Source organism: Pan troglodytes, chromosome 5 (assembly GCF_028858775.2).
Source record: "Pan troglodytes isolate AG18354 chromosome 5, NHGRI_mPanTro3-v2.0_pri, whole genome shotgun sequence".
NCBI classification, from domain to species: Eukaryota; Metazoa; Chordata; class Mammalia; order Primates; family Hominidae; genus Pan; species Pan troglodytes.
In genome coordinates, this window is record NC_072403.2 from 138458938 (window position 1) to 138531026 (window position 72089).

At 35.2% G+C, this 72089-nt stretch overlaps 1 non-coding gene and 1 pseudogene across 1 annotated transcript; one reads left to right on the plus strand and one right to left on the minus strand.

The window, feature by feature from the left end:
* Positions 1-13572: 13572 nt before the first annotated feature.
* Positions 13573-13679, minus strand: LOC112209582 (U6 spliceosomal RNA). Its single transcript, XR_002944418.1, has one exon. It is a non-coding gene; the product is annotated as a U6 spliceosomal RNA (small nuclear RNA).
* A 52750-nt stretch (positions 13680-66429) lies between these two features.
* On the plus strand, positions 66430-67335 carry LOC745302 (PRELI domain-containing protein 1, mitochondrial-like; annotated as a pseudogene).
* The last annotated feature ends 4754 nt before the right edge of the window (positions 67336-72089 follow it).

Below are 72089 nucleotides of genomic sequence, written 5' to 3' on the forward strand. Positions count from 1 at the left end.
TTACTTTTTAACTAAGTCAGATGTACTAAAGAAACAGGGCACCTAGTGTGTTTTATGGTCCATCTTTTCAGGGATAGTATTTGCATAAAAAGTACAGAAATAACAGAAGGTCATACTTGAGTAGTTAAGACCATGTTTCAGCTGCTATTCATAATAGCTTACAACTTCTTATTCCCATTTTATTCTATGATGCCCAAACTGATCTCACTTTTTATTTATCTAGTCTCCTGATTACTTTCAAAAATATGTGACATCCTTTAATAACTGCCAGCTGACCTTGTAAACTAAAAAATAAAGTTAAAAGATCTACACGATGTATTGCATGGTATATCCTTTCTTCCAATTCATGTAATAAGTAGGAGGTAAAGTCTTAATTGTACTTTTTAAAATTTCTTTTAAATTAGACCTTTAAAATGATATAATGATCATTATTTTAAAATTCACTGCACAATTTTGGGTCTGCTGAATTTGCTGAGTTTAGTGACTCAACATTCTTCCACATCCTGCCTCTGTTACTTGGGAGTAGGGAGGCTGTCCTGTCACATCCAGGGTCAACTGGAACCAACTCTTGGTTGCTCACTATTCTTGATAAAAATGATTAATACAGAACTTTGCTTCAGAGATCTATCAGCTTACGGAGGTAACTATTTATTCATTAAGTAATTATATAAATACACATTTGCACAACTCCATTTCTGCTAGACATTAGGCTAAGCTCTTTGGGAATGAAAAAATTAATTAGAGGGAAAAAAGTTCCTTTCTTCAAGGACCTTAAAATATGATGGGAGTGATTAGACAATACCCTTAAATAATTAGAGTTATAAAGCTAAATATAATTAGTTTTATATTTGCTTGATGCTTGATGAACTGAAGCTAGGCTTCAGCCTCAACATTAGGACACAGCATGCTATTCAGTTCTGCTATAGTTTTAGTGTCATTTTTACCATCACTGATCTTGCATATTATTAGTATAGATTGATCCAGTGGTTTACAACTATATCTAATTAGCATAACACTACAGTAATACAAATAAAGCATATCATTCAAATCAATTGTTAAGTGTTAAAAAATCATTTTAATATACAGGTAAGGATTCCATATATAACTTTGAGTATAAATTTCTGTATGTGCTTTATATGTTTAAATGCTGTCATTCAACAAAAATATAAATGCTATTTTATTAGCGCAATGAAAAACTGGTGCAGATAGTTACTGATGATTAAAACTATTAAGCAAATATATAAGCAATTATTAAAAATGGACAAAAAATGAAATGTGTGAAAATAACTTCACAGGACATATCGTAAGACAAGAAATGTTAGATAGTTTTGTAAACATATTTGAGCCAAAAACGTTTTACAAAATTACATTTTAATATAAGGCAGAATAAGAGAGATTGTGGTATTAAAATCTTATAAAAGTTGTTTGTGTATTCATATTTATAACATCAAAATAACCTTAAGCAATGATTTTAATTTTTAATTGTTTAGTTTCTTTTTTGGATATGAGTAACTCAAAAAGTTTTATCTAAGATTGTGTCATATCATGTAAGGATGAATTAAAAGCTGAATGTCAACATTGCCATCTCAAAGTTTAATTTTAAAAAAACCCTTAAAATTATGTACAGTAATATCCATAATAAATTATCATTATTTCAGACATAAGGAGTCTGAAGAAAAGAAAAATAGAAAAATGTATTAAAGATACCTTTTGTTCCTACTAATTGAAACTAAAAACAGATACAAGAGGAATTATTTGAGATACATTGTATTAGTTTTGAATCTATAGAGGCTAAATTTTTAAACAGAAACCTATTTAAATGTTTGCTATAGAATGGCAACCAGGAACCATATTAAGCAGGCACTATAAAGATGGAGTGAGATTCTTTACCTTGGGGATATACAGTATATTAAAAATATAGATAAGATAAAGAAGCATAGAAACATGCTAAATACCATCATAAGGAGAGACAGAGGATTATAAGCTTCATGGAATATATGCTCATTTATATGAACCTACAATGTGTTCTTGTATGTTATGCAATTAGTATTATTCACAATAAAAAATATCAAAAAATTATTTTAAAAGGAAGTATTAATTACCCTTGCTTCCACTACTATTGGCACTGATTCTTAAAGACTGAAAAACAACTAGGAAAGAGAGTTTCAAGCAGAGGACACTGTATGAAGATAGGAAGATCATTATAACATTAGGAAACTGTAAATGTATTGTGAAGGCCAGATATGCAAAGGATACCTGTTGTATAAATTGGTAGACCAGCTTATAAAGGTAGACAAGAGCCAGATTTTGAAGGAAATTTTAAGTGATGCCATGAAATTTGGACCTAAACTTTATAGTTTATTGGCCATAATTAAATTATTTTAGTTGAAGGAGCAGTAAGAGATACAGGTTTAGAATTATTTTTCTTTCTAAAATGAGGTCTAGGGTCTAGATTTCATAAATTTTAGTTCAATGCTTTGCTCAAATATGTAGTTCATGGGAGAGATATAGATTGAGAGTATAAATTTGAGAGCTTAAATACTACATATATTTGAAGCAATGAGACTGAAAGAGATGACCAAAGGAGAGAAAAACAATGAGGTCTGCAAAATAAGTCCTGGTTACTCCAACATCGTAAGGTAAGGAAAAAAAAAAAAAAGACTCAACAGAGAAGGAGATTAAGAGTCTTGGAAATTATGGCTATTTTCCTTCAATATGGGCATAATGAAATTTTAAATATGATTGTAGATTTTTTATTGAGGTAAAGCCATTTAACATGAGATCTACCCTTTAAAAAATTTATTGTTGTAGATTTAATACTTCCCAACCTTTATTTACCTTGAATATGCTTCTACCATTATTCGACAAGTGAATGTCTTCAATCTGACTTTTTAAAAAAACATCTTTTGGGATGTTAAAAATGAACATCATTTTCTGTATTATTTAGATATATCTTTACAGATTTGTTTTCTTCAACTTTTATTTTAAGTTCTGGGGTATATGTTCAGGATGTGCCCTTTTGTTACATAGGTAAAGGTGTGACATGGCGGTTTGCTGCACGGATCAATCCATCACCTAAGTATTATGTCCAGAATCCATTAGCTATTCTTCCTGATCCTCTCCCTCCCCTCATACCCCCTGACAGGTTCCAGTGTGTGTTGTTCCCCTCCATGTGTCCATGTGTTCTCGTTGTTCATCTCCCACTTATAAGCACTTATAAGTGAGAATATGTGGTATTTGGTTTTCTTTTCCTGTGTTAGTTTGCTGAGGATAATGGCTTCCAGCTCCATCCGTGTCCCTGCAAAAGACATGATCTTGTTTTTTTTATAGCTGCATAGTATTCCGTGGTGTATATGTACCACATTTTCTTCATTGATGGGCATTTGGATTGATTCCATGTCTTTGCTATTGTGAATTGTGCTGCAATGAACATATGCATGCATGTATCTTTAAAATAGAATTCCTTATATTCCTTTGGGTAAATACCTAATAATGGGATTTCTGGGTCAAATGGTATTTCTGCTTCTAGATCTTTCAGGAATCACCACACGGTCTTCCACAATGGTTGAACTGATTTACACTCCCAACAGTGTAAAAGCATTTTTTTCCACAACCTCACCAGCGTCTGTTGTTTCTTGACTTTTTAATAATCTCCATTCTGACTGGCATGAGATCTACCCTTTTAACACATTTTCCAGTGCACAATACAGTGTTGTTAACTATAAGCACAATGTTGTATAGCAGCTCTCTAGAACTTATTCATCGTGTATAACTGAAATTTTGCCATTCGGTAGATGTAATGACTTTATTCAACTATTGCTCAGGGTCCTTTGGCAAAATTTGGGTTCACGTGCATCTCCTCAATAATAATACAGTTCATATTAATATCTACATACACGGTATAATTTAAAGACAGAGGGCTACTACTTTCTTCTAACTCTAACTGTGGCTGGAATAGTGATGTTATCCTTGTTGTCATCAAGTATATAGTGGGTAGCCTCAAGACCAACCACATGTTTGTCATAATCCTTGATGATCTCAGATTGTTCTGGATTTATCTAATTATCTTGTTTACTTTTTCTAATTTTAAGCTTATGCTTCAGGCTTTCTGATTTTAACCACTTTGAACCACAAATCCATGTTTTCTTTGGTTCCAAGTGTTTTATATATGTGATATATATATATATAAAACACACACACACACACACATATTCTTTAGGCAACTAAAGAATATTTCTAAGATCATGAAGAAAACCAGAATTTTTATTATTTGGGGTGATTTTGTTACTTGCGGTGAGAAATAGAATTAAATGCATTGTCATAGTTATAAATAAAACAATTTATGGAGAGCAGAAAGTTGTAGTAATTTGCGAGAGCTATTTTTTTTTCTTATAAAAAATTAAGCTGGGTGTGATGGCATACGCCTGTAGTCCCAGCTACTCAGGAAGCTGAGGCAAGAGGATTGCTTCAGGCCAGGAGTTTAAGGCTACAGTGGGTTGTGATAATTATGCCTGTGTATAGCCCTTGCACACCAGCCTGGGCAACATGGCAAGACCCCAGCTCTTGAAAAAATAATTAAGTAAAAAGATTACTCAAAACTAACAAATCTCATCCACTGATTCCTAAAGTGGTGCTTTGTTTCCCTCCCTCCTTCTCTCCTTCCCACTCTCTTTCTCTCTCACCTTCCTTCCTTTCCTTCCTCTTTCCTTTTGTTTTTCAGCTCACTTTCTTTCTCTCTCTCCTTCCTTCCTTTCTTCCTTTCTTTTTCTTTCTTTTCTTTCTTTCTTTCTTCTTTCTTTTTCTTTTTTTCTTTCTTTCTCTTTCTTTTCTTTCTTTTTCTTTTCTTTTCTTTCTTTCTTTCTTTCTCTTTCTTTCTTTCTCTCTTTTCCTCTCTCCTTCCCTCTCTCTTTCTCTCATATATATGAGTGATGAAGTATACATAGCACTGAAGTGTATATATATACACATATCTATATACTTTACATCATGAAGTATATATATATATATATGAGTGATGAAGTATATATATACTTGGTTATATACTTAGAAGATATAATGAATTCTATCAAGTTGTGGTATTAGCTAACATTTTGTTGCCTAGTACATTATTTATTAGGTATTACACATGTCTAATAAATAGTGTTTCCGATTTCTTGAGTCTAGATTGTCTTCTTGATTGAACCCCTCCTCCTCCTCCTCCTCCCCCTCCTCCTCCTCCTCCCCCTCCTCCTCCTCCTCCCCCTCCTCCTCCTCCTCCTCCTCCCCCTCCTCCTCCTCCTCCTTCTTATTCTTCATTTTTTTGTGCATTGGCTCTTTCAGTCCAAGTCTACAGTTCTATTATTTTATTCCCTTATGATTCATAGTTTTTAGTCACAGATGTTCTAAAAACTTATTTTTCTTTTTTGTCAGCTTGCATTGGGCTCTCCACACTCCCCAACTTTTGTAATAAAGCCTAAGTGCCTTAACTCACTGGTAATTGCAGACTTTTGGAAACAGTGATAGATAAAATCACAAAACAGACATGCTATGCTTGAGTTTAAGTAAAAAAGTTAACTGGGAAAGTACTTTTTATTTACCTTAAAGCAGTATCCAAAATAGAAGAACTGTATTTTTCTTCATAATTCTTCTGTTTTAAACTCATTAGTTTGAAGCATAGTGTTTTGTACTTTAAATCAATTCATTATGTGTTAATACTTTCCCAATATGTGGTTAAGGACAACTGACTATTCGATTTCTCTTTCCTCATTGCTGGCTCTTTCTCACTAGCTTTTGCTGATACCTCTTCTCTCTGACCTCTACATTTTACAGTGTTCTAGTCTCAGTCCTTTTGCTCTCTTCTCTGCTGTCTTCATTTGCTATTTTGTCTCATCTAGTCTCATGGTTTTAAACATCCTATATATGCTAACAAATCCCAATAATTTATCTTCAGCATAGTCTCTGTCCTAAACTGGATTTTATATTCAACTGCCCATTTATAATCTTCCCTGAATTTCAACAGGCATTTAAACCCAATAATGAGCTTCTGATTTTTTCCTCATAAAACCAGTCCCACTCTTTCCTTTCTTAGTATACATTGACTCAATCCTTCCAAGTTACAGTCCAAAAAATACCTTGGGATTCACTCTTGATTCCTCTTTTTCACACTTTGCAGTCTATCCACCTGCAAATCTCTTCAGCTCTATATTAAATATTGTGTATGTTATACTCTAGTGTTTTCTCATCTCTTCCACTATTTACACTTTCATCTCCTACCTGGATTACCACTATAATCTCTAAGCAGGTCTCCTGGCTTATACTCTTGCCTTTCTACTACTTATAATCAACAAAAGTGCTACAGTGAAGCTTTCAAAAATGATATCATATAGTGCCATTTCTCTACTCAAAATTGTCACATGGCTCTCTATTTCACTGAAGTCCTACAATGGCCTATAAAATCCTTAGCTGCATCTTCATGTCTTAGTATTTACATCATAACCTAAAAGTGATGAAGTTTTAAAATAAGATGTGTAGCTGGGGGCATATTGCACAAATACCCTCCAGCATTATATGTAGGTAGGCAAGATGAATATATGTATAATTATATAATTAATATAATTTTAAAATATAAAAATCTTATTGGCTAAGTTTTATGTGAACTAATACATATTGGCTAAGTTTTATGTGAACTAATACATATCATTTTTATTACTTAGCTTTTGTTTATTTGAAATTTTATGCTGTTTTGTGTCAGCTCTTTAAAATAGGATTTTTTTCACCTTCAGGCTCTATCAGTAGTTGCATAATTTAACCCGGATAAGCAGCCCCTTTTTCTTCTTCCTTTGTCTAAATTATTCATATAATTAGAATAGTGATTAATATATCTCCTGAATTTCTCAGATTGGATAGAAATTTGAAATCCATCAAAATATTTTCAACTTCATTTTTACTGGCATAATTTTCTCTTGGTAATATAACTTAGATAAAACAATACAGATCATCAGCAACCTCCTAAAAGCCATCAGCATCTTTCTATAAAAATCTGTAATTCCGGAGTCGTTTTCTGTTTAGTGTTGTCTAAGTAAGTGACTAAGTGAATCACTTCCCTTCTCAGAAATAGTAGTGGTTTCTAATTCTCTATTATCTCAAATACAAAGCCTTTAAATTAATGCACTAAAGACCACCATCAGTTGATTTTTCTCTTTGAACTACCCTATTTACCTTTTAACTTTCAACTCAGATTTTCTAGTATGTGTAGAGAAAGCCATCCATCCTACTTTCTGTTCCTTGCACACAAAACAATTCTCCTCAGCATTTAAATTCATCTAAGTGTTCAGCACTGCACCTAGAGTGAAATCCAAGCTTATGTTTTAGTTATAGAGCTCCTCAGGATCCATGAGTGCCTACTCTCCTTCTTAAGTTTTGACTAGCCTACCAATTACAGGCTTTCTCTTCCTCAAAATATGCCACAATCATTTCCCCCTTTAGTTTTGCCTTAGCATTCTCTTTGTCTGGAATATCATTCCCTAATATTAACAGCACTAGTAGATAATAGTTATTTAGCAGACACTATTTGCCAGACATGCTTCTAAATTTTATATATATATACTTCTAAATATATGCTTCTAAATTTTATATATAACTTCTAGCAGCCTGGATAGATAATATTGTTTTGATTTCACAAATAAAAAATAATAAACTGAGGCATAGATACCTAAGCATCTTTCCAAAGATATACATTTGGTACAGATTTGGGAGTGGAATTCAAGTAGATGCTTCAAACCTGGGAATTTAACTAATACACCATACTGTGTGATATTCACATGCCTGGCAACACCATTGATATCACATTCTCCTAAATATAGTTTCTGCCACTAGGAACCTTACAAAAAAATCTTTATTTCTATGAAGTCCATTTTTACCTGTATTGAATTTATGGATCTAAATGTTGCCAAAGACTTTACTATATCTTACATTTTGGTTAATAATAATGTTAACTTTTTCATTTTTAGCTATTGCCAACTTTATTTTGTATTGAATTATTTCTAGTGGTTAAAGCGTGCTTTGGATTCATTTGGTTTTTATAGATTTAGTGAGTACAAGTGTTGTTTTGTTACGTGGATATGTTGCATAGTGGTCAACTCTGAGCTTTTAGCATAGTCATCAGCTGAGTAATGAAAATTGTACCCATTAAGGAATGTCTTATCCCTCACCCTGCTCCCAACCTCCCACCCTTCTGAGTTTCCATCGTCTATCATTCCACTTTCTATGTCCATATGTACAAATTAGCTCCCACATATGAGACCACGCAGTATTTTCTGAGATATCTCACTTAAAATAATGTCCTTCAGTTTTATTTATGTTGCTGCAAAATACATGATGGCTGAATAGCACTCGTGTCTGTACGTCTGTGTGTTTGTATGTGTGTGTGTGTATTCAATAACTTTATCCAATCATTCATTAATGGACACTTACATAGATTCTGTATTCTTGCTGTTATAAGTAGTGCTGTGATAAACAAACAAGTACAGATATCTTTTTGATATAATGATTTCTTTTTCTTTGGACATATACCCAGTAGTGGGATTGCTGGACTGAATGACAGATTTATTTTTAGTTCTTTGAGAAATTTCCATACGGTTTTCCATAGAGATTGCACTAATTTACATTCCCACCAACCATGTACAAGTGTTCTCTTTTCTCCACATCCTCACCAGCATCCATTATTTTTTTCTACCATTTAATAAGTGACTGATGTAAGATGGTCTCTCAAATGGGATCTAATTAAACTAAAGAGCTTCTGCAAAGCAAAAGAAACCACCATCAGAGTGAACAGGCAACCTACAGAATGGGAGAAAATTTTTGCAATCTACTCATCTGACAAAGGGCTAATATCCAGAATCTACAATGAGCTCAAACAAATTTACAAGAAAGAAACAAACAACCCCATCAAAAAGTGGGCAAAGGATATGAACAGACACTTCTCAAAAGAAGACATTTATGCAGCCAAAAGACACATGAAAAAATGCTCATCATCACTGGCCATCAGAGAAATGCAAATCAAAACCACAATGAGATACCATCTCACACCAGTTAGAATGGGGATCATTAAAAAGTCAGGAAACAACAGGTGCTGGAGAGGATGTGGAGAAATAGGGACACTTTTACACTGTTGGTGGGACTGTAAACTAGTTCAACCATTGTGGAAGTCAGTGTGGCAATTCCTCAGGGATCTAGAACTAGAAATACCATTTGACCCAGCCATCCCATTACTGGGTATATACCAAAGGATTATAAAACATGCTGCTATAAAGACACATGCACACATATGTTTATTGCAGCACTATTCACAATAGCAAAGACTTGGAACCAACCCAAATGTCCAACAATGATAGACTGGATTAAGAAAATGTGGCACATATACACCATGGAATACTATGCAGCCATAAGAAATGATGATTTCATGTCCTTTGTAGGGACATGGATGAAGCTGGAAACCATCATTCTCAGCAAACTATCGCAAGGACAAAAAACCAAACACCGCATGTTCTCACTCATAGGTGGGAATTGAACAATGAGAACACATGGACACAGGAAGGGGAACATCACACACTGGGGCCTGTTGTGGGGTGAGGGTAGCGGGGAGGGATAGCATTAGGAGATATACCTAAGGTTAAATGACGAGTTAATGGGTGCAGGGCACCAACATGGCACATGTATACATATGTAGCTAACCTGCACGTTGTGCACATGTACCCTAAAACTTAAAGCATAAAAAAAAGATGGTCTCTCATTGCGGTTTTAATTTGCATTTCTCTGATGATTAGTGATGTTGAACATTTTTTTTCATCTGCTTCTTGATCATTTCTATGTCTTGTTTTGCAAAATGTCTGTGTGTTTTCTTTGCCCACTTATTAAGCAGTTAATTTGATTTGTTATTGTTGAGTGATTTGAGTTCCATGTAGATTATGGATATTAGTTTTTTGTACGATGTATAGTTTGCAAGTATTTAATCCCATTCTGCAGGTTATTGGTTCACTCTGTTGATTATTTCTTTTACTATGTAGTGCTTTTTAATTTAATTAAATCTCATTTTGTCTATTTTTGCTTCTGTTGAATTTGCTTTTGAGTATTAATCAAGAATTCTTTCCCTAGACCAATGTCCAGAAGAGTTTTTCCTAGGTTTTCTTTTAGTATTTTTATAGTTTCAGGGCTTACATTTAAGTCTTTCATTCATCTTGAGTTAATTTTTGTATATGCTGAGACATAGGGGTCCAGTTTCATTCTCCTGTATATGACAATTCAAATTTCCCAGCACTATTAATTGAATAGTGTGTCTTTCCCCAAGTGTATGTTTTTGATAACTTTGTCAAAGATCAGTTGGCTGTAGGTATGTATGCTTTATTTCTTGATTCTCTATTCTGTTCCCTTGATCTGTGTGTCTACTTTTATACCAGTACCATTCTGTTTTGGTTACTATACTACTTATTATATGACAATAGCCTTGTAGTATAATTTGAAGTCAGGTAATGTGATGCCTTCAGCTTTGTTCTTTTTGCTTAGGATTGCATTGGGAATTTGAGCTCTTTTTGGGATTCATATAAATGTTAGGATTTTTTTTTCTAATTCTGTGAAAGACAACATTGGTATTTTGAGAGTTATTGCATTGAACCTATAGATCATTTGGGGCAATATGATAATTTTTAACAATATTGACTCTTCTAATCCATGAGCATGGAATGTTTTTTCATTTCTTTGTGTTATCTGCAAGTTATTTTATTTGTGGGTTTTAGTTTTCCTTGTAGAGATATTTCACCTCCTTGGTTAAATATATTCCTAAGTGTTTTATACTGATTTTTTTGTAACTAGTGTAAATGAAATTGACTTCTTGATTTGCTTCTCAGCTTGATCATTATTGGTGTACAGAAATGCTACCAATTTTTGTATATTGATTTTTGTATTCTGAGACTTTATTGAAGTCATTTGTCAAATCTAGGGGTCTTTTAGAGGAGTCTGTAAGCTTTTGTAGGTATCAGCAGAGATAATTTGACTTTTTCTTTTCCAATTTGGATGATTTGTATTTCTTTCTCTTGCCTGATTTCTCTGGCTAAGACTTCCAGTACTGTGTTGAATAGGAGTGGTGTAAGTGGGCATCCTGTTTTGTTCCAGATCTTAGAGGGGGATGCTTTCAATTTTTTCCTGTTCAGTATGATGTTGGTTTATCTTACATGGTTTTTATTATTTATCATATATGGTTTTTATTATTTTGGGTTTATCATATATGGTTTTTATTATTTTGAGGTATTTTCTTTCTATGCCCAGTGTGTTGAGTGTTTTAATCATGAAGAAATGCTGAATGGTATCAGATGTTTTTCTGCATCTATTGAGATGATCATATGAATTTTGTTTTTAATTCAGTGTATGTGGCAAATCAAATTTGTCGTTTTGTAGCTATTGAATAATCCTTGCATTCCTGGAATAAATCCCACTTGATCATGGTATGTATTTTTTTGATGTCCTGTTGGATTTGGTTTGACAGTATTTTGTTGAGGATTTTTGCATCTATATTCATCAAGAATACTGGTTTGTCATTTTGCTGTTTTTGTTGTTGTTCCTGTGTTCTTGTTTAACTTTGGTATCAGAGTGATACTGGCTTCATTGGATGAACTGGGGAGAATTCCCTCCTCCTCAATATTTTTGGGAGACTTTCAGTAGGATAAGTATCAGTTCTTCTTTGTTATGTTTGGTAGAATTCATCTGTAAATCCATCTGATCCTGGGCTTGTGTTGGGAGGTTTGTTTTTTACTGCTTCAATTGTACTACTCATTATTGATCTGTTCAGGATATATATTTCTTCCAGGTTCAATCTTGAAAGGTTGCATATTTCCAGGAATTTATACATTTCTTCTAGATTTTTTAGTTTGTAAGTATACAGGCATACAGTTCTTCATAGTAGTCCTTGATATTTTATACTTCTGTGGTATCAGTTGTAATGTCTCCTTTTTCATTTCTGATTATGTTTATTTTAATTTTTTCTTCTCATAGTTATTCTAGTTAGCAGTCTAACAATTTTGTCCATATTTTCAAAAAACAATTTTACATTTTGTTGATTCTTTGTATTGTTTTGGGGTCTCAATTTCATTCATTTATTTTTTTTGATTCTTGCTTTTATCTTCTGCTAGCTTTGGGTTTGGTTTGTTTGTTTTCTAATTTCTTGAGGTAAGATAGGGGAGTTGTTAATTTGTGATCTTTCTAATTATTAATGTAGGTAATTAACACTGTAAACTTTCATCTTAGCGCTGCTTTTGCTGTATCCCTGATGTTTTGGTATGATGTGTCCCTGTTTTAATTTATTTTGAAAGATTTTTAAATTCCTTTCTTAATTTCATAATTGGCCCAAAGATCATTCATTTAATTGTTCAATTTTAATGTATTTATGTAGTTTTGACAGTTCCTCTTTGAATTGATGTCTAGTTTTATTCCACTATGATCCGAGAATATAGTTGATATAATATCAATTTTCAAAAGTTTATTGAGACTTGTTTTATGGACTAAATTATGGTCTATTTTGCACGATGTTTCATGCACTAATAAGAAAAATGTATACTCTGCATTTGTTGAGTAGAATGTTCTGTAAATGTCTTTTGGATTAATTTGGTCTAAAGTCCAATTTAAGTCCACAGTTTCTTGGTAGATTTCCTGTCTTGATGTGTCTAGTGCTATCAGTGGGCTGTTGAAGTCCCCTACTATTATTGTATTGCTGTATGTCTCTTTCTTTAGGTCTGGTAATGTTTGTTTTATGAATCTGGGTTATCTGGTGTTGAGTACATATATAGTTAAGATTGTTATATATTCTTGTTGAATCAAACTCTATCATTCATTATCTAATGGCCTTGTTTGTCATTTTTTTTTTACTGCTGTCAGTGTAAAATCTGTCTTATTTGATATAAGTATAGCTATTCCTGCCTGCTTTTGGTTTCTGTGTGTGTGTAATATCCCTTTCCATCTCTTTACCACCACCCTATGTGTCTTTACAAGTAAGGTAAGTTTCTTGTAAGCAGCATGTAATTGAATTATGGTTTGTTTTTAATACATTCCACCAATTTGTATCTTTTAAGTGGTGCATTTAATCAATTTATATTCAAGTTGATAAATATATATGTGAATTTATTTCCTGCCGTAATGTTCATTGTTATCTAGTTGCTTTGTAGATTCTTTGTTTCTTTTGATGTTTTTTTCTGTTTTTGTGTGTGTGTGTGTGTGTCTTTATGGATTTGTGGGGTTTTGTAATGTTTCCTACTTGCTTTCTTCATTTCCTTGCTTTGTGTAATTTTTTAATAAGACCTCTGAGTTTTATATTTTCGTGTGTTTTTATGATGATGAGTGTCAACCTTTTATTTTCCATGTTAAGAACTCCTTTGAGCATTTCTTGTAAGTTTGGTCTAGTGATGATGAATTATTTCAGCGTTTGCTTGTCTGGGAAATACTTCATTTCTCTTTCATTTATAAAGCTTATTCTGGCAGGATACAAAATTCTGGGTTGACAGTTTTTTTTTTCTTTCAGCACTTTGGAAATAGAATCCCAATCTTTTCTGGAAAAATATAGAATGCTTCATGAATTTGTGTGTCATCTTTGTGTAGGGGCCATGGTAATCTTTTCTGTATCATCACAATTTTAGTATATTTGCTGCTGAAGTGAGTAGTACTTTGAATTTAATAAAGACAAATCCTGGGCAAAGACCCTTGGCCAGGTAACCCTAAAGAAGCTTCAAGGATGATAAGCTCAACATACCAGGTCAATTCTATGAGACTGAAAATGTTGTTTCATCTAACTTCTACAAATTTTTCAAAATAAGAATGGAACATTGTGAGGTTTTTAAGAATTACTTAGTTCATATTATTTTATATTAAATAATGCATTGAACATTAAATATTTTATCCTTTCTAAGTTAGTATCATTTCCTTCATAAAGCTTCAAAAATACATTTAAGTTAAAGAGATTTTTGTTCTTCAAATTACATAGGGGTATTATGTCTCTTCCAATTTTACACAAGTAGATTTTGATAAAGTGACATTGTATTATTGTAGCAATAATAAAAGTAAAAAACAATAACATGAAGTTTTAGAAAAGCACCAGTGCAAATATATGTGAACTATTATTGAAAAAGCAATAGGAAAAGGTCAATAACTGAGGAATCAATTTCATGTGGAATAATGTGAAATGCAAAAGGAATCAAGACTTGGATGCGATTTCACTGATTTTTATCATAAGGGCTTCTGTTATTAGATGTTTTAAGAGAAAGAGTCAAGCTTATCCAATAATCCGTTATGTAAACTTAAATTTAAAAGAACACACTTTCGGAGATATAATTAAATATTACCACTTAACTAACATAACCACTTTATTGAATTTCCAAACTTGAGGTGCAAGCATGAAGCATTATTCTTTCCCCTGTAATCTTTACCTTTGACCATGGCATGGAGACTCTTCATTTTCCATCTTTCAATTACACCTTGAGAGGATCCCATAGCTTTATCGTCATTTAAAGGCATGAAACAATCTAATACAATTCTGGTTTATCCAGCTTAAAGTTTCAAACTCATATCCCTTTTTTCCTAAATTCAAACCTGACTTTGGCCCAAAAGCCACTTGTAGGTAGCAGTGAGGGCTGTTCTTTCTTTCATCCTTCCCTTCCCCTTCTGGGTCCATCTTTATCCAGGCATAGAGAAAAGTAGTTCAGAGAGAAAGCACACTCCCTTCTCTATTGATTTTTCTTTCCCTCCTTCTTAAGCCCTCTTTGTGGCATGTGTTTAAACAGTGGCATTTTACATGTGTCATGGGTTGGTTCTTTAGAGGCACCTTTGATAAATTCTTTATCATTTGCAAATAAGGAAGATTATTTTCTGGCTTTACCTCTTTTGAAGAATTTCTTAGATGGACTCTTCTCTGGCTCCTCATCCTTACACACTTGCCAGGATCTCTTGATAGAATACCAAGCAGACATCTAAAGCACAGTTACTTCCTTATTGTCCACTGGGCCATGATGAGGCACGAATCTACTGCCACCCAAAGAAATGAGAGTGCACTGGCCTCACTGCAGCTCTTTCCATACACAACCCTCTCTCTCCACTCTGCCATATACCTCAAGTTTTCTACCCTCCCTAAACCCCTCTCCTGCTTCAAATGTACAAGTGCAGATTAGCAACTCTGTTGTATAAACAGATATCTAATCAGTAAATTAGATAACTGTTTTCATTGCAACCAAATTATGCATGTATATAGTTCCAATATATGTCCTGAGATATCGCTAATCTTTTCTTTACATGTGGTGGTGGAGACTACAGTTAGGGTAGAATAGAGTTCTGCTGCTGTTTAGTATGTCTTGTACAAATGCATCTGGTGGTTTTTTTTTTGTAATCTGACTCAAATGTTCTTTTTGGTTGTTAAAACATTTTGGAATTAATTTATCATTTCTGATATACTATTCCCTAGCATCCAAACTTTCTGTTACTAGAAGGGTGTGAACAAACTGTCCTCATATTGATCCCTTGCCTAAAACAGAGAAGTTCATTTAACATTAAATTTTATCAACTGAACAATGAGATAAGAATTTCATTCAATTCTTCAATTAAGTTTTACTTTAAAAAAATAGGACCAGGATGGATATTGAAGTTGTTACTGTTATTGATAAAATCTTTTAATTTTTTTGTCTTTTCTCCCCCTTGCCTCCATTGTACAGCTGATCCCTCTCTTTCAAGATTGGCTATTTTTCCTATTTAACACCTCTTACTCTGCCTAAACGACTTATTTCCATACTTGGAAATAAGTTTTCAAAACATACTTGGAACATTCCTTTTTTTCTCCCCTCAGATGACAGTCAGTGATGGATGACAGATGTTACTTATAAGACTTCAGAAAATAAAGATAGATTGAAACGAGGTTTAGCAAATTAACATAAAAGAATGCATATCTATTGCTTCAAAATTATTAAAGATCTTTTGAAAAAGTTGCATTGCACTCAAAATTTTGTAAGAAACCTAAAAAAATTATTTGTGAGCATTTTATTCTTTTCCTTAAGTTATCTCTATTTGCTCACTCTTTATTATTATAAATAAAAGTTATTTTTGTTAGTGATTATTTTAAGCATATCACCTATTAATTAAATATTAGAACTCATATCATTTATTTCACATTTGGTATAAACTTTCAGTTAAGCATTTGGTTAAGAACATATACATGATTCACCAATCGCTCATATATTTTGTATGAATTATTAAAAGTCTTATATTTTGTACAAAGGTGAAAAGCCAGAAAACTTTCAGAATTTAAAACTGCAATTTCCACTTGGATTCAAATTTTGAGGAACAAATAATGTGCAAAATTTGTTGAGCTTAAAATATTAGTAATTTTTATTACAACTTTGAATGATAAGTACAACTGCTTACCTGAAAGTTATAAGAAGATCTGGCAGATCTGAACAGGGATGTTTTTGCCCCCCAAAAATGTGTATTTTGGGAAGCAAAATGGAGTTGAACTTCAGTGTCTGTAAGTAAACATGTTATGTATTCTTAACATAAAATATTTAGGGATTTCTTATTAACAAATTCAACATGATTATTTCTGAGTAGAGAAACAACTTACATTTTAGTGGAGTGTTTACAAAATGAATTTTGAAACTGCTGTGATCTACTGATACAAAGTAAAGACAATAAGGAAAATCAAGCAAGTATTACATACTTTCCATACACTATCTCATTTAACTCATTACTCATCTTTCTGAATTGACACAGAAAATTTAGACAACTCATCCAAAATCATAGAGTTAGTAAACTGAAAGACCAGGGTCTGTTTTCCAATTCAATCCTTTTCCCTATAGGCCACATGGCTATCTGGAAAGTAGGATATTGCTTACAGAGTTAGGCAGAAGGGAATTCTGAAAGAAGTTACTTTCTGGGCTCCATGTGGACAGTGCCTTAGAACCTCACAGCACGGGTTTTTGGGTGACAAAGGGCAGGGAAAGATCAGTGAAAATGTATATTTCAAGGTTAAATGTGTTTGAATCTTTTGTCAAGTTATTGCCTTATAATTCTTCAATGGAGCTTTAAAAATTATTGTTTAAGTGAGACTTTTTATTTTATTATTATTATACTTTAAGTTTTAGGGTACATGTGCACAATGTGCAGGTTTGTTACATATGTATACATGTGCCATGTTGGTGTGCTGCACCCATTAACTCATCATTTAGCATTAGGTATATCTCCTAATGCTATCCCTCCCCCCTACCCTCACCCCACAACAGTCCCTGGAGTGTGATGTTCCCCTTCCTGTGTCCATGTGTTCTCATTGTTCAATTCCTACCTATGAGTGAGAGCATGCTGTGTTTGGTTTTTTGTCCTTGCGATAGTTTGCTAAGAATGATGGTTTCCAGTTTCATGCATGTCCCTACAAAGGACATGAACTCTTCTTTTTTATGGCTGCATAGTATTCCATGGTGTATATGTGCCACATTTTCTTAATCCTGTCTATCATTGTTGGATATTTGGGTTGGTTCCAGGTCTTTGCTATTGTGAATAGTGCCACAATAAACAAACGTGTGCCTGTTTCTTTATAGCAGCATGATTTATAATCCTTTGGGTATATACCCAGTAATGGGATGGCTGGGTCAAATGGCATTTCTAGTTCTAGATCCCTTAGGAATTGCCACACTGACTTCCACAGTGGTTGAACTAGTTTACAATCCCACCAACAGTGAAAATGTGTTCCTATTTCTTCACATCCTCTCCAGCACCTGTTGTTTCCTGACTTTTTAATGATCGCCATTCTAACTGCCATGAGATGGTATCTCATTGTGGTTTTGATTTGCATTTCTCTGATGGCCAGTGATGATGAGCATGTTTTCATGTGTCTTTTGGCTGCATAAATGTCTTCTTTTGAGAAGTGTCTGTTCATATCCTTCGCCCACTTTTTGATGGGGTTGTTTGTTTTTTTCTTGTAAATTTGTTAGAGTTCATTGTAGATTCTGGATATTAGCCCTTTGTCAGATGAGTAGGTTGTGAAAATTTTCTCCCATTCTGTAGGTTGCCTGTTCACTCTGATGGTGGTTTCTTTTGCTGTGCAGAAGCTCTTTAGTTTAGTTAGATCCCATTTGTCAATTTTGGCTTTTGTTGCCATTGCTTTTGGTGTTTTAGACATGAAGTCCTTGCCCATGCCTATGTCCTGAATGGTATTGCCTAGGTTTTCTTCTAGGGTTTTTATGCTTTTAGGTCTAACATGTAAGTCTTTCATCCATCTTGAATTAATTTTTGCATAAGGTGTAAGGAAGGGATCCAGTTTCAGCTTTCTACATATGGCTAGCCAGTTTTCCCAGCACCATTTATTAAATAGGGAATCTTTTCCCCATTGCTTGTTTTTCTCAGGTTTGTCAAAGATCAGATGGTTGTAGATATGCAGCATTATTTCTGAGGGCTCTGTTCTGTACCATTGATCTACACCTCTGTTTTGGTACCAGTACCATGCTGTTTTGGTTACTGTAGCCATGAAGTATAGTTTGAAGTCAGGTAGTGTGATGCCTCCAGCTTTGTTCTTTTGGCTTAGGATTGACTTGGCAATGTGGGCTCTTTTTTGGTTCCATATGAACTTTAAAGTAGTTTTTTTCCAATTCTGTGAAGAAAGTCATTGGTAGCTTGATGGGGATGGCACTGAATCTATAAATTACTTTGGCAGTATGGCCATTTTCACGATATTGATTCTTCCTACCCATGAGCATGGAATGTTCTTCCATTTGTTTGTATCCTCTTTTATTTCATTGAGCAGTGGTTTGTAGTTCTCCTGGAAGAGGTCCTTCACATCCCTTGTAAGTTGGATTCCTAGGTATTTTACTCTCTTTGAAGCAATTGTGAATGGGAGTACACTCATGATTTGGCTCTCTGTTTGTCTGTTATTGGTGTATAAGAATGCTTCTGATTTTTGTACATTGATTTTGTATCCTGAGACTTTGCTGAAGTTGCTTATCAGCTTAAGGAGATTTTGGGCTGAGACAATGGGGTTTTCTAGATATACAATCATGTCATCTGCAAACAGGGACAATTTGATTTCCTCTTTTCCTAATTGAATACCCTTTATTTCCTTCTGCTGCCTAATTGCCCTGGCCAGAACTTCCAACACTATGTTGAATAGGAGTGGTGAGAGAGGGCATCCCTGTCTTGTGCCAGTTTTCAAAGGGAAGGCTTCCAGTTTTTGCCCATTCAGTATGATATTGGCCATGGGTTTGTCATAGATAGCTCTCATTATTTTTAGATACATCCCATCAATAACTAATTTATTGAGAGTTTCTAGCATGAAGGGTTGTTGAATTTTGTCAAAGGCCTTTTCTGCATCTATTGAGATAATCATGTGGTTTTTGTCTTTGGTTCTGTTTATATGCTGGATTACATTTATTGATTTGCGAATGTTGAACCAGCCTTGCATCCCAGGGATGAAGCCCACTTGATCATGGTGGATAAGCTTTTTGATGTGCTGCTGGATTCGGTTTGCCAGTATTTTGTTGAGGATTTTTGCATCAATGTTCATCAAGGATATTGGTCTAAAATTCTCTTTTTGGTTGTGTCTCTGCCAGGCTTTGGTATCAGGATGATGCTGGCCTCATAAAATGAGTTAGGGAGGATTCCCTCTTTTTCTATTGATTGGAATAATTTCAGAAGGAATGGTACCAGCTCCTCCTTGTACCTCTAGTAGAATTCGGCTGTGAATCCATCTGGTCCTGGACTTTTTTTGATTGGTAAGCTATTGATTATTGCCACAATTTCAGAGCCTGTTATTGGTCTATTCAGAGATTCAACTTCTTCCTGGTTTAGTCTTGGGAGGGTGTATGTTTCGAGGAACTTATCCACTTCTTCCAGATTTTCCAGTTTATTTGCGTAGAGGTGTTTGTAGTATTCTCTGATGGTAGTTTGTATTTCTGTGGGATCGGTGGTGATATCCCCTTTATCATTTTTTATTGCGTCTATTTGATTCTTCTCTCTTTCCTTCTTTATTAGTCTTGCTAGCAGTCTATCGATTTTGTTGATCTTTTCAAAAAACCAGCTCCTGGATTCATTAATTTTTGGAAGGGTTTTTTGTGTCTCTATTTCCTTCAGTTCTGCTGTGAGTTTAGTTATTTCTTGCCTTCTGCTAGCTTTTGAATGTGTTTGCTCTTGCTTTTCTAGTTCTTTTAATTGTGATGTTAGGGTGTCAATTTTGGATCGTTCCTGCTTTCTCTTGTGGGCATTTAGTGCTGTAAATTTCCCTCTACACACTGCTTTGAATGTGTCCCAGAGATTCTGGTATGTTGTGTCTTTGTTCTCATTGGTTTCAAAGAACATCTTTATTTCTGCCTTCATTTCGTTATGTACCCAGTAGTCATTCAGGAACAGGTTGTTCAGTTTCTATGTAATTGAGTGGTTTTGAGTGAGTTTCTTAATCCTGAGTTCTAGTTTGATTGCACTGTGGTCTGAAAGACAATTTGTTATACTTTCTGTTCTTTTACATTTGCTGAGGAGCACTTTACTTCCAAGTATGTGGTCAATTTTGGAATAGGTGTGGTGTGGTGCTGAAAAAAATGTATATTCTGTTGATTTGGGGTGGAGAGTTCTGTAGATGTCTATTAGGTCCGCTTGGTGCAGAGCTGAGTTCAATTCCTGGGTATCTTTGTTAACTTTCTGTCTCATTGATCTGTCTAATGTTGACAGTGGGATGTTAAAGTCTCCTATTATTAATGTGTGGGAGTCCTTTTTAGGTCACTCAGGACTTGCTTTATGAATCTGGGTGCTCCTGTATTGGGTGCATATATATTTAGGATAGTTAGCTCTTCTTGTTGAATTGATCCCTTAACCATTATGTAATGGCCTTCTTTGTCTCTTTTGATCTTTGTTGGTTTAAAGTCTGTTTTATCAGAGACTAGGATTGCAACCCCTGCCTTTTTTTGTTTTCCATTTGCTTGGTAGATCTTCCTCCATCCCTTTATTTTGAGCCTATGTATGTCTCTGCACGTGAGATGGGTTTCCTGAATACAGCACACTGATGGGTCTTGACTCTTTATCCAATTTGCCAGTTTGTATCTTTTAATTGTAGCTTTTAGCCCATTTACATTTAAAGTTAATATTCTTATGTGTGTATTTGGTCCTGTCATTAGGATGTTAGCTGGTTATTTTGCTCATTAGTTGATGCAGTTTCTTCCTAGCCTTGATGGTCTTTACATTTTGGCATGTTTTTTGCAGTGGCTGATACCAGTTGTTCCTTTCCATGTTTAGTGCTTCCTTCAGGAGCTCTTTTAGGGCAGGCCTGGTGGTGACAAAATCTCTCAGCATTTGCTTGTCTGTAAAGTATTTTATTTCTCCTTCACTTATGAAGCTTAGTTTGGCTGGATATGAAATTCTGGGTTGCAAGTTCTTTTCTTTAAGCATGTGGAATATTGGCCCCCACTCTCTTCTGGCTTGTAGAGTTTCTGCTGAGAGATCTGCTGTTAGTCTGATGGGCTTCCCTTTCTGGGTAACCTGACCTTTCTCTCTGGCTGCCCTTAACATTTTTTCCTTCCTTTCAACTTTGGTGAATCTGACAATTATGTGTCTTGGAGTTGCTCTTCTTGAGGAGTATCTTTGTGGCGTTCTCTGTATTTCCTGAATCTGAATGTTGGCCTGCCTTGCTAGATTGGGGAAGTTCTCCTGGATAATGTCCTGCAGAGTGTTTTCCAACTTGGTTCCATTCTCCCCATCACTTTCAGGTACACCAATCAGACATAGATTTGGTCTTTTCACATAGTCCCATATTTCTTGGAGGCTTTGTTCATTTCTTTTTATTCTTTTTTCTCTAAACTTCCCTTCTTGCTTCATTTCATTCATTTCATCTTCCATCACTGATACCCTTTCTTCCAGTTGATCGCATCGGCTCCTGAGGCTTCTGCATTCTTCACGTAGTTCTCGAGCCTTGGCTTTCAGCTGCATCAGCTCCTTTAAGGACTTCTCTGCGTTGGTTATTCTAGTTATCCATTCGTCTAATTTTTTTTCAAAGTTTTTAACTTCTTTGCCATTGGTTTGAATTTCCTCCTGTAGCTTGGAGTAGTTTGATCGTCTGAAGCCTTCTTCTCTCTGCTCGTCAAAGTCATTCTCCGTCCAGCTTTGTTCCGTTACTGGTGAGGAGCTGCGTTCCTTTGGAGGAGGAGAGGCACTCTACTTTTTAGAGTTTCCAGTTTTTCTGCTCTGTTTTTTCCCCATCTTTGTGGTTTTGTCTACTTTTGGTCTTTGATGATGGTGATGTACAGAAGGGTTTTTGGTGTGGATATCCTTTCTGTTTGTTAGTTTTCCTTCTAACAGACAGGACCCTCAGCTGCAGGTCTGTTGGAGTTTGCTAGAGGTCCCCTCCAGACGCTGTTTGCCTGGGTATCAGCAGCGGTGGCTGCAGAACAGCAGTGGCTGTAGAACAGCGGATCTTGGTGAACCACAAATTCTGCTGCCTGATCGTTCCTCTGGAAGTTTTGTCTCAGAGGAGTACCCAGCCATGTGAGGTGTCAGTCTGCCCCTACTGGGGGGTGCCTCCCAGTTAGGCTGCTCAGGGGTCAAGGACCCACTTGAGGAGGCAGTCTGCCCGTTTTCAGATCTCCAGCTGCGTGCTGGGAGAACCACTACTAAGTGAGACATTTTAAGAGAATCTAGGGAAAAAAATCAGGAAGATAATCTAGAAGTAGCAGCAAAGATTCAGCATCGTATTGGCCTCATTTGTACTATAGAGTCAATTGAATGACATTTTTTTCTGTAGTTTCTATAAATCTTCACCTAATATTCAGGAAGAGTTTCTTGTTTCATATACTACAATTTATGTATTTTTAAACAAAACTAAAAATTATATGTATTTATATACATACTTCATCAATCTTTAAATATTGAAGTCCTAAAAGAATATTTATTTTCAAATACTGTGTGCTGTTGAGTGTCTTTCTCCTCCTCCTTACTATTCACATGACCTAGCAGGATAGTGCATCTCCTTTAGTAATTCACTACTTCCCAAGTAGAATAAATTTAAAAGTGCGTAATATGACTTATATCACTTTCTAAATAGAAATTGTTTGCAGGTAGATAATCTTGATGTTAGGAGATTTGGAGGTTGTTCTTTTGTTAGTATACTTGTATAGTGAAGTATTAAGAAGAGTAGCTCAAAGTCAGTATTTAAAAAGTAGGAGGGGTAGTAAAATGAATATTGTTGTAATAGTAAATGAAATTATAATTCAAGGAAGATAATTTGCACTTTAGTAATATATGCTAGTAATAATATATGTAGCAGAATCAATACAAGAGACTAAAAGCAGACCCTTCAGAAACTTTTATCTTCTTAGTCTTCAAATATTTCCATTGTGTCACAAACAAGTCTCCCATAGTTATGGAAAATACACTCCTGTAGCTTATTTTCCAAATTTGAATTAATGTAACTAAATTGGTCCCCCCTCTGAAAATCTGCTCTCATTTCAAATTAATACCTTTTAATCTTATCACCTATCACTTCGAGATCCCAAGGACTTTTCTCCCAAATGCATCCTTTCCTTTTCTTCCTTTCTGACTCTTTCATTATGTATATGTCAACATGCTTCCAAAAAAACCCACTTGATTCAGTCAATTCAGTGAAAACAAAAAAAAGATCAGTCAAGTCAGTTGCTAGTCTCCCCATAGACAAAACATGCAGCTGATTGACTAGATGTTTCACTTATCAACTGTTTGCTTTGGCATTATTTAGACATAACCTTTGTCTCCTTGTTTTCTCCCTTTTTTGAGTGTGCTATAATTGCTTTTATATTATCTTTTTTGGCATTCTTCTAAGTTCTTCCTTCCACTTTGGACTGTTTATACAGTTCTATTTATAAATGCATTCCTCTATTGATCTATATGATATGTGTTCTAAATGGTTTTACACAAAGTATATAGGCTATTTATCTTGATATTCAAAATCTGTGCTCAAATAACTTGAGTCAAAGTTTGAATTGGAATAAGACTCAAGGCCACATGTACTACATTGTTTATTTTTTATATCTGAGTCAGCTTTGTAGTATTTTTAGAAAATATATGTGTAACAGCAGAGAAAATAAAGTCAATCATCAAATATTAATGTACTGAGAACTTGCTGCTCTTTTTAAATTTTATTTTAGGCTCGGGTATACATGTTTAGGTTTGCTATATAGGTAAATTGCATGTCATGAGGGTTTGGTGTACAGATTATTTTGTCACCCACATAATAACTTTTATCTTTACTTCTCTTAGATTCTATGATCTAGCCATTATATCCATCTGGCAAACAGTGCCAATTAAACATATTTTCCTGCTTACTTTCTAAGTGTGCATGAAAAACAAAACTTGACTAATGAAAGGTCCACATGCCTGGTGCGGTGGCTCATGCCTGTAATCCCAGCACTTTGGGAGGCCAGGGCGGGCAGATCACAAGGTCAGGAGATCAAGACCATCCTGGCTAACACGGTGAAACCCCCTATCTACTAAAAATATAAAAAATTAGCTGGGCATGGTGGCACACGCCTGTAATCCCAGCTACTTGGGAGGCTGAGGCAGGAAAATCACTTGAACCCGGGAGGCAGAGGTTGCGGTGAGCCGAGATCGCGCCACTGCACTCCAGCCTGGGTGACACAGCAAGACTCCATCTCAAAAAAAAAAAAAAAAAAAAAAACTGGCTTCAATTTAAATCTTGAAGGGACACTAAACACTTCCAGAATACCCCTACATTTTCCTGTTAAATTCACTGTCCTATCCTTTTCTCCTCAAATCTTCAACAAAATCTTCTCTTTTAACATTTATATGATGACCTCTCAAAAACATTTACAGAGAAAACCAGTGTAGTCTGATGAAATCAAGATCTCATGTTTCCACCATGAGTTCTAAAAACCTGCCTGCATCTCCAAATACTTCTCAGCCCTCTATCCTGTTATGAAAGAGAGTGTCTGCTCCTTAGGCCAGCTCCCCCTGACCTGGAACCTCATCCCCTTTCTTCTCAAAGGCTTTGTTCCTACAATTATATACCTACCTTCTTTCACCTGCATTATCAGTTTTTTTCATCTCCACAGAATTAGCCCATACATGTCTCAATATCACTTATCTTTAAAAACCAAAACCAAAACTCATCTCTTGACCCCACATTTTCCTCCAGCTACTGATCTTGTTTACTTCTCTCCTTAACAACGAAACTCCTCAAAAAGTGAAAGTATTCTTGCTCTCCCCAGTTTCTTACCTTCCATTCTCTCTTCAACTCATCCCAAGAAGCATTTTTAAAATCGTTGTTGTTTCCTGGTTGGTTTTTCCAAAGGTTTATTGAAGTAGAAACAAGTTAGTCCAATACTTGCTGGAACAAAAAAACAGTTATAACGATTTTCAAAATATTTTTACAAAACCGGTGTAGCACAAAACTTCTTCATAAACCAGACTATGTTTTAAACTTTTGTTAAATCTTTTAGGAGTGTTAGTTCTTAAGAACTGTAGCTTATTTCTATTCCAAATTTATCTTATGCTACTGAAAAGCTGTAGAAGGGCATTTGAAGGCTGTTTCTTTAAGATGTAGTCTTCCTTTTTATTCTTGATGGTGATATATTGCTGCAGCGAGTATGTGCAATTTTCATCAAGCTAATCATGAGGCTGAGAAGGTTCATTGATAACCTGTCCATCTCCCAGTTTTAAATGTCAGAAGGGTCCTGTATGAGTGGCTGTCAACCAGAGGGAGTGAACACAGAATGGTTTCCCTCCAGTTCTGAGAGGAAAAGTTTGGAAGAGACAGAGAAATCCTGCTCTCCTCACCTTCCAGCAGCATTCTGTAGGTGGCAATCTCAAAGTCAAGGGCTCTGTGAGCATCCCACAGGTCCTGACATTGATTAAGGTGGCAGGCCTTAATTATTTCTTCCTTCCCATTCTGAATCTCATCCTAGTGTCTTGATAGTTCACAGCAAAGTTCTCATCTATTTCACACATCTGGCACTGCAGAGACTTCTCAGTTCCTTTGAGTGCTTGGCCAGTGAGGGACTGGACCTGTCTTTGGTACTCTTTTGACTCCTGCTTTGCCTAATGCAGGGCATCACTGTCCAGGTTCAGTTAATAGCCTCAGAGAGATCAACAAACCTGGCCTGGTTCCCGAAGGTTCTTAGTAACTACACTTTCATACTGCTAACACACATCACGCAGTGCAGCCATGAGGTCAGTCTTGGAAATATCATCAATTTGTATGGCTCTTCCTGAATCTGGACCTGCAGCTCCCAGGCTTCATTCCTGCGCAGTTCCTTCAAAAAGGCAATCTCTTCTTGCGAGGAAGAGATTGCCAGAAGTCATGGAGTGTCAAAGAAGCATTGTCAACATGCAGTCTGCAAGTTTGCAGGATTTCTAAGGGTGCTCTCAGCTTCCTCTCTCTGAAGCATCTCTTTCTGCAAATTGTCCTGATGTCCTTGGCTAGGATGTCATGCTGAGCCTTGATACTGGCCTTGTTGGTTACCTGGTCCACTTGCTGATGCAGCTGTTGCATCTCCTCCTTGTAGAAGTTCCCCAGGTTGACTTTCCCTGTTTCTGGAGCTGCTTCACTTTATCGGCAGTATCTTGTTCTTTTGGACCAAGAAGTGCACCTTGTCGATGTGTATGAAACCATCATTCAGCTCCTGCAGCTCCATTTTCCCATTGGTGCGGGCATTTTTTTTCCAAGTTGCTGTTGATGGTACATGGTGGAGTAGCTCCTGGCATACACAAAACACAGGAAACAAGATAAAGAGGCTGCAACTGCTGCCAAGGCACAGCGCACTACCCAGGCTTGCAAGTGTGGTGGACATCGTCATGTAGCTGTGGCTGGAGCTCTGCCATCTTGCAGTGCCAGGGTCACTGAGCACTCTGAGGAAGGAGGATGAAGACTCCAATCTGGTAGACTTGGCTGTGGGGGGTGGCAGTGGACTGGGCCACTGTGGCAGGGCCTTCTTGCTAGGCAAGGAGAGGCCAGTAAGGGCGCAACGGTGTGGGCTGCTGCATCACTGCTGCAACCTCATAGCTAGTGGCAGAGCTCCAATAAGGCTTTTATACTCTCTACTCCCCTAAAATAGTTCTTATTAGGGTGACAGGCAACTTATATATTGCCAAAGCCATCAGTCACTTTTCTGTCATTTTCTGTCACTTCCCAGAAGCACTAGAAAAGGCTGACCACTGCCTACTGCCTCCATTATAAAACACATACCTCTCTAGGATTCTAATATTCCTGGTTTCCCTCCCTCACAGCCTCTCCTCAGAAACATTTCCTGCCTCCTCCTCCTCTGTCTACTGGGCTCTGGGTGTTGAAATGCCCATGGGCTCCTGCATCTACCTTTTCTACCTGTGCCATCTCATTCTTTCCTATGCCTTCAAATACTATCCATATATTGATTCAAATGTCTTACCTAGCACCTAGGTCTCTTCTTTGAGCGCTAGCATCATCTATGCAATGATTTCTCTCCAATCTCTGTCAGGATGGACAATGAACATCTCAAACTGGACATGACCATAATAGAACTATTAATTTTTTCTTCATATCCATTCTCCCTCATGCCCTCCCCATCACAGTAAATTAGGAATTTATTTAGTCTGCAAAGCTAGGTGCCATTATTGATTATTCTCTTTCTTGTGTACTTTTTAAAAACCTGCTTCTAAATTCAGCCGTCACTACCTTGAAAATATATCCTGAAATCTGACCACTTACCACCCCCATTGCGGGGATGCTGATTTCATCTATGACTATCTTTTATTTAAAGTACTTTTAAACCCCATAATTGCCTGTCTCTTTACTCCATTCCTACCTTCTTATAATTCATCATATATCAGCTGGAAAGATTTTTCTGAAACACAGAATACATCATATTTAAATTCCAACTTAAAACCCTCCATTGCTTTCTATTGCTTTTTTTTTCATTTCACTCTTTATAATTTTGTGTGAACTTATGTTCTACTATAACTAGAGTTATGCCATTATTTCAATAAAGTGTAATTACTATATAAGAAGCTTGATGTATGAGACTTTATTTGATTCATATGTGTACCCTCCCCTACTCCACCACAGTTTCAAGAATATTATCTTGCATATTATCTACTCAAAAAATATTTGTGATATTAAACTAAATAACAGTCTCATAAGAGTGGTTAGAAGAGAAAACATTTAAAATTTTTGAAATATTAGATATTGCTATTTACTTTTCTCTGTGGTAAACTATTAGATTTGGACACAATGTTGAATTCTACTCTTTAGTTCCATTAGGCAGGTAATTAATAGCTAATCTTTTTAATCTGTTAAAATGAAAACAAAATTTTAATCGTTTGATTAAGTTACAATTAGAATCCACAATTTCATGAAAAAACAATGAATATTATATGCATTGATCTTAATGTCTCTGCTTTACTTTTCCATGAAATGTTCTGTTGCTGATTATCATTTTTATTTAACCTCAAAATTATTTATTAACTTTGCATATCATAAATGTGATGAAGCATAAACATATACCCTGTAATGAATAATTTTATGTGTCAACTTGACTGGGCCACAGGGTGCCCAGATATTTGATCAAACATTATTCTCAGTGTTTTTATGAAGGTGTATTTGGATAAGATTAACATTTGAATGGTAGACTGAGTAAAGCAGATTGCATTCCTCACTGTGGGTGGGCCCCATCCAATCTGTTCAAATCCTCAGTAGAACAAAATTGTTGACCCTCTTTTAAATAAGAGAGACCTTTTTTTTTTCTGTCCAACTTCCTTGAAGCTGGAACATTGGCTTTTTTCCTGCCTTTGAACTCAAACTGAAACCCTGGCCGTTCCTCCATCTCCAGCCTGCCAGTCTTCAGACAGGAAGCACACCACCAGCTCTCCTGGTTCTCAGGCCTTCAGACTTCGACTGGGACTAAACCATCATCAACTTTGGGTCTCTGGCTTGCCCTGTAGATATTGGGGCTTACCTGCCTTCATAATTGCATAAGCCAATTCCATATAATAAACAAACAAACATATCTCCTATTGATCTATTTCTCTGGACAGCTCTGAGCAGCACATACCCTATGAATATTCTACGGATTCATATAAAAATTGTGTACTCCATGGGGTGTGGCAGTCTTTAAAATTAATTACCATCAGAAAAAAACATTTTTTACTATTCTTCTTGACTAACAGATAGGATTCCTTCTTCATTGGGCCTGTCAGCTTTGGAAATTTGGGCTAAATTGAAGAGAATTAATGCTCATTTCACATTCAACATTGAATTATTTTGGTTTGCTTCTCAGTCGATGTCACAATATATTAACATAGTCTTTCATATAAGTATATAGATTCAGATGGCAACTGTTTTTCTCCACTCTCTATACCATATAGGAGCAATCAGTGAAGTTACTGCACTAAGAATACTGCCCCAAATGTGGTATAGAATGTTTTTCACCTATTTTGATAAAAATGTTGATTACGACGTCTTCCTGAGAGGGTTGGTGGTTGCATGATACTGTAGATTGAAAGGAACTCAGGGAAAAGACAATTTGAGGATGCTGGTGGTTAATGATATTTGTTATTTCACCCATAAATCTCATGTAAATAAAATAAATTTCAAACAACTCATTCTCATAATAAACTCTCTCATCCGATGCTCAAATTCCATTTTAGTCTGCATATCTTGTAGTGCAAAAAGAAAACCAAAACATTCACAATTTCATCCTGCAGTTTTGGTTTCTCTTTGGTCTCAGTATCATACCTGCTAAATAAGACAACTAGGTGTCATTTTTCTATTATTGAGATAATAGAGGAGTTTAACCCTTTTAACCAAATATCTATTAAATGTCCAAATTATCAGTTTCCCATTATTTCCTCTAAGGCAAAGAACCATGTAACGGGCGACCTCTAAGCACTCATTTAAAAATAGTATGTAAGTATATTAAAATGATTGAAAATATTATCCAATAAGCACATCTTTTTGAGTGTAAAGTTTTTTTTTCCAACCTAAAGCTGATTTGATTCTCTGGGTCATCATTGTTTGTCCTATTGTACAAATTTTTACTACCAAGGAAATTCTGAAGCTGGTTTTCATGGAAGGATCAGCAATTGGAAAACTAGTACTGCTCTGAGTATCCTTTTCTTGAATTATCTTTAACAGAGACTTTTCTCTTCAGTTGTGACACTTTCTTTAAAATTCCCATCGCTGGATTTTAAATGTGATTGTCAGAGTGATGTTTCTTACAGCCATTATTCAGCTGTCTTCAGTTACAGTTAATTTGCATACTGCAAATAACTATCTATAAATACTGTTTCTTACATTGCCGCTGCTTCCAAAAGACCCTCTGATTGTGTTAAGAGGGTCTACCATCTTCACTTACAGGTTCATTGCAGGGAGTCTTAATAGTAACTCTTTTCTATTTCAAACATCAAAGATTTTAGATTTTTCTGATTTTTCTCTGTTTTATATACTTTGAACTTATTACAAGCTTATCCACCAACTTTGTTTTTAATCAATCATGTATGTTTTAGTCTAAATATTGTTTTTAAATTATTATCCCATTAAGGTATTACAACAATGAAAACAACAAAAATATGTTCAATGGTATCAAATTTATAATTAAATCAGGGAATTGTTGATTTGGAGGAGCCAGTTGTTTTTTAGATATTTAAAATGAAAGATACAGTCACTGGTTTACAAGATGACATATTTGTTTAAAAATATAGCTGTCAATCTGCTCTGACTCATGGATAAAGCAGACGTCTTAGCAATGGCCTTCTGGGCAAAGAACTTCGGCATAATCTGACATTATTATACTCTTTTTATTCTCATGACTGTAGCTGTAATAGAAACATGCTTCATCATAGCACAAAACTAACAAGTAAGTTTTTTAGTATGTTGTACATTTTTCATTTTTAAAAATATTGATATTTCTTAGAAAATAACCCCTAAAGCAAAACAAACCTGAACATTATACATCTTATGCTGGTGGTTTATGATATTCTTTATTTCAACCATAAATATGTATAGGTGAAATACATAAATATTTTACATATACAGATTTTACATCTTGATTTTACATATACAGATTTTACATATACATGTACATATATAAAATCTGTATATGTAAAACCAAGAATGGAAATCTATATAATATTCAGAAGTTCTCCCAGAATTGTTTGGTTGAATATCACTTTCTTATTTAACTTTACAAATACCATTTAAGTACACATCTTAATTAGTAACACTTTGTGAAATCATATCAGCTTCGAGCAACACAGCTACCAGAATGAAATATTTTAGATGTGTCATTTGAAATCCAGCTTTCATTTTGCTGCCAGTGCTTATCTAAATTGCATCACATAAAAATGCTATGGTCATGTAAGTAATCTACTTTCAAGAAATGAAAAATCACCAGTGTGATACAGTCTTCTAGGTAAAACCATTAGTTATCTTGCATTTATTATTTGACCCTATGTGATATATTTATGAGTGATATGAAGGTAACATGAGATATAAAAATAGAATTTTTGATAGAACATTTCTTGTTTTGCAATTCCAACTTTCATTTTATATACAAAGAGTACATATGCAGTTTTATTACATGGGTATGTTGCATGATGCTGAGGTTTGAGGTACAGGTCCCACCACCCAGGTAGTGAGCATAGTACCCAATAGGTAGTTTTTCAACCCATCCTGCCTCCCCTCTGACTCCTCTAACAGTCTACAGTGCGTGTTGTTCCCATCTTTATGTCTATGTGTACTCAGTTATCTCCCACATATAGGTGAGAACATGTAGTATTTCCTTCTGTATTCCTGCATTAATTTGCCTAGAATTATAGCCTCCAGCTGCATTCATGTTGCTGCAAAGAAGATGATTTTGTTTTGTTTTGGCTGCATAGTGTTCCATGGTGTATAGGTATCAAATTTTCATTATCCAGTCATCCGTTGATGGGCACCTGGGTTGATTTCCTATCTTAACTATTGTGAATACCACCGTGATGAACATACAAGTACAAGTGTCTCTTTGGTAAAATGATGTGTTTTCTTTTGAGTATATGCTCAGTAATAGGAGTGCAGGATCAAATGTCAGTTCTGTTTTCAGTTCTTTGAGAAATTTCCATAATACATTCCATAGTGGCTGAACTAATTTACATTTCCACCAACAGGGCATAAGTATTCCCTTTACTCCACAGCCTTGCCAACATGTCATTTCTTGACTTTTTAATAACAACCATTCTGACTGGTGTGAGATGCTATCTCATTGTGATTTAATTTGCATTTCTTTTTTTTTTTTAATACTTTAATCCTGGGCTACATGTGCAGAACGTGCAAGTTTGTTACATAGGTGTACACGTGCCATGGGGGTTTGCTGCACCCATCAACCTGTCATCTACATTAGGTATTTCTCCTAATGCAATCCCTCCCCTAGCCCCCACACCCCCCGAGAGGCCCCAGTGTGTGATGTTTCCCTCCCTGTGTCCATGTGTTCTCATTGTTCAACTCCCACTTATGAGTGAGAACATAGGTGTCTGGTTTTCTGTTCCTGTGTTAGTTTGCTGAGAATGATGGTATCTAGCTTTATCTATGTCCCTGCAAAGGACATGAACTCATCCTTTTTATGGCTGCATAGTATTCCATGGTGTATATGTGCCACATATTATGTATCCAGTCTATCATTGATGGGCATTTGGGTTGTTCCAAGTCTTTACTGTTGTGAATAGTGCTGCAATAAACATATGTGTGCATGTGTCTTTATAGCAGCATGATTTATAATCCTTTGGATATATACCCAGTAATGGGATGGCTGGGTCAAATGGTATTTCTAGTTCTAGATCCCTGAGGAATCGCCACACTGACTTCCACAATGGTTGAACTAGTTTACAGTCCCACTAACAGTGTAAAAGTGTTCCTATTTCTCCACATCCTCTCCAGCACCTGTTGTTTCCTGACTTTTTAATGATCGCCATTCTAACTGGTGTGAGATGGTATCTCATTGTGGTTTTGATTTGCATTTCTTTAATGACCAGTGATGATGAGCTTTTTTTATGTTTGTTGGCCACATAAATGTCTTCTTTTGAGAAGTATCTGTTCATATCCTTCACCCATTTTTTGAAGGAGTTGTTTGGTTTTTTCTTATAAATTTATTTAAGTTCTTTGTAGATTCTGGATATTAGCCCTTTGTCAGATGGATAGATTGCAACAATTTTCTCCCATCCTCTAAGTTGCCTGTTCACTCTGATGATAGTTTCTTTTGCTGTGCAGAAGTTCTTTAGTTTAATTAGATCCCATTTGTCAATTTTGGCTTTTGTTGCCATTGCTTTTGGTGTTTTAATCATGAAGTCTTTGCCCATGCCTATGTCCTGAATGGTATTGCCTAGGTTTATCTTCTAGGGTTTTTATGGTGTTAGGTCTTATGTTTAAGTCTTTCATCCATCTTTAGTTAATTTTTATATAAGTTGTAAAGAAGGGGTCCAGTTTCAGTTTTCTGCATATGGTTAGCCAGTTTTCCCAACACCATTTATTAAATGGGGAATCCTTTCCCCATTGCTTGTTTTTGTAGGTTTGTCAAAGATCAGATGGTTGTAGATGCGTAGTGTTATTTCTGAGGCCTCTGTTCTGTTTCATTGGTCTATATATCTGTTTTGGTACCAGTATCATGCTGTTTTGGTTACTGTAGCCTTGTAGCATAGTTTGAAGTCAGGTAGCTTGATGCCTCCAGCTTTGTTCTTTTTGCTTAGGATTGGCTTGGCTATCTGGGCTCTTTTTTGGTTCCATATGAAATTTAAAGAAGTTTTTTCTAATTCTGTGAAGAAAGTCAATGGTAGCTTGATGGGGATAGCATTGGATCTATAAATTACTTGGGGCAGTATGGCCATTTTCATGATATTGATTCTTCCTATCCATAAGCATGGAATGTTTTTCCATTTGTTTGTGTCCTCTCTTATTTCCTCGAACAGTGGTTTGTAATTCTCCTTGAAGAGGTCCTTCACATTTCTTGTAAGTTGTATTCCTAGGTATTTTATTCTCTTTGTAGCAATTGTGAAAGGGAGTTCACTCATGATTTGGTTCTCTGTTTGTCTATTATTGGTGTGTAGGGATGTTTGTGACTTTGCACATTGATTTTGTATCCTGTGACTTTGCTGAAGTTGCTTATCAGCTTAAGGAGATTTTGGGTTGAAATGATGGGGTTTTCTAAATGTACAATACGTCATCTGCAAACAGAGACAATTTGACTTCCTCTCTTCCTATTTGGATACCCTTTATTTCTTTCTCTTGCCTGATGGCCCTGGCCAGAACTTCCAATAGTATGTTGAATAGGAGTGGTGAGAGAGGGCATCCTTGTCCCAGTTTTCAAAGGGAATGTTTCCAGCTTTTGCCCATTCAGTACGACATTGGCTGTGAGTTTGTCATAAATAGCTCTTATTATTTTGAGATACATTTCATCAGTACTTATTTATTGAGAGTTTTTAGCATGAAGCAGTGTTGAATTTTATCGAAGGTCTTTTCTGCATCTATTGAGAAAATCATGTGGTTTTTCTCATTGATTCTCTTTATGTGATGGATTAGATTTATTGATTTGCATATGTTGAACCAGCCTTGCATCCCAGGGATGAAGCCACCTTGATTGTGGTGGATAAGCTTTTTGATGTCCTGGTAGATTCCGTTTGCCAGTATTTTACTGGGGATTTTTACATCAATTTTCATCAAGGATATCAGTTGAAATTTTCTTTTTTTGTTGTATCTCCACCAGGTTTTGTTATCAGGATGATGCTGATCTCATAAAATGAGTTAGTGAGGAGTCCCTCTTTTTCTGTTGTTTGGAATAGTTTCAGGAGGAATGGTACCAGCTCCTGTTTGTACCTCTTGTAGAATTTGGCTGTGAATCCGTCTGGGTCCTGGGCTTTTTTGGTTGGTAGGCTATTAATTACTGCCTCAATTTCAGAACTCGTTATTGGTCTATTCAGGGATTCGACTTCTTCCTGGTTTAGTCTTGGGAGGGTGTATTTTTCCAGGAATTTATCCATTTCTTCTAGATTTTCTAGTTTATTTGATTAGAGGTTTTTATAGTATTCTCTGATGGTAGTTTGTATTTCTGTGGGATCAGTTGAGATATCCTCTTTATCATTTTTTATTGTTTCTATTTGATTCTTCTCTCTTCTTTTTTAGTGTGGCTAGTGGCCTATCTACTTTGTTAATCTTAACAAACAAACAAACAAAAAACCCAGCTCCTGGATTCAGTGATTTTTTGAAGGGTTTTTCGTGTCTGTATCTCTTTCATTGCTGCTCTGATCTCAGTTATTTCTTGTCTTCTGATAGCTTTTGAATTTGTTTGCTCTTGCTTCGCTAGTTCTTTTAATTGTGATGTTAGGGTGTTGATTTTAGATCTTTCCTGCTTTCTCCTGTGGGCAGTTACTGCTATAAATTTCCCTCTAAACACTACTTTAGCTGCATCTGAGAGATTCTGGTATGTTGTGTTTTTGTTCTCATTGGTTTCAAAGAACTTATTTATTTCTTCCTTAATTTCATTATTTACCCAGTAGTCAATCAGGAGCAGGTTGTTCAGTTGCCATATAGTTGTGCAGTTTTGAGTGAGTTTCTTAATCCTGAGTTCAAATGTGATTGCCTTGTGGTCTGGGAGACTGTTTGTTATGATTTTCATTCTTTTGCATTTGCTGAGGAGTATTTTACTTCCAATTATGTGGTCAATTTTAGAATAAGTGTGATGTGGTGCTGAGAAGAATGTATATTCTGTTGATTTAGGGTCGAGAGTTCTGTAGATGTCTGTTAGGTCAGCTTGGTCCAGAGCTGAATTCAACTGCTGAATATCCTTTTTAATTTTCTGTCTCGTTGATCTGTCTCATATTGACAGTGGGGTGTTAAAATCTCCCACTATTATTATGTGGGAATCTAAGTCTCTTTGTAGGTCTCTAAGAGCTTGCTTTATAAATCTGGGTGCTCCTGAATTGGGTGCATACATATATAGGATAGTTAGGTCTTCTTGTTGCATTGATCCCCTTACGATTGTGTAATGCCCAATGCCCATCTTTGTCTTTTTTTATCTTTATTGGTTTAAAGTCTCTTTTATCAGAGACTAGGATTGCAACCTCTGCTTTTTTTTTTTTTTTCTTTTGCTTCCCATTTGCTTGGTAAATGTTCCTTCATCCCTTTATTTTGAGCCTATGTGTGTCTTTGCACATGAGATGGGTCTCCTGAATACAGCACACCAATGGGTCTTGACTCTTGATCGAATTTGCCAGTCTGTGTCTTTTAATTGGGGCATTTAGCCCATTTACATTTAAGGTTAATATTATTATGTATGAATTTGATCCTGTCATTATGATGCTAGCTGGTTATTTTGCCCATTAGTTGATGCAGTTTCTTCATAGTGTCAATGTTCTTTACAATTTGGTATGTTTTTGCAGTGGCTGGTACCGGTTTTTCCTTTCCATATTTAGTGCTTTCTTCAGGAGCTCTTACTAGGGAGGCCTGGTGGTGACAAAATCTCTCAGCATTTGCTTGTCTGTAAAGGATTTTATTTCTCCTTCACTTATGAAGCTTAGTTTGGCAGGATATGAAATTCTGGGTTGAAAATTCTTTGAATGTTGAATATTGGCCCCCACTCTCTTCTGGCTTGTAGGGTTTCTGCAGAAAGATCTGCTATAGTCTGATGGGCTTTTTTTGTTTTGTTGTTGTTTTTTTTTTTTTCTGTAAGTAACCTGGTCTTTCTCTCTGGCTGCCCTTAACATTTTTTCCTTCGTTTCAACCTTGGTGAATTTGATGATTATGTATCTTGGGATTGCTCTTCTCGAGGAGTATCTTTGTAGTGTTCTCTGTATTTCCTGAATTTGAATGTTGGCCTGTCTTGCTAGGCTGGGGAAGTTCTCCTGGATAATATCCTGAAAAGTGTTTTCCAACTTGGTTCCATTCTCCCCATCACTTTCAGGTAAACCAATCAAACATAGGTTTGATCTCTTCACATAGTCCATATTTCTTGGAGGCTTTGTTCATTCCTTTTCATTCTTTTTTCTCTAATCTTGTCTTCAGGCTTTATTTCATTAAGTTGATCTTGAATCTCTAATATCCTTTATTCCTCTTGATCAATTTGGCTATTGATATTTGTGTATGCTTCACACAGTTCTTGTTCCATGCTTTTCAGCTCCATCAGGTTATTTATGTTCTTCTCTAAACTGGTTATTCTAGTTAGGAATTCCTCTAACCTTTTTTCAAGGTTCTTAGCTTCCTTGCATTGGGTTAGAACATGCTCCTTTAGCTCAAAGGAGTTTATTATTACCCACCTTCCAAAGCCTATTTCTGTCAATTCGTCAAACTCATTTTCCATCCAGTTTTGCTCCCTTGCTGGTGAGGACTTGTGATCCTTTGGAGAAGAAGAGGCATTCTCGTTTTTGGAATTTTTCAGCCTTTTTGCGCTGGTTTTTCCTCATCTTCATGGATTTATCCACCTTTGGTCTTTGATGTTGGTGACCTTTGGATGGGGTTTTTGCATGGACTTTTTTTTTTTATATTGATGCTATTCCTTTTGTTTGTTAGTTTTCCTTCTAACAGTCCGGCCCCTCTGCTACAGGTCTGCTGGAGTTTGCTGGAGGTCCACTCCAGACCCTGTTTGCCTGGGTATCACCAGCAGAGGCTGCAGAACAGCAAAGATTGCTACCTGTTCTTTCCTCTGGAAGCTTCATCCCAGAGGGGCACCCACCGGATGCTACCTTTATGAGGTGTCTGTTGACCGCTGCTGGGGGGTGTCTCCCAGTCAGGAGGCACGGGGTTCAGGGACCCACTTGTGGAGGCAGTCTGTCCCTTGGTAGAGCTTCAGCACTGTGCTGGGAGATCGGCTGCTCTCTTCAGAGCCAGCAAGCAGGACCATTTAAGTCTGCTGAAGCTGTGCCCACAGCTGCCCCTTCCCCCAGGTGCTCTGTCCCAGAAAGATGGGAGTTTTATCTATAAGCCCCTGACTGTGGCCGCTGGTTTTCTTTCGGAGATGCACTCCCCAGAGAAGAGAAATCTAGAGAGGTAGTCTGGTTACAGCAGCTTTGTGGAGCTGCAGTTAGCTCCGCCCAGTTCGAACTTCCTGGAGGCTTTGTTTACACTGTGAGGGGAAAACCACCTATTCAAGGCTCAGTAATGGTGGATGCCCCTCCTCCTACCAAGCTGTAGCATCCCAGGTTGACTTCAGCCTGCTGTGCTGGGATTGAGAATTCCAAGCCAGTGGATCTGAGCTTGCTGGGCTCCATGGGGGTGGAATTCACTGAGCTAGATCACTTGGCTCCCTGGCTTCAGCCCACTTACCAGGTAAGTGTACAGTTCTGTCTCGTTTGCATTTGAGGCACTACTGTGTTATGAAAAAAAAAAAACTCCTGCAGCTAGCTTGGTGTCTGCCCAAACAGCCCCCTAGTTTTGTGCTTGTAACCCAGGGCCCTGGTCATGTAGGCACCCAAGGGAATCTCCTGGTCTGCAGGTTGCAAAGACCATGGGAAAAGCATAGTATCTGAGCCAGAATGCACAGTTCCTCATGGCACAGTTCCTCACGGCACAGTACCTCATGGCTTCCCTTGGCTAGGGGAGGGAGTTCCCTGACCTTTTGCACTTTCTGGGTGAGGCAAGGCCCCACCCTGCTTTGATGCTCCCTCCATGGGCTGCACCCACTGTCTAACCAGTCCCAATGAGAAGAGCCAGGTACCTCAGTTTGAAATGCAGAAATCACCCGCCTTCCACCTTGATCTCTCTGGGAGCTGCAGACCAGAGTTGTTCCTATTCGGCCATCTTGCCAGCCACCCTGATTTGCAATTCTCTGATGACTAATAATCACGAGCTTTTTTTCATGATGATGATGATGATGATGATGATGATGATTTTTTTTGCTGCTTGTATGTCTGGATGTCTTCTTTTGAGAGGTGTGTGTTCATGTTTTTTGCCCATTTTTTAAGACACATAACCTTTATGGGACAGAATAGGGAACCCATAAAAAAAACTGCACGCCTACAACCATCTAATCTTCAACAAAGCTGACAAAAATAAGCAATGGGGAAACTGCTTCCTATTCAATAAGTAGTGCTAGGACAACTGGCTAGTCATATGCAGAAGATTGAAACTAGACCCTTACCTTTCATCATATACAAAAATTAACTCAAAATGGATTAAATATTTAAATATATGACTTCAAACTATAAAAATCCCAGAAGAAAACCTTGTCAAAATCAGCATAAAATTCATCAGCAAAAATTTTTGGCTAAGTCCTCAAAAGCAATTGCAACAAAAGCAAAAATTGACAAGTGGGTCCTAATTAAACTAAAGTGTTTCTGTGTAACAAAAGCAACTATCAGCAGAGTAAACAGACAACCTATAGAATGGGAGAAGATGTTCACAAAGTATATACTCAGCAAAAGTCTAATATCTAGAGGCTATAAGGAACTTAAATCAAAAAGCAAAAATGAATTTTCATTTCCACATCCTGGCAGGGAATAGAGAAGCAGGGATGACATCTCTGGCCATAGTGAGCAGCATTAATATTTTTTAGCATCTAAAGGAGGATGTTAGACTGCATGTAAATCAAGTGATAAAGCTGCACTAAAGATGAATTTTGAACAGGTTCACAAACAAGAATCAAAGTTGAAGGCTCACTCTAAATAAGTGACTGTATTGCTGCAACCTCATGTGGTACATAGAAGAACTTTAGCCAAGGCTTGGAAAAGAGAAATACAGCTGGAACCAGAAGAAAGATTATTCCATTAGCATGTCTGTAAAATTTTTTCACGAGGTTTATGTTGAAAAGAAACTCTAAACTTAGGTTAGAACACTACTGTATTGTTTTTAGGGATTGTTTATTTGTTGTTTATTTGTATTTTTCTTAAGTAAATAACACTGGAAAGTATATATATTCCTGATTTTTGAATTTGGATTTGATCATTTTCAATGATTTTTGAGGTCCCAAGTTCAGTTGCCATTATTTCTAGAATTCGAACAACAAAGTGTGTTCTATCTGACCATTTCAGTCAAGTGTTTGGTATACAAGGTGAACAGACCCACATGGAAATTGGTCTATAAGCAATATTTATTTCTGATCTCATGTGTTATTAAAACACAAGTAAATGTGCGCACGCACACACACACACCCTACTTATAGCAGAGTAGGTTGCCATTAAATTTAGTCTGGGAAACTAATATAATCACTTTTACCACAGTTTTAGATCTTGGAACCGTATCTAATACTAAGCATTTAAACTTGGAACAGAAGGCAGACAGAAAGAAAGAAATCATATTCTGAATTTATTTGCATCTTCTTGGCTAGACTAAGACACTGTATTTCTCTGCCAAACAGAGTGATAGCAAGTGGATGATTCTAGGGCTCCTCCACACTTTCTTATTTTCTAATGTACCAACAATAATCATATGAAATTCCAGTTTAGATTATCCAAAATCCCTAGTGTACTGAATCTTTAATATGGTCTTTTGATAATATAGATACTAAGTGAAGTAAGGATGCCTCTGGGATGAAAGTGGTACATGCTCATTGACTTCTGGAAACTGCCTTCACAGCAGCACTACTTTGTACACTGTATCCTTTCAAACTGCCCCAAGTTAGCAGCTGCCTCATTGAAAGTGGTGTATCCATGAGATAATTCTTTCTAATGGAGGAGAGGTCCGATACAGTGCAGTACACACCATTAACAATAAATAATCATGATTCCACTTTGGGATAAATTCTGCTACCATGTATTAAACATTATGAAAATATCTTTATCATAAGCTTTGTGTTATGGTTGTTTTAAAGAAAGCAGCTTTTCTGCTCTGTACAGTTCAGCTTTCAAGAAGGTGAAACTTTACTTCCTCTCTCAAACAAACAGTAGAGTGTTATGTGAGAGTTTGTGCCTAACAATTTCTGTTTATGGTAAAATTTGCTTTAATAAAATGTGTTCTCCAATTTTAAAATGCTTTTACATGCTGCTTGACAAGAATCCTTGTGATCCACATCTGAGAAATGAGGGAGCAAACAATTTCAGATTCTGTCTTCCCCTCCGTGGCAGCTTTGCAGGAGGGGAAATGTAACCTCTGGGGTGTATGGTAACAAGATTTTCATTTTGTACTATAAATCTCCCTAAAAGAAAGGGATCAAAGATTGTTTAAGCAAAAGATTGTCCTAATTTTCATCCTAAATATGAAATTTCTGAATATAGAATATTTGTCATTTAATTGCAAAAGTATATGATAAGAAACATCAAAATAGCAGCTAACTAAAAAAAAATTTGAAAAGCAGGGAAACCAAAACATTTTCAGTTTTACTCAATGTAAGTATAATGCAGTTTTAGATTTTGAAACATCAATGTATCTATACATGAATTCGACCCACATACTATTATAAAAATATGTTGAGATTACTTTAATATTTAATTAAATCTTGTTTGGGTTGGTAAATTAAAAAGTCAATGAGGAATGCTTCAAGTTCTAAGTTAGACTTACCAATGGTTATAGTTTTGGAACTAGCTGAAATTAATGATGAGTTGGAAACGAGGAATATTGGTATATATTTTACTGTCTTATCTTAGAGAAGTTTAGGCAAATAAAGCTGTTGTAATTCTAAAATGTCCTAGAGTATAACTGAATCAAATTTATGTACCATATTTGACAGTCATAATCTTCCCTTGAAGTTCCACAGGTTGCTTGTTTAGCAATACCCCTTTTAGCCTAATCCACTCCTCACTCACCACCACTTCTTCTAGCCCCACTCTTGCCCACTTTCCACAGCCATCATCTAAACACAAACCAAAGGTCTCCTGGAAATAACTGCTACAAAATATAACTTGTTAACATTGTAACTAGCATTGCTATAAGTCTTGATAATAAAGTTTAATTTTTAGAGAAATTATATCATATAATAAGTGTAATGAACATTATATATAAGAATGATACAATTTCTTCCAAAATATCTATTTCTTACTGATTGCACACTACGCAGGTACCTAAATTTATTGCATTAGCCAGAAAACCAAAATCAATGGGAGTGTGAAAGGAGAGGAGGATGGTGTTTACTGTTCTACAAGGTAGAGACTTAGTGTTCTTGATTACAGGACTATTCTCTGCTTCAGGATCAATGTCCACTCCTAGGGCATAATACACTAAAACCCTGTATTAACCTTCTGACAATTATTGACATACTTTCTGATTACAGTAGTTCTTCTGCTAAAAACATGACTATAATTCCCAGAGTCTGCTATTTTTTCCTTCCTCCTTTGAGAGGGCTTCCCAGTGTGCCTTCATTTTTGGAAAGAGGATGGTGACAGGTTAGGAAAAATGTTTCTTGGGCTCTTTGAGGACTTTCAGCACAAATCTGTACTCCTCCCTATGTCAATTTTCTCCTACTGCCCCACCCTCATTCTCTTCTTGGCTCCATTCCCAGTCCTATCCTATTCCCACTTCATTTGAGTTTGCAAGTTGTACATAAAATTTCATATGCCTTTAATTTTCTTAGCTGATACTTTTACAGCTATGGCATTATGCAAATTTAGATAGTTTAAAAAAATGTTTACCATAATTCATGTATTTTGCAGCAGTGAACATGAGTTAACACTGGATATTCCAAATGGAGCATTCAATTAACCATTATTTGTTTAGCTCTTCCTATCCTAATGCAAGTAACATAAGAAAAAATATCATGGCATAATCTGGGGCATGTGCAAACAAATATTAAAGAAAATATTTTTGTAATGGATCAAAAATTACATGTCACATAACAACACTGCTATAATACAGTTACTTGAATTAGTTTGGTTTCTTTTAATGTCATATTTAAAAATTCCTTTGTTGAGTAATTACTGTATGATCCCATTTATATGAGATGCAAGAACCAGCATATTTAATCTATAGTAACAGAAATTAGAAGAGCTGTTTATGGGGATTGGAGATTAAATGCAAGTGTTCAGGAGGGAACTTTCTGGGGTGGTGGGAATGTTCATTATTTTTATTGGTTACACAGATAAACATGTATGTTAAAACTTATTGAATCATATACATGAAATCAGTATATTTCACTCTGTAAATTGTACCCTATTAAAATATAAAAATTTCATTAACTGATATTAATTTGTCAAAGTATCAGTTGAGTATCTTCTTCCACCATGTTTTGTGTTTTTAACTGTTTTAGCCATTTTCAAAACAGTAGAAAATTTTCTTCTCTTTACTTAGATTTGAAACAATAATTTTATTGGATGTAGTATTTCTCTTTATTTTATTTAAAATAACCAATTAATGTAACTGTATATATTTCTTAAGATACATTCCAGGTAGAACATATTGCTTTTTCAATAGTACTTTTTTCCACCTCTCACTATTTTGCTATCTTGGCAGTGTCTGATAGCACTCCTTTGATTTCCTCTCACACACAGAAAATGTGCCCAGCACATTAGATAACCAAATATTCCATGCTGAATAGTCACATGTCAGTCTTAAGCAAATAGTAGTCATTCTGGGTAGCTTGCTATTATATTTTTAATCAAGAATTTTCTGCAATTCTTTTGTAATATGTATCTTGGAAAGATACAAAGGAATTGCAGAAAAATTTCCCAGAGAGGCATCTTGGAAAATCATATTCCGAATAAGTATTAGTAAACAAATATGACTATATTTGAGACACATATGAGATGCTAAGTATAGAGGACATTGTTTTTAAAACCATTTCACGGTAAAGACAAAGCCACAGTTACCTTAAACTTCTGTGATGATCCCAAAATCATGGTGGTTATAGTGCTAACTCTAGGCCATTCATTTACTGAGCTCTTTTAAATATGTTATTGCATTAATCTTCTGGATGGTTAAGGGAGATATATATTGTTATATTTATTATAAAAAAATAGGAAACTGAATCACAGAGAAGTTAATCAATGTGGCTTGGTTTTTAATAGTCCTTTTAGTAGAGCTACAATTAGAGTACAAGTCCTCTAAAGAATCCTCATGAATAATGGATCCATGTTTGTGGAAATTAAAGCGCAGACATCTGAAAAGTCCTGCTCACCTCATCCTGCTAACTGCCTCTTGAAGTCTTTCTATCTGGTCACATAAAAGCAAACAGTAAAGCATCTGCAAAGAGATAGCTTGAGGTCAATTATTGCAGAGAAAGGAGAAGCATAAGGACCCTAGAAAGAGATAAGAAAAGTTTATTTGAAAAAGCAGAAGTGGTTTTGGGATTCGGCACACCATTTTATCTTAATTATTCATGTAGAATTTTCTTAGTGGAACCTGGGTGTTTGGCAAGGTGTTCATATATAGTGGGAGAAACAGTGAAGTTCTTAATGACAGCCTTACTTGTGGGACCTTATAGTCAAGTTGAAGAGAGATGTCTGGATAATATTAAAAAGTAACTAATACGCATAGTAAAAAGCAATTATGGATTAGTATCACATAGATCATAGTTTTCCAGGAATTCTGAGGAGGGAAATATTTTTGGGGATAGAAAGTCCACAGAAGGTTGAACTTTGAGGGAGGCTACATGTACAAGGAAAAGATTAGGATTTTAAAGTAGATTGGGAATGAAAGAAGAGAACATGTAGGGGAGTAGAAAGGAAGATGTGAGATTACAGTGCCTGTTTTTCTTGAAAACTCTGAGTCACCACTGGGTAGCAATAATAGAAAACTTTCCTTTTCCTAAGATCTGGGAATGTGATTGTTGTTTTAATTCTGCTCAGGGGAATTAGCATGTGTTTGTAAAGCTTATTAGAGGTGCATGTGCGTGGGGAAAACAAAATGAAACACTGTGTTGACAAGAGCTGTCTGTAAATGTCTAGTTTTGGACTGTCTCCATTCTTGACTTCATAATTCTGGCATATGCAACTCAGGTCAGAAAACATTACTAAAAGTAATGTTTAATTACTTAATATTTTATTAAGTAAAATGATAAAAATTCTATGTGAAAAAATGGGGGATAGCCTCCTTTTAAATTATTTGCATAGTATATTTAGAAGACTATTAATATTTTTTATGAAAAAATATTTAGGTTCTTATTTAAAAGGTAGTGTGGAAAAGTAGGGAAAAAAGAAAACTAATAATTACCCACAACATTTGTCTTCAAACATAACCTCTGTTAAAATTTTTTTGAACGTCTCTCCAGTCTTCTTTTCCTATAAAGAAAAATTTAGAGTACTAAGATAGGAATAGATTTATTTTTGGAAACTATATATTTGTCTGACTAAAGTAATCTATGTACAAGGAAAGAATAAAAACAATTTCAACCTTTTTTATAATTCTCCTATATGGAGCTATGAAGATATCTATGTCTTCGTACACAGAAAAATCTTTGGAAAAGTTTATACCAAACTATTAACAGTGATTTTCTACCAAGAGAAGGAGTTTGGTATAGGGAGATAGGAAATATGTGTGTACACACACACACACATACACACACAGGCACACACAAACCCCCTTCTTATTGGAAGCATCACATACTACTTGTGAAGTTAAAAAAAAAAAAAAGATCAAAAGCTAGCACCGGAGCCCTTTATTGTGAATTCTTTTTTTTACTTAACAGTTTTATATGAAAATAAAATTAATAACTAAATATTTTATAGTACATAAACATATAAAAATCATTTTATCCAAGTGTCTTAACTAAGAGCAAGTTAGGGTAAATGGAAAATATTCTTTGGTAGAGTAATACCCACATCATTGCCTGTCTGCATTGAATGTTAGCTTCCACTAACATAGCAAGGTCATTAATTTGAAAAAGTTGAGTGTAAAGTGAGTTTGGATTCACAGGAATTTACATTATGGCTAAAAATATTAAAGCTTTTTAAAATGGTCAAATATATGTATAACCTTACTAAATTCTTTAAATGAATATGAAATAGATTGTAACACTTTTATTAGGTAGAGAAATGATGAGGATAAGGTGGTTGTTAGCCAAAGATGATTTTGCCTACCAGAGTACATTGGCGATGTCTGGCAATATTTTTGGTTGCCACAACTGTGGGAGGGTGCTACTGGCATCTAGTGTGCAGATGTCAAGGCAACTGCTAATCATCTTATAATGCACAAGACAGTCCCCACAGCAAAGAATTATCTGTTCATAAGGAATTATCTCCTCATAGCCAATTTAACTATACTTTATTATCTTGATTTTTAAATGTTTTCTTGTACTTTCTTTTTTGTTTTAATATAGTTTCAGTTAGAGTTATTGTTAAAATTTCAGGCTTTTAAATGCATATTTTAAAATAAAAATATGTGTAATATAGGCATGGGAGTGACAAGTTAGAACTCACCCACACCATAATTCCAACTGTAAATTAACACAACTATGGGAATATATATATATATACATATATATATATAGTTTTAAAATATACATGCCTTTGACTTAGACTCATCAATATTTTAATTTTAAACCTTTATTATACAATCTGTTGAGTATCCTGCTTCAATCTAGGTTGTTTACTGCCAAGAACTGATATACAGTTGTCTTCCTGAGACATCTTTCGGTCACTTTTCTAGGCGGAATCCACTGTTCCCTAAATCTTGTATCTTTCTCTTTTAGGTTAACCCTCTTATTTTGGTGATATGTGTATTCTAGCATCTTCTTAATAAATTTTGTTAAATTTTCTGATTTATTTCTTGTCCCAAAATGTCTTTACAATAACATAATAATTGATTCATTTTTTTTTTGGTCCTTCATAACCATTCCTGCAAGCTTTTAGAATCTTTTCACTTGATGGACTTTCTATTCTGCAGTTTGTATCCTTTGGGCCTTGGAAAGTTTCCCATGACTTCTTTGAAATAATGCAACCTCTATTTTCTCTTGTATCTCTTTTTGAAACTTTATTGTTTGGATATAGGACTTCCTATGTTAGGTCTCTTATATGAATCTTTTATGGCCCTAAGTTTGACCTCTTTGCATTTTTTATTCTATCTTCTGCAAAATTTCCTTAATGTTATTTTGCAACACACCTATGGAAATTTTTATTGTTGTAATTGCTCTGAATTTTTAAAAGTTCATTCTTAATATCTTTTTAATATCCTCTTTTGTATATCTTTCCTTTCTATGGATGCAATATTAGCCTAATTAGAAAGTTTTGATCTTCCCAGGTCTTTTACTCTTGTTTAGTCTGAATTTTCTTATAAATTGGTGGTTTTTTTCTAAATGTATGATCATATATTTGTTTCTTCATTTATCAAAGAATGATGTTTAAGAAGGTTATTGTGGGCTTCATATGTGTTGGCGAGGCATTTGAGTTGATGGGCTTTGCCTTCACATGGGTTGCTGGCTATGCATGTGGGGGATTTCTAAAGTGACAGAATAGTGAATTCTGTCCTCTCAGCCATTTACGAGAAGTAAAAATATAGCTGCTGTGGTCTTCATGGAAAAGAGTGGAGAAGGGATATCGTCCTTATTTTTCTCTACTCTTAGGGAGTGCCTGGCCTAGAAAGGCATGCAACAATTAGTTCAAAGAAACTTGTTACATAAAGCAACAGCTTCAGCTGTCTTTTGGGATCAATTCACTGGCACAATTAAGTGAAAGGCCTAGGTTTCTACAGGTCCATAAGTCTCCTGAGCCACTTAATATCTGCAACACTCACATACATACTTTAACCTGTGGATTTACTGCAATTGGTACTCTCCTTCCTCCATCCGGCTTTGAGAAAAGGCTAATGTTTGAGAAGGAGAATTTGAGGATGTTAATATAATGCAATAAATATTAGGTAAAAGTTCCAGAGAAGGAAAATTTAAGGTAATATGAAAATAAGTTGAAGCCAATTTGCAGGGACGTGAAAATTTTCATGATAAATAGAGATTAACAATGCATAAGTGTTGTTTTTCATTGAAAATGACAGCTACTACTAAAGCATTTGTTTTAGGTACTTAGCTAGCGAATCAGGCTGCTTATCTGGGGCATAAATGATAGGTTATAGGAATGAGTGGTAGGCAAGTAAACCAAAAGACTATGAAAAAACTCCTCAAACATCGAGAAAATCAGTTGATTGGTTTTATAATTTAGTTGTGAACAAAGTAGTTATAGTTTTGGAGTGGTATTTGGAATTTGGGAAGACAGGGCAGAATTATAACAGAGGTTACATTCATAGAGATTCAGGGCTCTGGTTCCTTGGGTCAAACCTTCGATCCAGTACCCTGGATAGCTCCCAGGGATGGCAGTTGTTCTAAAGTCTTGAAGTTTCCATTGGATCCTCTCAGATGATGGAATTCTCTCCACATTCTCTACTTAGTCACCAGGAATCAGGTTATCACACTCATTTCACTTATGAGCTTTTGCTTTTCTCATCAAATTTGAAAGACTGTATCTTTAGGACTGACCTTAAACTCTACAGAGTATCCAAAAACTTTAGCAAGCTTGCTGGGGAAGAGAAAGTGTATATTCTTCAAATCATGTAATTATTTATCTTCTAGAGTTTCTATTATTTGGTGGTTAGGGATATAAATAATCAGCTAATGGAAAATGTACTCAATCTTACTTAAAATTAAACAAATGTGAACTAAAGCTACATTCATTTTTTTGTTCATCTCTTTGGGAGACATGCAGATAATACTATCTGCTAACTGGGAAGGTTTGGGGAAACAAGTCCTTATATGCAGTCAAGATCATAAATTTCAGTTAATAAAAGATAATTTGGATATTCACATGTATAAATATAGATTGAATCAGTAATTATAGGATTCTAAATTATAGAAATGATTAGAAAATATAAAAAAGGAAATATAGATATAAACATTAATTACAGGTTTTTAAATTATTTTCAAAATCTTAAATTACCCTCTAAACAGAGTATTGCTTTAAAAAATCATGGCATATTCAAAAAATATTAAATAAGCATTTAGATATATAACTATAAAATAGACATAGAAAGATACTAAGGTAAAATCATTCATAATTTGTTTGAAAACATAATATTTTGTGTGAAAACTACAAAACACACACATATACCTATTGTATATATTTGTAATTAGGAAGAAGACTTAAATGATGTTCAACAAAATTGAAACAGTGCATTTTTATGGTAAGCTCTGTATGATATTTACTTTCTTTATTGAGCATATGTGCAATTTTCAAATTTTCTGCAATAATCACATATTAATTTTGAAGTAAATACTTTAGAAATGAGTATTTTATTTATATCAGCAACTTCTTGTCTTCTTTAAAACATGCTGATTATCTACTGTGTTCTAGGCACTGGATTGGGAATCAGCAGCAGTGATATGGTTCTTGAAGTTATAGAATTCACCATCTAAGAGAAGGCAGCAAAGAAGAGAAAACAAAAATAGCACAATAAAATATATAACAAAAAATTATAAACTCTATTGTGGACATGTAATAAGAGCAATGACCAATGGTGTGCTGCTAGAAGTTTAATAGGCTTTCAAAAATGGATGAATAAATGAATGAATAATAAGAGCCCAGATGTGTAAAATTTTCTAACGTATGTGATTTAAATACTTTCACATTGGCCAATTTCAAGCTACCAATGTGTGGCTACGGAATATGGCATTGAAAATAAATGCCCACAGTTGGCTTTGGTAAGCCAGCATCAGCTGTCTCCAGCACACTACTAAATGAGAAGCTACAGTAGGGGAAAAGTGCTATAGAGTCAAAGGGTGGAAGGAGAGGTCAGAAAACTTTGAAAGGAAGTGACGTTTTAGTCGAACCATGAAGGATGAGCAATAGATACAGGAAAGGGAATGACAGTGGAAAGCATCTGAGAGGAGAGAGAAACTCAGTTGAGGGGTGGCAAGAGAGAACAGTCCATGTGAGCATTAATGATGACTGTACTGGAATGGTGCCAATAGGTTTTGAGAGAATTTAGAGCATTATTCCAGTTAAATTATAAGAACAAATATGTTTCAAAATATATGTGACCTCTAAGATTCCTTCCAAATTCAAAATGGTATGGATATCAAAAGTATTAATCAAGCTCAAGTAACCTGGATGCAAACATTCAGTTTATATTCTACCTTAATTACATTTAAAATGTTACAAATCTGATCATTTAGTTAAAGTGTTATATGGACACAAATGGGCAAAGTGAATGGCAGCCACTATCCAAATGTGCTCTTTTCCCAAGGAACAGTGATTATAATATCAAAATAGAAAGGTTATTTTATTTTTTACAGCAACTGTGATAGAGGTAAACAATATATTAGCAGCAGCAGCAATAATAACAATGTCAAAAAGAGAGTAAAATATTGAATAAAAGCAACTTTGCCTCCCCCAACCATCAGGCAGATGTCAACAATCAAATTTTAAAAAGAATTCAGGTCCTGATACCTTAATTCCTGAGATTCCTCACAGATTTAGAATGCAGTCCCCTTGAAGATGGTAAATAAAGCTTTCTTTACCTAGCACAGGTGGCAGAAGACACCATTTTTACAGAATCAACATCAATTTTCCCCTTCTATGTTAATATTGTCTCCTCCCACTTTTCTAATATCCATATTTGCCCCAGGATTAGATTTAGGATAGTTTAGGAAGCTGATCTTCCATGAGGTAAGATATTTTGTTTGATATTCTTACTCATATCTATTTCAGCAACACCATTCAGAAAGTTACAGAAGATTCTAGTGACATGGTAACTGTTCATGCTTGGTCCCCTAAACTCTCATCCCCAGAAGAATGATTTCCACTGTTAAGAAGGGAGTAAGAGTTTGGTAATTATTCTTCTCAGCTCCTAAGCTCCTCCGGGATAGGATATGAAATTTTAGTGCCACCATCTTGTACTATTGTTGGTGGCTTGATCCCCCCAAAATCGAATTTTTTTACATTTGGAGAATTTGCTCTGCTTAGATGAATATTACAAAATGTCTACAGAGGCAATTTTTGGTGCTTCATTTACAGCTCTCTTCCCTTTATTTTCCATGTAGGAAAATACAGCCTTAATTTACAGCCTTTATTTTCTGATTACAGACATCATCTGCTGTTTGTTGCAGCTACATCTATTTTATATGTTGGGAGCAATTGGGGATGGTTGTTCCGTGAGAATACTGATTCTCTGGTTAATTGCCAAGGATAAATTCATTGTATTTTGCTGTTTGGTGGACTGACAGGGACTGTAACATTCATCTGAAAAGGCATGGCCTATCTGAAGTCCTGTGGCATTGTTTTCCAAGAGATAAGATTACAATGATATCTGGGCAACAGGGCCTCTGCAAGCTCTCCATTTGTGGAGCTTGTTCTCTGTCGAGGGGCACGAGATTGAGGATGAAAATGGAGACTGAATACAGCCAAAGCTCTGAAGATGGTCTTCTGCCTGGAAGCAGGCCCTCTAAAGCCAGTGGGTGGTATTACAGATCAGAAGACCATCTTCCAGCTTGTTGGCAGAGGTACTCAATTAGGAATATCAAATAAAGATTGATGAAGATACTGAGCAGTTGAAACAGCTGCCCTGTTGGAGACCATCCCAGTAGAGAGGAGCATGAGTATCCCAGGAGAAACAACTCCAAGCTTTGGAGAAGTGGTGAGGAATGAGTTAAGACATGCTATGGAGCCTGAAACAGCTTACAAGAAATAGAGTGAGGCCTTCCTGGCTTAGACAAGGGGTCTGGCAGCTTATGCAGTTTCATATAGAACCCATTTGGAGATTCACCATTGCCTTACATTTTCCTGCCCACTGGTCTCAAAAGTTCTCCAGCTTGTACATAATGGTGTCAGAAGTGAAGTGGAGTGAGAAACCTTGGCTGTGTCAGCTGCTGCTGCTGATCCAGATACATGATAATTTCTTTTTTTCTTTCTCTAGATCACATCCCTTAACTAACTGAGAGGAGCATATTGCCCAGGCTTCCTCAGGCCCACGGGAGGAGATGGATAGCACCATCCACTACTTTTTAATAATGTTGTAATGAACAACATGAATCTTAGTTATAATAGCCAAACTATACAATTGTCCAGTCTTGGGTTTGACAGAGGCCTTGGTTGATTAACCTCAACTGAAAAACAACATGATACTGATTATTTATAATATGATGATACTGATTATTTGCAATATTTCAATACATCAAAGTATTGAAAGATATTTTTTTTTTCCTGTAGAGTGGTGAATTTGTGAAAATTCAGCTAAATTTTTATTTAGTTATTTTAATTCCTGTAGTATAATTCAATTACCCCTTTATTTTCTTCCACTATTCTCTGGCTATTGAGCTATGATAGCAAGAGAATATAGAATTCACATGAAACACTGCAATATAAAATGAGGGAATCATAGGAAGATCCAAAATCAGAGTACCCTGAGACACTAACTAAATTGGAATTGAAAACAGGCCTTGGTTATATCATTCATTTTGTGCCAAACTTAAACAGGGTAAACTATGTTGTAAACATAAATTATACATGAATGGTTAGTACCCAGATGGTTAAAACTAAGGTTTGTATGATTCAAAATTATACTATAAATAAGAGGAATCTTCATGTTATATGCAAGAACATTTGATTGCTGGACCTTCATTTGTTAGAGGCAATAAAATCACAAGACGTATATCTTACCCGTAGTTTTCTAGCTGTCATATGATATATTTTAGTGTTGGGGATAGGAGAGAGTGTTTTTTAAAAAGTCATGAAAAGTTCAATGTAAGTACTTTTAACTTGTGCTTTCTGAAATGTGATGAAAAAATTCAACATGAACAAAAAATGTAAACCTCTGAAATTTAAGTTTGTTGATTGTTATTGCTTGAGGGTGCCCTTATTATAGCTGGCTAAGCTTAAAATAACTATGAGAGGAAAGGAAGTAGGAGTGTACTTTTTATCTTAATATAAGAAAGGAAAAGAAAAATAAAAACCTATGTTCCTAAACTGCCCATAATAGGCAAAATATCATTAGCCTTTTCTGGAAGATAATCTTACTAAGCTTATTTATCTGAATTTTTTTTTTTTTTTTTTTTGCTGGTTGATTTTTAGCTATTTCTTCTTTTATCTCATATGATACCTCTGTTTCAACTATAAATTTCCTGAGAGCAGATTCCTTAGAGACGTGTGTGACCATCATCAGTGTGGCTATGTTACATAACAATAGCTTATTTAATTACACCATAATATAGCATTTCCTATCTTATCTTTTGATAAAAATATATTTTTATGGACATTCATGATATGTGGTAATCACTATCCATTATAGTATGAAAATTTATATTTTGCGATGTGTGGATTTTAAAAGGAACTTGTCAATTCTGATGTGTGGAAAATTCTCCAGCCATATGAAAGGGATGAGATTTGATGTTGATTTTAGGGATTTTTTTTCATCCAGCAGAGCACAAGTGATTTATCACCCAGGGCTTGATTAAGTAATATTTTCATTCATGAACCGTTAAGTGTGTTATGAAAGATGTAGAAATAAAAAAGACAGTAAAGTCTCCACAGTCAAGAAGTTCATAATCTCATGAAGGTGATTATGCTATAGTAAACATGATGACAATGATGATGACCATAGAGAAGGAGGAGAAGGAAAGGTAGAAAGAAGAAAAGAGGTGAAAGGGAAGTAGAGAAGGAGAGAAGGAGAAGGAAATGACATAACATGCATTAACTATATGCATGCCAATTCCTGAGCTAAATATGTCACATGGATTTTTTTTTCCTTTTTTTTTTTCAGTGCCCATGGAGGGAAACGCTCTTATTATTCCCCTTTTACAGATGAAACTAGTTTCCAAAAATTAAATAAGTTACTTAGAGTTACAAAGTTGGCAGTCTGACTTCACAGCTTAGATTTAAATTTATGCTATCTCTATCTTTCTTAGCATGACATAGTGATTAAGAGAGCAGAGACCATGGGGTTAGAATTCTAGGCAATTATGCCTAATTGCCAACAGATTTGGGAGTTTAGTTTCTATTTTTAAGTTCTATCATTGTTTTACCTTATATGTGCTTGTTGATTCATTACAAAATCTTTCTTTACCCTTTAAGTAATAATGATTTTTGTATCACATTTATTGTTCATAGAGTACTGAGGAAATTAAGTTAAAACAATAAAAGAAAAAAATATGTATTTTTGGCAGTTGTACTATTCTTGCTTTGGTTAAACAAGGTAGAATTTGTTACTTGGGCATTGGCCCTTAACTGGAAGCCTTTATTCAGTCACTGTGCTTCCTAAGTATTCAAAGGGCTGCAGTTTGGGGTCCCCCCCAAATGTGCTAAAATTTATTAAGCACAAAACATGACTTTTGGTGTTGAAAGTTATATTGGGACAACCAAACAGGTCCTTGTATGTCCTTGTCATGCCAATAAATCCAGCCAGAAAACTATTTTTAATGGTTGCATGAGTAACTGGTATTTTAAGAAGATACCCACACAGAGGGAAGAGGTATAGACAAACATCAGATTTTCAAGGACTCAACAAGGGAGTTTGCTTTTTCTGGTAAACTTCACCTGCAGTCTAAGCAACGAGGCCAGTGCCGAGTCTGCAACAGTACCACATGCTTCCTTTATGAATTGTGTGGGATCTGATAAATTTTTCAGGATTCAGTCCAGCTGTGCTCTCATCACATTGATTTAATGGCCCTTAAGAGAAACCATAAAAGTGCTTTCTGGTTAGTGAGACCCAGCTGTTTCTCATGGTATTGCATAAGACAGCAAGCTGAGTTAGCTATAGATTAATCATATTAAAAATTCAACTTTTCCCATAATGTCTTATTTTCATACCAGAAAAGACTTGGAGCAAATATGTGATTTGTTCAGTTAGGTTGTTAGGCCCCAAAGGAAAGCAACTAAAGAAATTATCTAATTTGATCCAAAAAAGCTATTAATAATTAGAGCCCCCAAATGAACACTGAGTCATATTAACATATCTGGGGTGTGTGTGTGTGTGTGTGTGTGTGTGTGTGTGTGTGTGTGTGTTTCCAGAGGGCGATGTGAAGGCCAATGGCTGGAACGGAGGAGGGCTGTGTTTTCATTACCAGGCAACAGTGCAAGAAGCCAACAAAATTATTTGAGGATTATCAGGCTCTCTGATGAGGTTAAGAACATTGAAAGTCGGTACAAAATGAATAGCTGTGTAGATTTACAGTGTCATTCATGTCATCTGAGCCCTTTGGTTTTCTGCAAGCAGAAGGATGATTGTACTACCAGGCAATCTGTTACGTATTAAGCTGGGGGTATGAAACAGTCTGTACTGAAAATGTTTCTGCTCAAAAGCAGACATGAAGCACTTAGAACTTTTGCACTTTAGGTACTTTCAGTCAATGAAGTACTCAGAAATAAAATGTTTTTTCACCCCTGTTAAAACAATGAGGAAGATGAGAATGGGAAGGATTAGAAAGAAAAGTGTTAATTTTACAACCATTATTTTAGTATTAACCAAGTTACAGCTCCTAAATTCAAGGAGTGAAGTATGTAGTCACTGAAACTGAAGTCATCGTGGAGACAAATAGCTGGAGAATTACAATTATTATTTGCCTAATTTTTGGTGATCAAGTCTGACTGCAACAGCCCTTTATTTAAATAAGACCACATGGAAGTGATTCATTGTTTGTGAGTGTAGGGTCACAGAATGTGAAAGACCCTACACTGCAAACTATTGCAAACTTGAAAATTAGATAGAAAATAATTGTAGCTTAGATAGAAAAGAATTATTTTTACACTATCAGTGGAAAAGATGTTGCTAAGTGAAGAACTATATTTTCATGTTTATTTTCATTTAGAAACATCCATTTTAATATAGAGCTATTTATATATTCTTATGTAGTTACTAATGTTCTCAATTAAAAACTTGATTTAAAAATATCTAAACATTGTATATTTCAAATTTAAGGATTCTTTTTTTCTACCAGTTTCAGCATTAAACATAGTTTTGTGTTTTTTAAAGGTTGTTTATGGTTTAAGTTAATTGTTATTTTAAAATAATACCTGTTGAATATTTACGGGAAGTTCAATGATAAAGAAATTTATGGAACTATTCTCCTGATGGCAATAAAGTAACATATTTGTATAAAACTAGGTAATGATTCAAGGTCATATATATCCTTCAGTGTTTTTCCCTTGGAGAAATTGAACATAGTTGTTAGTATCCTTAACAGATACCTACAGATAGAGCTGGAGCAAGAGAGATGCTATTACTTGGGGTATTTTAAGGTCAGTATTTCAGTAGCTGCTATTTTTTATTACTTGTCATGTAGACCAGTTCTTCTCTACTGAAAAACATTAGCTTGAAAAACCAAAGGTTTGGTGGCCTAAATAGACAACAATAACCAATATCTTAACTTTGCCAGACACTTCTGTGGGAAACACTGAGCTGTGTCAGTTTTGCCATTCTTACAATTCTAGCCAATGCACTAAAGGCAAAGAGTAGTGTTGCTTGGTAATGATATGGGAGTGGTGAGAATATGACATCCCTTGGTTCTATTGATTGCCAAAAGCGCCAAGTTTTTCTTTTGCCTCCACAAGAAATGCAGCTTAGGCTTTCTGTAGTTCTCTGTGGTTTGCATTCAGTCCCAAATGCAGAGTGCAGGGTAAAAAAGTTATTGTCAACCAACAGCAGGCAAGTCAGAAAATGCCAGGCTGATGTAATGCAGGCTTCTATTTCACTTCAGAATGAAAATTTAATGTTTTTTGAGAGTCTGTTACAGAGCAATTCATTATGGTTATCTTATGAATGATGGGTTCAGAGAACTAATGTTTGTGCTACATATTTTTGTGGCTATTTCAGAAAATGCATTACAAGAGGCAAACAGCCAACAGCAAGAATCATGCTTAAGACTAAGAAGTAGAACTGGTTCAGCACAAAATGGATTTTTGTTTATTTCTTTGGGTCAAAGGTAAAAGGCTGTGTCATATAGGGCATATGCTTTTGGGAAGGGTGCCTGGTTAGGCACTGTTTTGTAAAGGTATTTTCCTTGTCTTGTTTGCCCACTCTGGGCAATCAAATAATTTTGTACTTTTTCTAGTTAGTATTTCTCTATATGCTCATTTTAAAATAAAACAATAGAAAAATAGAGAAAATTTGGAGGAAGGAAAAAATATAAATGTAAACCCACAAACACAACTATTGTTTACATATTGATGTACCTCATTCCAATAAATTCTTTTGTAGATAAAAGCTTTAAACACATGATATGATTATGATAGTAACAGATCAATGTAGAAACATATATAATCATTATTAGTACCAGATTAATACAAATTAAGCTTTGCTTAACTGTTGTCAGATTCAATAGAATCTGCTGACCCCAAAGGCCTTCATATATATATACACATACCTATATACGTATATATGTATATATACATATATACGTATATATATATACATATATACGTATATATATGTACATATATACGTATATATGATATATATATACGTATATATGTATATATACATATATATGTATATATATGCACACACACACATATTGCACACACACGCACACACATATATACTTTTAAGTTCAGGCTTGTTACATATGTAAACGTTTGTCATAGGGGTTCGTTATACACATTATTTCATTACCCAGCTATTAAGCCTCGTACCAATTAGTTATTTTTCCTGATCCTCTCCCTTCTCCCACCCTCCACCCTCCAATAAGCCCCAATGTGTGTTGTTCCTCTCTACGTATTGATATATTCTAGTCATTTAGCTCTCACTTATAAGTGAGAACATCAGATATTTGGTTTTCTCCTCCTGAGTTAGTATGCTAAAGATAATGGCCTCCAGCTCCATCCATGTTCCTGCATAGGACGTGATCTTTTTCTTTTTGTGGCTGCATAGTATTCCATGGTATATATGAACCACATTTTCTTTATCCAATCCACCATTGATGGGCATTTAGTTGATTCTATGTCTTTGCTATTATGAATAGTGCTGTGGTGAACATACCCATGCATGTGTCTTTATGATAGAATGATTTATATTCCTTTGGGCACATACCCACTAATAGGATTGCTGGATCAAATGGTATTTCTGTCTTTAGGTCTTTGAGGAATCACCACATTGTCTTCCACAATGGTTGAACTAATTTATACTCCCACCAAAGTGTATAAGTATTTTTTGCCACAACCTCACCAGCATGTTATTTTTTGACTTTTTAATAGTAGCCATTCTGACTGGTATGAGATGGTATCTCATTGTGGTTTTGATTTGCATTTCTCTAATGATCAGTGATGTTGAGCTTTTTTTCATGTTTGTTGGCCACATATATGTCTTCTTTTGAGAAGTGTCTGTTCATGCCTTTGCCCACTTTTTAATGGGGTTGCTTATTTTTATTCTGTAAATTTGGTTAAGTTCCTTATAGATGATGTATATTAGACCTTTGTCAGATGTATACTTTGCAAAAATTTTCTCCTATTCTGTAGGTTGTCTGTTTACTCTGTTGAGAGTTTATTTTGCTGTGCAGACGCTCTTTAGTTTAGCAAACATCTTTTCATATTTAGAAGAGATGTTTCCAGGTTCTCACTAACATTAATATTCAAATAATAATGTCCCAGAATCCCACATTATTCAATTAGTAGGAAGTCTTTTAGCAGGCTGCATTCCTGAAGTATTTCTGGGGTCCTAGAAGAATGCTCATATGTTCCCATATCCATCCTTGTTTTCACTTGTCACCATAATGCTCTGTCTACTCTAAGATGTTGCTCATATGTTGCTGTCTCTTATCACCTTTAATCAGACTCCAGCCTGCATTCTGTCTGTCCTGACTGCTGCACTTCAAGAATGAACATTCTAAATTTCCCAAATAAGAGCTAATGTCAAGCATTTAACAGATAATACAACTTTGTCAGAATTTTGGGGTTACCAGAAATTGCAAAATAAAAAGGAAAAAAGGTTAGAAATATTTAAAATGCTACTTAATATTCTATTCTGGAAAACAATCTAAAATTTCTTATGTGCTTAATTTTGAGCTTTTAGGTTGTGTCAGTTTTTCACTTTTAAAAGCAGTTTATATATATTTTTGATGTAAAATTTTTATACTTCTATTTTGTATATCATCTCTGCCAGAACATATTCTTAGCTCTTAAAATCTATCAGAACATTTTGTGGGAAAGAAATCCTATATAAAGAATTTCTAGATTCACTTATTTTATGGTTAGTGATAGTTTGTGCTGTTTCCAATTGATATAATTTGATAAATTATATTTTCCTAGGAATTTGACCCTTCTATCCAAGTTTTCAAATTTACTGCCATAATCTGTTTGTGGTATTCTATTATCTGTTTCATATCTGTGGTAATTATTTTCCATTTTTAATTTTGACAATGTGTATGTATGTGCCTGTGTGTGTGTTTGCACTTTCTTGTTGTTTTCTTTGATTGGTCTTCCCAGAGTTTTGTTAATTTTACCATGAAAAAAATTGTGTTTTTCTATATTACTAATATTTGCTCCTATATATTAATTTTTTCCTTTTACTACTTTCAATTTTTTAAAAATATTTCAAACTTCTTTATTTGAATGCTTAATTTTCAGCCCTCATCCTTTTCTAATAAAAACCAGGCTATTCATCTATCCCCAAGCACTGCTTTAGCTGTGCACAGACGTTTTTATTTATGTTCTTAATATTACTTATTAAATTTAAAATATTATTTAGCTCCAAATATTTTCTAATTTCCATGACAATTTATACTTTCTTTCCACCCTAGTTTTTATTTAGAAATATTTGTCTCAATTAATGAATTTGAAATTTTCTAGTCATTTTTTACTATTTTTAACTTAGTCACACAATAAAATATATATTACAGTAGTATTGTATATTAAATATTATGCAGCCTATATTGTCCAATTATATATTACATACATATATCAGTATTTGCAACTGGAATTTGGTGTGTGGCCTATTATGCTCAACTTAAAAAAATGATTCATATATGCTTGAAAATATATAAATTCTATGGTGGTTGGGTACAGTTTTTAAAATATATTTCTAATAGTTCAAGTTTATAATAATGTTATCCAATTCTTCTGGTTCTTTATTATTTTGTCTGTTGTTTAGTCATTTAATGAAAAAGTTATGTTGATATCTTGCAATATGATAGTGAATTTGTATATTTTCCTTATTCTGAAAAAAAAGTCTGTTCTATTTTAAGGTGATATTCAGTGCATGAAGGGTGAGATTGTTAAAAATTCTTCAATTTGTATGTTGAAAGCTTCATCATTATGCACTGACCTTCATCTCTTGCAATGCTTTTTAATTTCAAGTCTTATTACAAATAATAACATAGTTTCATTAATTTTATTTTCATTAGTATTTGTCTGTTATATCTTCTTTTGTTGTTTTTCTTTCCTGTCTATATCCCTGGTTTAGAAATGTCTCCTACACACAGCATACAGATGGATTTTTTAAATTTTGAGGTTGACAATATTTGTCTTTTAATTTACCTTGTTGGGAATTCATCAGTTTTCTTAAATTTGTGGATTCATTATAAATTCTGATTGGACGTATGTTGAATCTTCCCATCCTGATCTCATATCTTTTATCTCCCTATTATATTTTTCACCTCTGATTCTCTAAACTCCCTGTCTGATATTTCCTCCAGCTCTACTAGTTCAAGAATCCTCTCTTTGGCTATATCCATCTTCCATTTAATACATAACAGGAATTCTTAATTTTAGTTAAATAATTTGTATTTTTATTTCTAAATTTTCTACTTTTTTTCTTTAAAAGCTATGCCTAGGCATTTTGTTGTTGTTGTTGTTGACACAGAGTCTCATTCTGTCACACAGGCTGGAGTGCAGTGCTGTGATCATGGATCACTGCAGCCTAAACCTCCTGGGCCCAAGCGAGGCTGGGCCCACCTCAGCCTCGCGAGTAGCTCTGACCACAGGTATGTACCACCATGGCTGGATAATTTTTACAGAAATTTTTTGTAGAGACCACCTATGTTGCCCAGGTGGTCTCAAACTCCTCAGCTCAAGCAATCCTCCCACCTCAGCCTCCCAAAATACTAAGATTACAGGTATGAGCCACTGGGCCCAACCTGCTTAGTCATATTTAAAGTGTTTTAATTATACTTAACACATTGATTAATTCTACAGCTCTGGTGGTTAGATCTCTATTTGGCTCTCCATCTAATTCATCACCTTTTCTTGTCCTTGCTGTGGCTCCAGGAAGATGGACTATATCACCTAGCTTCTTAGATGTCTGGTTTCTGGTTGGATTTGGTCATGGTTACTCACCAGTAGGAATTCAAGAGTGGGGTTAGATAGTGGAAAGATGTTTATTTACTTTCAGTTTCCTTCCAGGCTTTGAATGTATATATTTCTTTACTTATGCCACTTAATGGGACATTTATTCTATTCCAGAATACATAAATGTCTCATTAAGTGACATAAGTAAAGACTATAAGAAAATAGCCTAACATCAGTTAAGGCCGGGTTTTGCTGCCAAATCAATTTGTGACAAGTCTAGAAAAAAATATTGGTTTCTCAAAGTGTTGAAGATTTTGGAATGACAGATAGGGGATTATGAATCTGTAGTTATTATTATAATTCTGCTCTAAAATCTTTGCAATTCTTATTCTCCTATCTGTTTTTTCTTTTGGCCCTAACTCAAAAATCCTTATTTCATTGTGATTTTGTTATTTTTAATTGAGAAATCATCTTCCTCTCTTTTCTTTTACTTCTTATTTTTAAGTAATTTTATGCTTAGAGAAAAGTTGCACAAAATAGTATGGAGAGTTTATGTAAAATTTTCATGTATTTTCCCCTAAAGTTAACATCTTGCATATCTATAGGGCAGTTACCTAACGCAGAAAATTAACACTGCACCAATACTATTAAATAATCTATAAGCCTTATTTAAATTTTGCCAATTTTCCCACTAATGTCTTTCTTTTTTCTGATCTAGAATCGAATTCAGGACCCCAAGCTGCATTCATTGTCATATCATTTTATTCTCTCTCCATTGACAGAGGTTCCTCAGTCTTTCTCTTTCATAATTTTGATGCTTTTGAAGAGTACTGATCTTTGAAGTACTGATCTTTTTGAAGAGGACTGATTTTTTAGCATGTCCTTCAATCTGAATTTGTTGGATGCTTTGTTGTGTTTGTCTAGTGGTGATCTTCCATTTTCATCATTCCTTCTACATTTATTAATTAGAATCCCATTGAAAATAAGAGGTAGGCTTACTTTCCTATTTATTTATTTATAGCATTGTATACTCATGGATATTTATTTTATTCCATAGGTTTTAAACCATTTTCATTATTTGTTTGGATGCACAAATTTGGCTCATTTTTTGTTACTATTCAAGTTGGCTCCTCTCTTTCAACATACTCCCGATTTCTTTCTTTTTCTCTTTTTTAGCACTTCTTTACTTTCTGGCACTACAGGGTATTCCAAGCTCATCTTTTGTATTCTCTGCCCCAGTCCCAGGAAGAAACATTTTTTCAAAGAGCCCTGGTTTCTTTTATTGGCAAACAGTATTTAGACACAAAGGTCTGGGGAGAGATCTTGCTTCTTGGAACTTTATCTAAGGAAATTATCTGAGGCCTGGGTGGACGGCTTTAGAAAGTTTTTGTATTTGCTCCTGTTAGATGCCATGACTCTACCAGCCTTAAGCTACTTTATTGTTGCCTTTAAGTTTTTACATCATTCAGGTAGTTCAGTTTTACTGTGCACATCTAGGTGAGGGCTAGTTTATGGTTATTAATTCTTAGGGGCAAGAAGGTTCAATAGAGGAAATTGTCCTTACTACCTTCTAGCAGTAGGGTAGGCTGCTTTTTTCTGGTTCAGTTTGCCATCAGGATTTATTCCTTTGGTGCTCTGGTCTCCAGGTAGACTCTTCAATTTGTCCAGATCCTAAAATTTTTCTCCCATTCTCTGATCCTTATGAAACCCTGAGAATTGAAGTCCAAGTTCACTAGGTTTGGCAAATTCTCTTCAGGAGACAGCCAGGTTCAATGTTCAGCTTTTCTCTGTGTTCCTGATTTCATTTCACTTTTCGGCCTCTGAATATTTCTTACATTCATTCCAGCTCGTCAAAGGTATTTGTAAAAATGTTTTGTACATTTAATTCAGCATTTTTAATTGTCAGTGGAAAGGTTGTTCATGTGACCTCATCCTCCAAGTTATAGGAATTGAATATACATTTAAAAATTTAATGTGGATCATGAGGTCAGGAGATCAAGACCATCCTGCCTAACACGGTGAAACCCTGTCTCTACTAAAAATACAAAAAAAAAAAAAAATTAGCCGGGCATGGTAGCGGGTACCTGTAGTCCCAGCGACTTGGGAGGCTGAGGCTGGAGAATGGCATGAACCCAGGACGCGAAGCTTGCAGTGAGCCGAGATCGCACCACTGCACTCCAGCCTGGGCAACAGAGCAAGACTCCGTCTCAAAGAAATAAATAAATAAAATAAAACAAAATAAAATATTTAGATTTAATTCATTTTAATTCATTCTATAGACTTTTTCTGAGGGAGTGATCATAAGGTTCAATAACATGTTAAGGCTTTGTATAAACATTATTATAGTTCACTGATTTTTTATTTTAAACATTGCTTTAAAAGCAGTGCAATATTTTATTTCACCTTCAATGGACGAGCATAAGTATTAATGTACTTGCAAAGGGCCCTGGAATCCTCTAAGAATTCAGAGAAGGGAATAGTTTCTTAACCTCCCTGTGTGAGTCCTTCTCCATAGTTAGTATGCTTATCTGGAATGTCTGACACAGGGACAGCAAAGGGGGGTGGGCTAAACTGACAACAGATATTCAACAAAGATTATTGAAATGCGAAGTAAAAAGGAGGATATGTATTTTTCAAAGATCGTCACATAAAATATCCCGTCGAAACATACTGACAACTATGAGGCCTTCTGTGCTGTTGGGTATTGATGGAACCATGATGTATGATGCTATAAACATAGCAATCTGTTACCTGTTGACTTGCAGAGTTACATTGGCCTCATCAACATACCTGGGATGTCAGTTGTTTTGGAATTTCGTTCTCTCAATTACTTTTTATAGCCTAATCCCTCTTTCTACTTTTCCTAGCTATATTGCTTTAAATTAGCTAAAACCAATTTACCTCTCTACTGTTGTTACTAATAGCTTTGATTCTTTTCACAATTCTTACTTTCTTGTAATGCCTATAATTTTAAAACTATTTTAACTGACACATTTGCTGTTTCTTTTAATAAAGCTTAGAACAGGTTCTCAGTGAGTCAGAGTAGGATTAAAAAAAAAAAAAAAAGAATCCTGAAAGTATCCTACCACAAGATATTTTAACTAACCCCATGAGAGTCCTGCTGCTAAAATTGTACACCTACTGGTCATTGCTCATAGATAGCTCATAAAGCTTTCAGGCAAGGATATTCCTAATACACAAGCTCAAAGGAAATTGGAAAAGATGGTCCTCCCATTGCTAGATTTTCACTGCACTCATAATTCTTGAGGATCCATGTATTAAATAGCAGAATGGCAAAATAATTTTAAATTAACTAGTATTCTCAATAGTTTTGACTTTTAATTTTTTATTAAAATGAATACAAATGTTTAAAATTCAAATAAAAGGTTAAAGCATAAGTTTGCTTAGCTATGCTGTGACTATAATCACTCCTGTACTCTTAAAGACTTGATTTGTTTCTTCTGTACTTAATGTGCTATTCAATTCACACAGAATATCTGTCACTTATTATAATAAGTAGTTTTAGCCTTTAGGACTAAGGCTGAGAATTTTGTTAACTGCCAAGAGCATATGTTAGAGAAAATAGCTCAGTATCTGCTTTCTTTAAAAGAAAAAATTACTTTGTATACTCATTTAAAATGTTACTTATAACTTGTTACTAAAAATAACAATTATAATGTACTTACCATAACATTTATAAATATCTCTAGAGTTTTGTAATGCCATAGAAGCACCAAAAAAGAATGATAAATAGGGTGGATCACCAAACAGTAAAGGAAAGCCAGAGACAATAAAACATATTGACAAAAATGCTGGCAATATTGCAAGAAGTGAAAGAAATAACAGTAGGAAAGAGTGATGGAAGTGCTCAATGATGATGAAATATTTCTTTCTTATATTTCAGGAATGGGATGTAAAAAGATGAACAAACAAAAAGAAAAGATAATATTGCAAAACACCGTATTGTGCTTATACCCAAAGAAGTTAAAATTAAATTTATAATCAATTATTTTATTGCATAAAGTTAATCACAATTTGGAAGGCCATTGTTTCTAAGTTTTCTGTAAATTTTACTTACAATATGTAGGGTCCTGGTTTAGGCCTGGTAGAAGAGCTAAATGACATTATGCATTTCTTCTAAAAGCTCATGAACCTAGACATGTCCTAAAATTATAGGGCAATATATGATTGATGCTAAATGTGAGTTAACAGTCAATAAGTAGTCTATGGATGAGTAGTTCAGAATGAGGAAAAATCTTAAGGGCTAAAGTGATGAGAAATTTTTGATGAAAGATGAGGAATATTGGGAGAGAGGTACAAGATTATAAAAGAGAAAAGGTGGGTTATTATTTCCTTAGGAAGAAAGATGTAGAAAGATGCAGAGGCGTGTGCAGAAGCAGCAAGATCAGTGTGTAGGTATCTGTGCAGAGGACTGGGAGAGACCAGATTAAAGTGACTTGCTCAAAGTAATAAATATTAACTCCAGAAACTGAAAACTTTCAATTCCAACTACATGAGGAACAATGATCTCTAAGTTCAAGTTACGTGTTTCTAAGTAAGTCAAGATTTGGTTTCTTCTTGGAGAAAGGGAAGAGATTTTTCAGTTTTGAGAATTGAAAGGAGAATGAATATGGAGATATATTTTGAAGGTCGAGTTAAAAAAATGAGAAAGTAAGTTCCTTAAAGTAAGTAAAATAGGGTGAGAGTGGGTGGGCATGTGTTCATAGGTGGCTATGACAGGTGAAGAAAAACAATACTGGAATTCAAATAAGCAAGAGATTATTTTGTTAAATGAGCCTTTTATGGGAATGCTGAATTTACCAAGAATAGTAGACAGGAGAAATCACAGTAGAAAGAAAACTTGTGAATTAGGTGCTAGAGTGTTAAAGACATTAAATCAAAATGTGAAATTTCCAGAAGTTTTCAATTCATGCAAATATATTTTTCATATTTAAGGCAAAGTTAGAGAAACATAAAAATATTTATAGTGCTATATTTATGTTTTTATTCCTTTAAAGATCTGTAGCTACCATGTTAAAACTGGGAAAAGATTATTATATATAATTTTACTCATAAAATATATTTTAAAACAGGTTTGAAAGTCAAATTTTCATCTGTAAATGTACTACTGATAAGCATCCTAAGGCTTACCTGTTTAATACAAATAGAATTATAGGCTGATGAAATTTAATAATTCTACCATTTCTTAATTTTCATTTATTTTATGAGGACCTGGAAAAAATTCAAAAATAGATAGTGTCACTATCACTGCCATTACTGCAATTTCTGGTAGTTCTCCTGTTAGCGCTATTCTAGATGTGGATGCTGCTGGCTCCATCTACGGATCCTGTCCACTGTCCAAATATTGTGCTAAGTGATTTATATCTCAAAAGTCTTTTAAAAGAGTTACCGGGCCGGACAACTCATGGCGGCGGCGGCGGCGGCAGCTGCTTGGGCGCGGTGCGGTGGTGACTGAGCTACGAGCCTGGCGGAGGGTGTGCGCCGAGCCCCGGTCCGGCCAGGCCCCTGCGTGCCTCCCAGGCTCCGCACCCCTGATGCTGCGCGGGTGCTGAGCCTGCTCCGGCCTGGACGATGGTGAAGTATTTCCTGGGCCAGAGCGTGCTCCGGAGTTCCTGGGACCAAGTGTTCGCCGCCTTCTGGCAGCGGTACCCGAATCCCTATAGCAAACATGTCTTGACGGAAGACATAGTACACCGGGAGGTGACCCCTGACCAGAAACTGCTGTCCTGGCGACTCCTGACCAAGACCAACAGGATGCCCCGCTGAGCCGAGCGACTGTTTCCTGCCAATGTTGCTCACTCGGTGTACATCCTGGAGGACTCTGTTGTGGACTCACAGAATCAGACCATGACTACCTTCACCTGGAACATCAACCACGCCCGGCTGATGGTGGTGGAGGAACGATGTGTTTACTGTGTGAACTCTGACAAGTGGCTGGACCGAAATCCGCCGGGAAGCCTGAGTCTCCTCTAGCTTATTTGGTGTCTTCAGAGCTGTCCAGGAATTTGGACTTGCCGATTCAAAAGCAACGTGACCAAGACTATGAAGGGTTTTGAATATATCTTGGCGAAGCTGCAAGGCGAGGCCCCTTCCAAAACACTTGTTGAGACAGCCAAGGAAGCCAAGGAGAAGGCAAAGGAGACGGTACTGGCAGCTACAGAGAAGGCCAGGGACTTCGCCAGCAAGGCAGCCACCAAGAAGCAGCAGCAGCAGCAACAGTTTGTGTAGCCAGCCCACCACCACCACAGCACCCCAGACAGCTAGGCTTAGCCCCTCGACCCTCCCTCCATTGTACTTTATCATTAAAAATCAACTTCCAGCCCTGTCAAAAAAAAAAAAAAAAAAAAAAGAGTTACCATTATAATATTCATTGCTCTGATAAAGAAACTGAGGCTTAGGGAACTGAAATACTTCTTCTAAACTTATTGTTTGCATATTTAAATATTCTACATATTTTTTACTAATGTTTTCTCCGAATTATGTACAACTTCCTAAGAGAAGTGTGTTAAAATTTTCCACTGTCATAGTAAATTTTTGAATTTCTTCTTCTCATGATTTTGGCAAATTAAATTTTATTTTGTGACAATTTTGAAAGTTTATGGGAACTCTATCATTAATTCTATTGTTTACTTTCGTAAATATGCAATAATTCTTTTTATCTCATGATTATTTTTACCTTAAAATCTTTTGTATTTGATATTAATGGAGTTATATCAGTTAGCGTTTGCCTTGTTTTGATCATTTTACTTTTAGCCTTTCTTTTATTATGTTAGTTATGTTAAAAGACATTTAGCCGGATAGTTTTAAATTTTTATATTAATCTGAGGATCTCCTTTAATTGCTGACTTTAATCCATTTATATTTATTGTGATTACTGATAAAGTTTGTTTTATTTTTATTGTCATGGTGGTAGTTCTGTTTATTAGTGATATTGCTCTAAATTTTTTTCTTCCAGTTTCTTCCATCATTGAATTTTTAAAAAATCAAACATAAAACAAGGACAAACACTTAAAATAAGATGACTATTTTCTGGAAATATTTCTAAAGATATTTGGCCAAGAATATATAAAAGGAAGGCTGCTGTGGAAACTTTTTGCTCTCCTGGTACAATGTCATAGCTTTTCCTTTCTCTTTCTTCCTACTGGAATGCAGATGTTCTGGCTATAGCTGTAACAGCTATCTTGTAACCAAAAGAATAGCAGAGACATTGATAGCCATGGGACAGAACTTAACAGCTTTCTCTTGTCTTCCTATTATATGAGGAAAATAATCTATTTTAAGTCACTGTACTTGGGTTATAAATGGAGTCAAATACAAAATATATATATATTTTTCTCTCTTAATTTCTAGTAGATGGTTATCCCACCCACCTTTCTTCTTTTGATTTTGAAATCGTACATTCATTTTTGATCCTTCAATTGTTATTCTTCAATTTTTAGAAAACAATTGTCTTTACAATGGGCTAAAACTACTTGATATCTCTACCCTTCTAAATAAATAATACAAAAGAATGCTTTTGTCTCAGTCACCCTCATCATTCTTTCCTATCTCCCAAATATAAAGTCTGATATTTTAGATTCAATTTATTTATACTGTTCAAATTAGTGACTGTTACTGTTATATTTATAATCAAAACATGTTTAGATTTCCCAATATTTTTACAAGTTTATTTTTGTAATCTTCTCTCTTATTTTACTGTCTTCTTACTGAAATTTAATAAATGTTCCTTCAGTTAGGTCTGCAAAACTTGATCTATTTTGATCTTTGCTTGTTAATATATTTATTTAAGCTTCACATTTGAATAAGATTATGTAGAATTCTAACTTAAGATATATATTCCCTCAGCTCTTTGAAGATGTTACTGCATCGTCTTCTGACTTCTGTTGTAGTTCTAAGAAATCTGCTCTCATCTAATTGTTCTTTTGTGTGTCTTTTTTCTGATTGCTTTTATTATATCTTCCTTGTCTTTGATTTTCTTTCTTCTGTTTCTTATCCTGACAGTGGCAGCAGCAGCACTCCACCCACCTCAGCAGCTCAGGTTTTTTGGTTTCAATAATGGAAACTGCTGCTGCCCAGCAACCTCAGCAGTCAGTCTCTAGCAGTACCAGTAGCAGGCAACACTTGTAGCGTGGATGTGGCGGCAACAACAATGGGAATGTGGGCTCCCAGATTTTTTAGTGTCCTCAGGAGTAGGAGCTGTTGGCTTCTTACAATATGGTTGTACTAGTGGTTCCAACAGCACAACAACAACAGCAACACTTAGGTAAGACCTAAGTGTTATCTTTTGCTCCTTTAGCTCTTCTAACACATTGTAAATAATTCTCTATATTATACTCTTCTAATTGAAACACCTAGGGTATTTCTGTTTCCCACCTGGATGTTGATTAATACAATATAAGTGAGAATATGGCAGATTATATTAATGTTAAATATTATACAACCTTATCCCAATGATATTAATATTGGCCATCCAATTTGTTTTAACTAGTGAAATGGGAGCAGAAGTAACATGTGTCATGTTCAAGCACAAGCTTTAAGAGATATTACATGGTTTCACTCTATTCTCATTTACCTCTGCGACAAGACCAGCAATGTCCCAGAGAAGAGCTGCCCAATAGTTTGGATTCTGGAGTGCAGACATGAGCCTGAGGCACAGCCGAAATATAATGGGCATGTAACATGAACAAGAAATATACCTTCGTTGTTGTAAACTACTAATATTTTTGAATAATTTGCTATTGCTGTATAATTCAGGATGACATACAATTTGGATTTACTTTTACTTATTATGTTTGAGAATAATTGGACTCAATCTGAGAAATTATTTTTCGATTCTGAAAATTCTGCCATTAGCTTTGTGAATATTGCCTCCTGCAACTCACAAGCCTCATTTTCTTGTTCTCAAATTAGAAATATATTGACTTTCTTATTATATTCTTTTTAAATTGTAACTTCTCATATTTTCACATGGATATCTTTGTGTTACATTCTAAATAATTTTCTCCATCTGTCTTCCAGTTTATCTGTGTCTAATATCCTAATAGACTGTCCATTATTTAATGACTATATTTTTATGTCTGAAAATTTGATTGCATTTTATGTGTTTTTCCCTCTTTATAACATTAATTTTTCCTTTTGATTTATATTTGTTCTTTTGTCTTTTTTCATTTAAAATGTACTTATTTCATAATCTTTAGATTGTTTCCGTTACTATAGAGTTAAAATCTTTCTGTTTGTGGGGTTCACTGACTCTCCCTCATAATGGGATTATTTCCTCATATATTTTATAGTTTTTAGCAGTGAAGCCATCTTCAATGGGGATTTTTTCCCTTCTAGGAATGTTGTGAACTCTAAACTAGTGTAATATTATTTATTTCTTTCACATTTCCATCTTCTAGCGCTAGAGAAATTCATAGGACTAGGACTAGGAGTAGTTTCTCACTAATATTTTTTGGCTTGAGAAGTCAAGCACTATGACATTAATGTAAATTTTAGACCCCAGACTTGTGTACAGCACAGGTTTGGGGCTTTGATTTTTCAACAGGAGGTTTTATTCATCAGTATCCTCAATCAGCAACAAATAAGTTTTGTTGGTCAAAGTTTTTTTCAGGTTCTTTTTCATTGAAAGGGTATCCCTCCAAGGACCCCACATTTTCTATAGATATGTCAATGCTACACCTACCATCTCACTTTATGTGAGATTAAAGACCCAGTACTTACATGTTAGAGCTTTTCTCCATGTTTGATAGCTCTTAGGGACCATATCTAATCTAATATCACAAAAAAGCTATTTAGCATCTGTTTGCAAAAATATCATTCTGACTATTAATTCTAGTTTGTGTTTCTAGTATCAACTGTTCTAGCTCAATGTCTATATCAAGTTTTGTAGTATTTTGTGCACATTTCTCTGTTTGTAAGGAAAAGAGTTCTTAGGTTAGCTCAAAATATCTAATTGCTAGATGTAGAAATAAATATATGCATATATGTGTATAGGTTATATATATGTATGTTTCATATATCTATATATATGTTTCATACACATATAGAAATATATATGAAAGGTAGAGGTCATCTATATGTTCACTGAGTTAGCAGAAAACATAATTTAAACCTGAAAAACAAAAGCAGACAAAAATTGCATGGAGAAATGCAGAACCTTATTAAACAAAGGAATAGGCAAGGTTATGGATTTGGGGGAAGAGTGGCCCTTTGGTTAAATTCAAAAGAAGCAGTGTTTTTATTGGATCAAAGGAAACTGGGCCCATTACTGACTAGGAATGTTCTCTGGAGCTTGCTGATTGTTGAGAGATTTAGCTCAAAGTTGTGTGAGCCACGAATACTTACCACCATTATAGTATTACAATTTTCTCCATTTGTCTATGTATTTACCTTTATTTGTGAGTTTTATACTTTCATATGCTTTGGTGCTGCTCTTTAGGTCCTTCCATTTCAACTTGAACAATTTCTACTAGCATCTTTTTCTTTTTTGTAAAGCATGTTGAGCAATAAACTCATTCTGCTTTGGTTTGCCTAGGAAAGTCTGTATCTTCATTTCTGAAGCATAGTTTTTATCAGGTATGGCATTGTTGGTTGGCAACTTTTTTCTTTTGGCACTTTGAATATATCATTCCACTTTTTTTCTGGCCTGCAAGGTTTCTGCCAGAAAGTCTGCTGATAGTCTGATGGTGTTCCCTTGTATGTGGTAATTTGCTTTTCTTTTGCTACTTTCAAAATTCTCTCTTTGCCTTTGATTTGGAAAATTGTATTGTAATGTATCTTGGTGTAGATTTCTTCTCCTATTTGGCATCCCTTTGGCTTCATGAATTTGGATGTTGATTTCTCTTCCAAGATTTGGGAAATTTCAGCCGTTTGGAGAAGGTACACATCTGAGACTTCCTCCACCAGCAGGGAGATAGAGGAGTGGAGAGTACACAGAGGTTTCAGGGGCTCCTAAAATTTGTAGCCAGGCTAATTGCTGGAGGCTTTTAAGCCAGTCTGGAAAGACTGGGAAAGGTGGCTGTTTCTTCAATTGCTCAATACCAATGCAAATTTACAAGAAACATGAAGAATTTGGA